Here is a 72089-nt window from a genome sequence, read left to right as displayed (position 1 = left end):
TTTCCCATCCATGTCGGTCTTCTTCTTGAAGATCCACTTGCACCCAACGGTCTTACGTCCGGGCACATAATCAACCAAATTCCAAACTTGGTTATCGTACTTGGATTGGATCTCGCTATCCATTGCCTCTTTCCATTTCGCAGACTCCGGACCTGCCATGGCTTCCTTATAGCTATTAGGTTCATCAAGATTTACTAGTGTACCATCACTAATATACGTGTCCCCTTCGGTAGTAATATGAAAACCATAAAACTGGGGATGAACTCTAACTCTATCGGAACGTCTAAGAGGTAAGGATTCGTCAATCGGTTCAATCGGAGTTTCCTCCTCGGGTTGAATGCCAGCGGTAGAGGTTCCTTCATCTATCGACTCTTGAATCTCTTCAAGTTCGATTTGCCTTCCACTGTCTCCTTAGCTTATGAGTTCTCGCTCTCGGAAAACTCCTCTCCTCGCAACAAAGACAACATTGTCTTTCGGTCTATAAAAGAGATATCCAAAGGATGTCTGCGGGTAGCCGATGAAAATACATCGCTCACTTCGAGGTTCAAGCTTGTCGTGAGTATCTCGTCTTACGAAAGCCTCGCAACCCCAAACCTTGATATGTGCCAACGAGGGAGCTTTCCCCGTCCACATCTCGTGAGGTGTTTTGGCAACCTTCTTAGTAGGGACTCGGTTAAGGATATGGGCGGCAGTCTCTAAGGCATACCCCCAAAAGAAGATAGGTAGTGAAGCACGACTCATCATAGAGCGAACCATATCCAATAAGGTTCGATTACGCCTTTCTGCCACACCATTCAACTGCGGTGTCCTAGGAGGCGTCAATTGCGAAACTATTCCACACTCCTTGAGATAATCGTGGAATTCAAGACTTAGGTACTCTCCTCCTCGATCGGATCGAAGCATCTTGATTTTACTGCCCAATTGATTCTCCACTTCATTCTTGAACTCTTTGAACCTTTCAAAGGTTTCTGACTTTTGCTTGATTAAATAGATATACCCATATCTACTATAATCATCGGTAAAAGTCACATAGAAGCGGTTCCCATCCTTCGTGGTTGATCTAAATGGTCCACATACATCGGTATGTATTAGGTCCAATAGTCCCTCACCCCTTTCACAAGTATTTGTGAAGGGTGACTTAGTCATCTTTCCAAGTAAACAAGACTCGCATGTGTCATCTTCCCTAAGGTCGAATGACTCCAACACTCCATCCTTTTGGAGTTGGGCTATGCGTTTCTTGTTAACATGTCCAAGACGACAATGCCACAAGGATGCTTTATCCACACTAGTGGAAGAATCAATATTCAAAACATCATTTCCTAAGTTATCAACAATCATAACAGTTTCATATATTCCATTATATGGTATAGCTTCAAAGTAAAAGACACTATTTAGATAAGCCATAATAGAACCATTCTCATTATTAAAAGAAAATCTAAATCCTTGCTTATACAAACCATGAAATGAAATGATGTTTCTAGCCATTTCTGGCGAATAGCAACAATTGTTCAAATCTAAACATAAATTATTCCTAAGCACTAAAGAATACACTCCAATCTTGGTAACAGGCGACGATCTTCTGTTCCCCATGATTAGATTGATCCTTCCTTGCTCCACATCCCTACTTCTTCTTAGTCCCTGCACATTTGAACAAATGTGATAACCACAACCGGTGTCAAGAACCCAAGAAATAGCATGATTAGAATCGTTAGATTTAATTGTGTATATACCTGCGAAAGATGGCTTGATCTTTCCTTCTTTGATTGCTTGCAGGTATTCTGGACAACTTCTCTTCCAATGTCCTATCTTGTGGCAGTGCTGGCACTCTGCCTCCTTCGGGTTAGGATAGGTCTTAGAGGGATCAACTTTGGTCCCACTAGAAGAGGCACCATCTCGGGCTTTAACCTTGCGATAGTTCTTTGATGAAGCCTTCCTCTTCTTTCCCTTTCCTTGACGAATTGCCAAGACAGGAGCAGCAGACGGATTGGGAGTAGGTGCAACAGACTTGTCTTTGAAGTTGCTCTCAGCGACTCTCAAAAGACCTTGGAGTTTGCTTAGGGTGACCTCCTCTTTATTCATGTGGTAGGTCATCCTAAATTGGTTGTACATCGGAGGTAAAGAGTGAAGCACCATGTCGATCGCCAAGTCTTCCCCAAAGTCAACATTTAACTTGCGAAGGCGATCGACATACCTTTGCATCTTTTGCAGGTGCACGGTAAGAGATTCTCCATGACCCATCTTAGCGGAGATCATGTTAGTGAAAATCTCATAACGCTCTTGTCTCGCGTTTTGGTGGTATCTCTCCAACAAGTCTTGATGCATCTCATATGGATACATGTCCTCGTAGGAATTTTGGAATTCGGAGTTCATGGTGGCAATCATGATGCAATGTACCTTCGTTGCATCTTGCTCATGAGTCTCAAAGGCGGTGATTTCGGCCGGAGTAGTGATTTCGGGGTTGATCTTCTCAAGCTTTTCATCGAGGACATACTCCTTATCCTCATAGCGAGCAATGGTGCGAATGTATCTTATCCATTCGCTAAAGTTCGTTCCATCGAAGGTGACCTTTTGGCAAAGGCTCATCAACGTGAAAGAACTAGCAGCAGCGTTGTTTGTGTTCGACATCTATAGAAAGGACAAAGATAGATTAGAATAAGAATCCCTAATTATCACCCAATAAGAAAATTAGGGTTAGGATCCAACAATAACATTTACATATTAGAAAAGGGATGCCGTAATCTAACATGAAAATAAATTGAAGGTAAGTGAATGACGATTCACTAATTCTCCATTACAAAACCTAGACTATTAGTCCTAAGTGTATTGAGAATTCCTAGGTTCGGATGAGATTCATTGAAACTATTCAATGGCATGTTTAAATCTCGATATGCCCCTCTTGTTTGTGACTGGGATGCCGAGGATCACAAAGCGGGTGTGAATTACCATGCAAATTCACATGGTGCCTTCATTGTAACGATCACCTATTCGATGTGCCGGTAAACCACACACGCTCCATCGAACTATGATAAACAATGAATCACCCTTTGCCACCTTTGCTTAGAACCAATTAGTGTGCCGGTAAACCACACACGCTCCACTAACTTCTTAGCAAGGGTGCAAAGTGTAATTTCATGGGATTGCATCAATTCACTTTTCCTAAAGTAACTAAGATTGGGAAAAAAATTTAAAACGTGTAGTTACTTTGTATTTCTTATTATACTTTTAATGAGAGGATGAGCTTGCCCTATCCTACCCGTTCGGCTAACGACCCTCCACCAATCAAGCAAGCGGTGGGTGTGAGTGTACACCCATTAAGCGCTATTTTATAGGCCGCAACGTTATACCCACCTTATAGATCGGCTTCGTGAATGAGGCCTACTAACGGTAAGACTAGCATTTAGTTATACATATATATATATATTATTCTAGTAATATCATATTAGTATAAGGTTGTGTTTTAAACTTTTTAAAACGTAGAGTTTGAAATTTAAGTTGTCTAAATTAAAACCTTTTAATCACAAATATAAATTTCAAAACTTGAGGGTTAGTTTTAAACATTTAAAACATGGAGGATCAAATAACAAATAATTCCAATTAACAATTAATATCCTAATTATCTTTATTTGATTTATCCAAGATTTCTTTTAAGATAATTATCAAAATAATTAATCAATTATCATATAAGTAAATTAAATATTTTATTAGATGATAAGTATCTTTAATTAGATCAAGATTATAGTCATATATATCAAAAAAACGGATTAGGGTTGATCTAATATGATTAAGGTAAGTTTCCATAAGATAAACATGAAAAAATCCCGGTTTTGCCTAATCCTGACGCCCGGACTCGCCGAGTCAGGACTACTCACCGAGTCCACTTTGGAACTCGCCGAGTCCATGACTCAAAAACCCAAAAATTGAATTTTGCAGGTTTGTTTCAGTTAATCAAGCAACAATTTAAAGAAAACCAAGCTAGTCTCTGATACCACTGATGGGTTTTAACCATAAGAACTTTCCTATGTGCGCATGCAAAACCCTAATGCTTGGATCTAGGCTTTCTAATTAAACATGATTTGAATCCAAGACTTCTAATGGCTAATTAGATTAAATAACAACATTGAAATAGATCTAGAATCATACCTTTGGATTCCTTGTTGATCTTGTTGTCTTGGAGCTTCTAGAGTCACAAATGTCACTCCTCTAATGACTTACAAACACCAATAGCAAGAAGGATGATTTAGGAGAGAGGAGAGGGGAGGAATTCGACCAGAGTATCTCTACTTTAGATGGTGTGTCGAATTCCGTCACCCCTAGGGTCTATTTATACTTGTAGACTTCTTAAGGATTACAGCTTTAACCCTAATTGGATAACTTAGACTTTAAGTTGATCCATATCCTTTCCTTGATAACCCTATGGACGATTTTGGCTTATCCAAGCCCTAGAAATCGTCCAACCTATCTTGGATAAGGATTTATTGTCTAAAGTGTAACTATCAAACAATTGACAGTTTATACCCTCTTATTTAATTAATCTTTTTAAGTCACCAAATTAATTCCAATTAATCTATGACTTATATTAATCAAATAACCAAATATTATTCCTTATAATATTTACTCTCTCTTAACAAATCATCCATCAAGTTGCTATGGTGAAGGCAACCCAAAAGGACCATGCACAACCGGATCAAATACTTGCCTAATATAGTTGCAGCCTTAGACACTATTCCAACAATATATGCTAGAGTAGGGTAGGTATTCATATTAGGACTAGAGTGGCCTGACATGTGATGCCTTAGCCTAGGAGATTACTGTTGCTATGAGATGCTTGAGAGTGAATAGATAGCAGTGAGGAGCTTATGAGGGGCCTACCGAAAGGGTAGCCAGTGCTTAGCAAGAAGTAGAGTACTTGTGATCTGGGATCCTAGGAGGAGGACTTGGTATGAATTTTGATGCGGTGTGGAAGGTAGTATAGGGCTTGTACTAATGGAAGCACCAGATCAATGTGCATTCCAAGTAAGAATCCTTAGGGTACTAAGGAACAAGTAGGATTAAGTTGTCGTGTGTGAGTACACTCGAGCAAGTCTCTGATATTTTTATGTTGTATTTCAGAGACATCATGGTTGCGGCACTCCACAGACCAGAGACCAGCAACGTGAGTGACGAGGAGCTTCGTCAGATGATCCACGAGGAGGTGGCTGCAGCTATCCGCGCAGAGATACCGGATATTTTTGGGTCTATCAAGACAACTTCGATTGAGACGTTTGATGAGAGATACGCAACGGTTATTGCGGCTGCAGCTACTGTAGTTGTGGCTGCTGCTAGACCTCAGGGGGTACCTCAATGGTGTTCTGGGACTTCAACAACACAAAGCCACCGGAGTTTGATGGGATGCAGGATCCGATTGCTGCGATGAGATGGATTTATGATATCGAGGGATGTTTCTACACCTGTTCGTGTTTGGAGCATTTGATGTTTCGGTTTGCACTGAACCAGCTTCGCTCGAGAGCGAAGGACTGGTGGAAGTTTATGACAATGAACTTCACTCTTGCAGAGATTTCGAAGGTGACCTGGGAGAGGTTCACCACCATGTTCAGAGACGAGTACGTTCCCCTGGAGAGGGAATGGTTGGCACATGAGTTTTTATCCCTCAAGTAAGGGACGGAGTCAGTGATTTTGATCACACGGATGTTCCATGAGAGGATGTTGTTTTGCCCTGAGCACGTGTCTTTTGAGAAGGCACCCATGAGCCGGTATTTGAGCATTTTGAGGAGGTACATCCGGGAGTTCGTGGCGAACCTGACTTACCGGACATTTGCTGAGCTCCAGGAAAATGCCCAGAAGAGGGAGATTGAGCTGGAGACTCAGGCCAAAGTAGAGGCCGGGTCTCAGGGGAAGGATAGGCGGTCGGTACAGTCTCAGCCGATAGCCAAGCGGGCTAAGCCCTCCGATTCGAGATCTGGAGGCAAGAAGGGTCGCACCTGGAAGTGCGGAAAAGGACATGGTGGAGTCTTTCGGTCGGGTGCTTGCTAAAAATGTGGCAAGGAGGGGCATATAGCCAAGGACTGGCCCAAGGGATTTATGGTTTGCTTTCATTGCAACCAGATGAGTCATTAGAAGGCTGAGTGCCCACAGCTGTTATAGGGATCAACGTAGGGATCTTCCCCTGCTATTGCACGAGCTACTGAGGGTCAGCCAGTGAAGGCCAAAGCACGTAAGGCACGAGGGAGACCCTTCCAGTTGACAGCAGAGGAGGTCCCTACTGATGGGTTTTGGTCATAAGAACATCCTATGTGCTCATACAAACCCTAATGCTTGGATCTAGGTTTCTCTATTGTACATGCAAGTTATCCAAGACTATAAACCCTAATTCTAGCATACAAGTAATCATATTAACATAAGAATGGGTTTAAGATCATACCTTGATTGTTATGTAGCAATAACAATCTCAATTCCTCCTTGTATTGACTTTAGAAAGCTTAGAGTCACAAATGTCACTCCTCTAATGGTTCACAAACACCAAGAGCAAGAGGATGAATAGGAGAGAGGATAGAGGCTGCCCTAAAACGTGTGAAACCCTAGAAGGATGCTTAGCCACGTTTTTGGGTCATAAGGGATGTATATATAGTTAGGCTATTAGGGTTATCTAGCAAGGAAACCCTAAATTGGATGTTTAAGCCCTAAGCAACCCATAGATTCCTTTCCTTAAGGCCTTGGATGATTTCCTCATGGGCTTTCCCATAGAATTCATCCACTCCTTAATATAAGGCAATCCATAGCCCAAATTGCAATTATCTTATAATTACAATTCCAGTCCCTTAAGTTTAATTAATCTCTTTTAGTCACAAAACTAATTACCAATTAATTCTTGACTAATATTAATTTAAACGATATGATTTCTCCTTTAATATATTACTCTCATAATATATTAATAAATCATATTTAATCCTTTCTCTCCATAATTTATCCTATCAGGTTGCTTTGGTGAAGGCAACCCAAAAGGACGATGCACCATCGGGTCAAGTACATACCAAAATAGTTATGGACTTAGACACTAATCCAACACCTACAAAGCCCGACGTCGTTGCTAGTATGTATTCTTTCATTTATTTATACTGAGTTGAGATAATGTGCTTATTTTATGATATGTGTAGGTACTTTTCTTGTGAATTATGTGCCTGCTTTGGTGTTATTTGACTCGGGTGCGAGTCGATCATTTGTGTCGTTAACATTTAGTCAGTACATCAGTATTCGGCAAGATGCGTTGAGTCGACCTCTACGAGTTTCCATAGCTAAAGAGCAAGCGGTGTATGCTACTGATGTGATCCAATGATGTATACTTGAGATCTTCAGTGTTGAGTTTTCGATAGATCTGGTCCCGATTGCGATGGGGGACGTTTGCGTTATAGTGGGCATGGATTGGTTGAGCCAATTTGGGGTGGTTATAGACTGCGAGTGTCAGAAAGTGACGATACGAGACCCTAGTGGGGGAGTACTAACTGTATATAGTGAAGGTACCCGATGTGGGTCAGCATTCTGTTCGGCTGCTAGAGCGAGGCAGAGTATACAGCAGGGTTGCGACGGGTTTGTAGCTTATGTGATGGATACACGAGTGGTCGCGGAGAGACCAAGTTCGATTGATGATGTTCCGATAGTGCGTAAGTTCCCGGATGTTTTTCCCAAAGAGTTGCCGGGTGTGCCTCCCGAGAGTCAGGTGGAGTTTTGTATCGATTTGGTTCCGGGGGTAGCGCCTATCACCAACACGCCTTATCGCCTTGCGTCACCAGAGATGCAAGAGTTATCTTTGTAGCTTCAGGAGCTACTGGGAAAGGGGTTTATTAGACCGAGTAGCTCGCCGTTGGGAGCGCCAATCCTTTTTGTCAAGAAAAAGGATGGTTCACACCAGATGTGCATTGATTACCGAGAGTTGAACAAGTTGATGGTGAAGAACCGTTATCCATTACCGATGATCAATGATCTGTTTGATCAGTTGCAGGGAGTGTCTTGGTTCTCCAAGATAGATTTGAGGTTTGGATATCATCAGATGAGAGTGCGGGATGAAGATATCCAGAAGACGGCATTTAGGACTCGTTATGGGCATTACGAGTTCGTGGTGATGCCTTTTGGGCTCACCAATACATCGACAACATTCATGGATCTCATGAACAGAGTGTGCAGGCCGATGTTGGATCGGTCGGTGATTTTGTTTATCGACGATATTCTGGTATATTCGAGGTCTAGAGAGCAACATGAGGAGCATCTGAGAGAGATTCACGGAGTATTGAGGTCGGAGAGGCTTTTCGCCAAATTCTCCAAGTGTGATTTCTGGTTACGAGAGGGCCAGTTCTTGGGACACATCGTTAACCAGAATGGGATATTGGTCGACCCAACCAATATTGAGGCGGTTATGAGATGGGAGGTGCCAAAATCCCCCACCGAGATCAGGAGTTTTATGGGATTGGCCGGCTACTATCGGAGATTTATCAGGGATTTCTCCAAGATTGTCATTCCTCTCACCACGTTGACTCGGAAGGGCATGACGTTTAGTTGGGGTCCATAGCAGCAGGACTCATTCGAGACGCTTCGTAGACGATTATGCGAAGCCCCGGTATTAGCCCTCCCGGAAGGGATGGATGGTTTTGTGGTATATTGTGACGCATCGGCATCGGGGTTGGGCGCGGTGCTTATGTAGAGAGGGCACGTGATAGCGTACGCATCGAGGCAATTGAAGCCTCACAAGGTGAGATATCACACCCACGATTTGGAGTTGGGGGCCGTGGTGTTAGCCATCAAGATATGCGTCATTATTTGTATGGAGTTCGGTGTATCATATACACGGACCACAAGAGTTTGAAGTACTTGATGGATCGTCCCAACCTGAATATGCGCCAGAGAAGATGGTTGGATGTGGTAAAGGATTATAACTGCGAGATTCTGTACCACCCGGGAAAGGCTAACGTTGTAGCTGATGCCCTGAGTCGTAGGGTGGAGCGTGCCTCGATACGAAATATTTTTATGAGGATGACGGTGATGACTCCGGTGTTGGATACCATTCGAGAGGCCCAGGAAGAGGCCGTGAGACCGAAGAATCGCAAGAGAGAGCGAGTGATTGGGTAGGTATCGGATTTTATTACCGATAGTCGAGGGCTTATGACTTTTCAGGGTCAGATTTGGGTGCTATTTACTGGCGAGGCACGTGCCATCTTGATGGAGGAGGCACATAGATCGAGGTTCTTGTTCCATCTCGGGGCCATTAAGATATATTTGGACCTGAAGAAAGATTATTAGTGGCCCTGTATGAAGAGGGATGTTGCATGGTTTGTTCAGAGGTGCTTGACCTGTCGCAGGGTTAAGGCTAAGCACTAGTGTCCTCATGACAAGTTGCAACCACTTGATGTTACCCGATGGAAGTGGGAACAGATTTCTATGGGTTTCATCATCAAATTGCCGAGGACTGCGATGAGTGTTGACACAATTTGGGTGATCGTTGACCGGTTGACGAAGAGCGCTCACTTCCTTGCTATTAGTGAGAGCTCTTCCGCAGAGAGGCCGACAGAGATGTATGTGAGAGAGGTGGTATCGCGACATGGTGTACCGATCTCGATTGTGTCAGATCGAGATGTAAGTTTCACTTCCAGGTTTTGGAAGAAGTTCCATGAGGAGCTGGGTACAATATTTCATTTCAGTACCGCATACCACCCACAGACGAACGAACAGAGTGAGCGGATGATTTAGACGCTCGAGGACATGCTTCGAGCATGTGTGTTGGACTTTGGAGGAAGTTAGGACACGTACCTACCATTGGCTGAGTTTTCCTATAACAACACCCACCATTCGAGCATTGTTATGCCTCCCTTCGAGTTATTCTATAGGAGGAGGTGTCAGACTCCCATCTGCTAGGGAGAGGTAGGGCAGCGAGTGATGGGTAGCACTGAGATAGTGCTTTAGACGACTGAGTAGATACAGCAGGTCAGACAGAGATTGCTAACATCCCAGAGTCGCCAGAAGAGTTATGCGGATAGATGACGATTCAAGCTTGAGTTTCAGGTTGGAGACTTCGTACTCCTAAAGGTGTCTCCTTGGAAAGGAGTGATCCGATTCAAGAAGAGAGGAAAGCTGGGGCCCCGGTACATTGGTCCTTTTAGGGTGACCGCGAGGGTGGGCAGGGTAGCGTATCATTTAGAGCTACTTGTAGAGTTGCGCAAGATACATGATACCTTCCACGTGTCTCAGTTGAGGATGTGTATAGCCGACGAGTCGGCAGTGGCACCATTGGAGGATATTCAGGTGGACGCAAGCCTGAATTATGTTGAGAGGCCAATCACGGTGGTGGATCGGAATATCAAGGTTCTGAGGAACAAGGAGGTGCCCCTGGTTCAAGTCTAGTGGCAACATTGGAGAGGGTCCGAGCTGACTTAGGAGGCGGAGGCGGAGATGCGGGAGCAACATCTAGAATTGTTTGCATAATGAGACTTCAAGGGCGAAGTCTGGTTCTAGTGGGGGAGAATTGTAACATCCGAATTTCCAGGTATCATATTTGAATTGTTTATTTTGAGTTATGAGGAGGGACTCGACGAGTTGACGTGTAGAATCGTTGAGTAGGATCGAGATTTGGTGACTGGATTAATGAACAGACTCAACGAGTCGATGGGTGGACTCGACGAGTCTAGGCTGAAGTCAGAAACCCTAAATCTCCGGGCATGTGCCCTATTTAAGGGACCTTATAGCCCTCATTTGCGGCTACCAGTCTAGAGAGAGAAACCCTAGAGAGCTTGAGCCAGTTGTGTGTGTGTGAGAGAGAGATAGATATATATATATATATATATACATATATATATATATATATAGAGAGAGAGAGAGAGAGCTATTTTGATCCTTTCTGTTGTGGCTTTGCAAAGAAGAAAGTGTTTCCAGCAAGAGGAGGTCAAGGGGATTGTGATTCTATGGTTTTCCAGCTTGGGTCTTCATTGTTGAGGTAGTAAATCAATCTCTTCTTCTGTTTTGTACAAGATCCTTGAATTTAGGGTTTTCTCTACCCCTTTATTAGCTTGAATTGATGCATATGTTTCCCTTTGAGTGTTAGACTCTGGATCTGGACCTTTATAGGTGCAGGGAGCATTATATATCCTGCTTTATGTGGTTCCATGGAGGAAATGAACCTAGGATGCCATTTTAGAAGCCATTTCACCAAAAGAAGCCTTGGGTGCGTTGCATGAGTGTTAAGATTTGACCTTTACGTGATTATTGGACATGGGAAAGTCATATCTATAGGTTAGAGAAGCAGATTTTACCTCAGAAGGTCGTTTGGGTGATTGTCATGGAAGAAACTCGTCGAGTCCATAAGGGGACTCAACGAGTCGAGTCGGGTTGCCCTGCGGCTTGTGACCAGTAGTAGCCCGTGGAGTAGAAGGTTCACTTGACAAGTCAAGTGAGGTTTAGAAAGGTCCAGAGGACATGCTTGGACTCGCCGAATCACCTATGTGCACTCGACGAGTCTGGTCAAAGTTTAACTGTTGACTTTCATTGAGTTTTAGGGTTGGGTCAACACTTAGACTCTTGGACCATTAGAAGGGTAAAATGCTCTTTTAGCCTTCTGAGAGAACATTGGAATGGACTAGCCTAGCCTGGAGAGTCGTTATTATAACAACCCGATATTTCAACTCTATGTAATCGACCTAATAAGTCAAGTATTGTAACCATGCTTGTTATAATGAAATTAACTTCAAAAATAAAATATCCAAAAATCACTAATTAAATTATCTATTATGTTAGATGTCAAAAAACCGTGATCGTACGTAAAAAGAAAGCCCAAATCTGACTTCGTATAAGAAAGTTATGAATTTTCCAAGTTCGGCTTGGCAACGGACATCTAAAATCTCGAAACAGAGATCGAGCAACTTTTGACCAGAATGACCTAAACGAGAATTGAAGATCTCCTCAATGGTTTTTCAACGGTAAAAAGTATGGCAAAAACAGACGTCAGATAATGAAGTTATAAATTTTTAAAGAAATTTTCTTACCGCGACCTTTTAAAAATAAATAATAAAAATAATTTCAATTTGCCGACGGAATCTAAACGAAAGTTGTAGAGTATGGTCTCACCTACGCGTGGATATAAAGAACGTCAAAAACGGAGTTCGTATGAAGAAGATATGAATTTTTGAAGTTTATTAAATAATAAATATATAAATTTTAATGAAAACTTCGGTATTATCCGAAGGCTGATGCACGCGAGTACGCCCAGCGTACTGAAGGCCTTAGCCTCAGATCGTCCACGTCGCGCCCTATGCTAGGCTATGCCCCGTCCCATCCGGAGTCTGAAGCAGTCGAGGATGCGCTCATGCGTGATGCACGGGTACGCCCCGCGTACGAGGGCGGTTCACACCCCCTATAAAAGGGATGCGAGGGTTCCGAAGAAAAGGTCCTTTCTCTATCATTTCTCTTGCGTTTTTGCCTCGTTTTTCGTGCGAGTGCTATCCCGAAGTCCCGATCACATTGCTCAAGTCCTGAGTGTCGTTTGTGCTCCCGAGATTCCCGAGAATCCCGAGAAAATCCGCTTTCTCGAGTCGAAATTTTGTCCGGTTTACATCCCGCCTCCTCCAATCTTTCAAGTGAGTTCATACCCCTATAATCACACTTTTAAATGTTTTATGAGTACTTTTATATGCTTTTAAGGGGGGGGGGGGAATACAAGTAAAACGCTCGATTATTATTGTGTGTTATATAAACTTTCACTATACGTGTTTTATCAACGGAATCATATGTGATTTATAACTATTATAGGGAAACTCTCATATGTAAATTATACCACGACAACATTTTATCTTTTGAAATAAGAAATTTATTTATGTATTTATACAAATCAGACACTTTGCTTATACTATATTTTTGTGTGTCGATTTTGGCACTACAAAAACTACACTTTTCATAACAAGTGAGCATTTTCACTAAGGGTTTATTTTACAAACCAAAACACGCTTTTAGGAAACTATAATAGGTATAGTTTTACGAGAATACTACGAACTTTTACATACATGGAAATACTATTTCAAGAAACTACTTTCATATACAATAACAAACGAACATTTTCACAAGTACATCTGTTTTATACTAAGTTTTGTGAGACATTAAACTTCATGTACGCTCGAGTACACATTTCAAGTCCTGTATTATATACCAAAATCCCTTGGAGGGGGAGCATGGTGTTTCTGTATAGATCTATACGGGATTGACAACCCCGCACCCTGACTGTTAGCTGCAGTACACCATTTAGGGTGACAAACGTTAGAACATTCCAACGCCTGAAGAACGTTGTGTATAGGCATTCCTTGTCAATAGCATGGTTATAAAACTCACATAGAGTATTAAAAACACATTGATTTACGGAGGTTTTCAGATATAACGGAGGTTTTATACATACATAAGTTCATTTATTTTATGCATGAAAAACCCAATTGTGATATAAGTTTGGAACTTCTAACCACTACTCATAGATGGAAAAACATCAACTTTTTAACATATATTGTTCTTGATTTAAAGCTACGTTTATACCAGTAGGAAATATGGGATTTTCTAGAGACTAACAAACAAAAACGAACCATTTCATTTCATACAAATACTATCATTAAATGCTTATGAAACTCACCAGCTTAAATGCTTATCTACTCTTTCAAAACTACTTGTATGTCCTAGGGACTTAGTAATTACAGGTACTAAACAGCTTTTGAAGAACGAACGCTGTGACACTAGTTTAAATTCATATTTTGGCATCATATTGTAATTGGTTTCGAACATGTACTCTTTTAAACAATGTAAACTTTCAATTATATATATGATGGTTGTATTGCTTTCTTTACTATGTATTCATTTGTTACGTTACCACATGAAGTCATCCGCCCCCGAACGCTTCCGTCGTTCCGGTTTGGGGGTGTGACAGTTATTGATTTGAGATGATTGCTTATGTGTTTAGGTGGGGCTAGGTCATTGTTACGAGGTTCAGGGATACCGAGCACGTAAATTACTAGACAGTATACGAGGTGAGTCTTCTCACTATACTTTACCTAGAGTGGTAACTATTGTGACCGGAAGGTCTAATATGCTATGCGAAGTATGTGATATCTGTTGCTAAGTGATATGTATGTGTTATGCTATGTTATGAGTACCATGATATGGACCGAAAGGTCAACAGTGTATGGACCGGAAGGTCATGCAAGTAGAGCCGGAAGGTCTACCAAAGTTGGGACGAAAGTCCCCTGAGACACATGGATCGGAAGATCCCATAGAGTTATGGCCTTGAGTGGCGTATGTGTTGTATGTGGTATTTTTGGGAACTCACTAAGCATTTATGCTTACAATATTACGAGTTATGTGTTTCGGGTACTAGCGAATATCGCGGGAAGGCATCGGCATGATCCTTACACACTGGCAGGAGATTTATTTTATGATCTTGGGACATGTTTTTATCATGATGATATTTGTTAAACATGAAATTTAAGAATATTAAATGAGTTTTATGTTATTTGAAAAATGAAAAATTGTTTTGAAAATTTACGTTGTTACATGTTCACATCTAGGATGTAACCTACTACAACAGGTCATAATAGTCATATGTGAACACTTCCAACAAGTTTGTTACCTAGATGTGTACAAAAAATAAACTAATTACCCAGATGTAAACATACTCAAAAGTTAATTACCTTGTGAGGTCATTTTCCCATTCAATATATCTAGACCTTACTTGTTGATATATTTATAATTTTTGTAATGTACTTTTACTTAATTAAATCTTTTATAACCCATAAAAGATTTAAATTCTAGACTTCTTAATCAATAATATAGACTTATATCATATTTTTAAAATGTGTTTATAATATTTTGTGAATCAACTAATTTTGATCATAAAATTTTAAACCAAATCAAATTATTCAAATAAATTTTGCTTCATAACAAATATCAGATATAGCAACTTGGATCATAACAAATCCTGAATCATATTATTTTAGACCATACAATTTTAAATCATATAGTTTCTTATTTGAATCATATCATTTTTAATCATATAGTTTGGATCATATCAAATTTTCACATAGATTTTTGTTCATAAATAAATACTTTTTAATTCATAAATATTTTGTATGATAATTACTATAGAGCAAAAATTATTTTGGATCATATAATTTTGGATCAAAAATATTTTGAATAATAATAATATTTTAGATCAAAATTATGTTGGATAATAACATTTTCCATCATTATATATCTCATTTTTTTTTATCTTAAATATTTGTATCATAATGTTTTAAATCATTATATTTTGATCCTAATTTTTGGATCAAAAATTAAAAAATATAAATATTTTTAATAATAATACTCCTAAATAATATCATTTCCAAAAACCAAATAAGATCAACCAAAATAAAGTCTTTTCAAATAGACTTCGGTTCATAATAATATTTTGGATCGTATTGTTTTGCATCATAACGATTTTTAAATCATATAATTTTGAATAATAAATATACAATTAAATAACATAATATATCCTCACAATTGAATGATCATAAACATTTTCAATCATAATTATTTTGGATACTATCATTTTCGAACAAATAAGTTTATTTCGTATATACTGTGGTTCAAAAATGGGATTATAGATCCAATAATATAATCCATAATGATCCACGATATTATTAAAAGATTATAATGATTATTGTGATTGGACTAATGTTGAAAAAGAATAAAAAAGTAAAAAGGTTGTAATTAAAACTTTAAAATATCTTAATTACCTTATAAAGCATTTTTGGTCAAATGCTGAATTTTAAGTCGTACAAACATACAATGTATTTGTACAATCAATTTATGCATTATAAAAAAAGTAGAGTACATATGGTCAACAGTTGAAAAGATCAAATATCGTATCCCCTATTATTAGACTATTTTGACCGAGTTCATTCATTATCTCCGCATTTCCCCAAATCTCGCAATTTCTGTTCACAAATCTTGGATATATATCGCTGACGTTTCCAGTTCTAGGGTTTATTTCATCTTTAAGCATTCAACCACCATTGTACCAGTTTTTCCTCCCTCACTCATCTCCTTCTCTTCATCAATCCTCTACGTCAATGGACCATTCAAGTATAGTGAAGATGCAAATATGTCTCATATCTCCTCCATATCTCCATCACAGATGTCATATTGAAGTAGTAGAAAAGAAAAATATGGGTATTTTTTTAGGAATGTTCAGTGTTCCTCTCTTGGTCCAGGAATTTCTACAAGCCATAAAAACGTTCATTATCATCCACCACTCTCACCATCGGTCGCCACCATACGCGTCTATTACCTCTACCATCTCTATCATCGTTCTGCTTCGCAGATGGTCTGTGTGTGTTAGCATCGACCAAAAAACTAGAAAGAAAAGAAATATCAAGCAGATAGGGAGAAGGAGAGAGATCGAGGTTGAGAGGGAAAGATGCAACAAAGTAGTGGTAATGTTAGTGTTCTTCAATAAGCATCACCCTATCCCCAGCCACCTTCAACGACATCAATGTTACCTATAAAGTACATCCCCAGCTTCCGTCGCCACCTTCACAGCCAAAAATGATCACTGTAAACCACCGCGACCTTCTTCAGCTATCTCTTTCATTTCATGTTAAGGCTTTCCCCCTTTCTGATCTCCATTTCTTTCCAATGTATAGAGTTGTGGTCATCTTTTTGGCGTCTTTCTGTTGAAGTTCTCCATTGCCTTCCTTCATCTCCACCATCGACCACCGTTACTACCAGTTTGAAGGAAGCAGAGGAGGAAAAGAGCCTGACGAACAAGATTCGGATAGAAAGTTTGAAAGAATTAGGTGACGTTACTTTAGTTCCAACTTGGTAGAAACCGATTAAATAGGGTTTTTTATTGTAGACCTATACCAGTTCCATTTTATGTTATGAAGATAATGTGATTTCTGATGTTGTGTTTTTTAATAGCTTGTGCTATTATCTTTTTGATGAATATGAAAAGTGGCTACATATATTGTAATTTTGTCCTGGTAAGACCATCCTCAACATATTTTGGAAATTACCTTCATATTTCTTCAGTTATTAACTATTTTTGGCAATTTAATTCATTTTCGGTCTCAATTTGGGGCATAATTCATTAATTTATTTTTCTTGTCTCAAGCAATAGTAAGACTAGGGTATAACACAGTTTTAACTTGCAAAGGTTTTGTTTACGTTGTAAGGTCTAATAACTCCATCCAACTTGATCATGACACATTTAGGAGTTTTTGTGTGTATTTATATGTTTGTGTTTGTGTTTTTTGGAATTTATTTTTTTTATGAATTGGAAAATAATATCTTGTAAAAACTGCCTCTCCTGGTGCTTATATAGTTGTATCAGTTGAGATGTTCAAAGTTTATAGATTGATAAAAAAAAAGTTCAATTTTTTACTTAAATGAGTGTTTTACTAAGTGTCTAATAGATTATCTATACAAAGACATAACTCAGGGGTAATAGTGTTGATAAAATTGGTGTTTATACTCGAGTTATCTTAAGGTTTGTATGGAATCACAGAAAAGCTTAGTAATGTTTGGTACCTTATTCAATTTATCTGACATGTTTTTGAAATTCATTGTTATTGGGTTAAAGGGTGTATCATTCAAGTTGTAGGTATGCAGGTAGCAACATGCTTTATCTTTATCAGTATATCAAAAAAATTACATATGTAAACATTTGCTCAAGCTGTTAATTCTTTTTCCAAGTCGAATGGAATGATGTGAAAAAAAGTTTGACTTCCAAAATACCTGCCAAAGTAGTTATGGGTAAGTGTTAATCCCCTATTATTAATTGATGAACAAAATATGGCATTAATTAAATTTGACTTTTATATATTATATTACAAATTATATATATATATATATATATATATATATATATATATATATATATATATATATTCAGTGTAATGTCTTTAAATGTGCAAATAGAGTAGTTGGTTTCACTCATGAAGGTGGACTAAGGCAATTCATTGGACTTAATGAAACATCTAAGAATGCTATAGTTGTCCAAAAATGTATTAAACTACTAAGCTTAAAGTGTACTTTTCTATTGAGTTGTTTATATTGCTGATATAAATATTCTTAAATATATTTTATTTTACCTTGCAAATGTAGTAAGTTTATCTATATTTTCGATAAGTAAACTATCTGAATTATAATAATTTCATATAAATATATACATATTTATACAATCTCTAATGTAAACCTATTCAATAAGTATACTGCTATACACAAATATTTTTTTTACTAACCATTAAGCTAAAATATACACACAAATTGACTAAACGGTTGAAATATTCAAAAAAACATATGTTTACTCATATAATATATTACATAAAAATTATGATAATTGCGTTTTCTTTGTTTTAGTTTACAACTTCAAGCAATTAAAAGCAAGAAATAACATTATACTTAAAATGATTAAAATAAGAAATAAAAATATATTATAAAGGGATTAAAGGGGATAAAGTATGTTGCTATTACTTTCTTTAAATTCTTTTATAACGAAGCTATTTCTTGGTTTTCTTGAATAAAGAAATAAATGATGATTGAAATTATAGATAATAGGGCATAGATGTGGCTGCAGGCTTGGACCTATGGATAGAAAAGACTCGGTTCAACTCGCTCTACGCATTTTTTTTGGTATACTAAAAATGCACATAGGTTTAATAATCCTTTAATAACTTGTGGCCAACATTTTTTGTTTTCAAATGTATGTTTTTAGTCTTCATGTGTTGATTTGGTTGTGGTTATATATATTAAATTATCAATGTTTAGAAATAAGGATAAGGATTTATTTTAAATGATAAGTTGAAATTTAAAACAAAAATAAATGATGAAAAGGCTGCCTAATAGTTCTACAAACCTATAGTTGACCTATCATCTCTTTATCTTCTTCTTACTAATTTTGTTTATCTATAATTTCATCAATATGCACAAAAATACTACAACCCCACAAAAATACTACAACCCCACAAAGATCTATTTTATTTACACAAAATATTCCTAACAATGGTCAATATATGTAAGGCTTTCAAATATATATATATATATATATATATATATATATATATATATATATATATATATATATTATTTTTTGCTTTTGAGATTAGATTATAAGAAAAAAAATGGGTTATAAGTAGTTCAATTACATATGCCACATACTTTAGACATGAGATCATTTTTATTTTTGGTATTTTCGATGCAAGTATTCTAAAACAAAAAATTATATATATATATATATATATATATATATATATATATATATATATATATATATATTTATTTATTTTTTTTATTTTTTGCTTTTGAGATTAGATTATAAGAAAAAAAATCGGTTATAAGTAGTTCAATTACATATGCTACATACTTTAGACATGAGATTATTTTTATTTTTGGTATTTTCGATGCAAGTATTCTAAAACAAAAAATTATTTTCAAAAGTAAGAATAAGATGTTCAATAAAGAAATGAAGTCTATACATCAAATATTATATCACTTCTAAAATTAATTTTTGAAAAAAATTAGTCACAATTCCATATTAGGCCCCCAAATCTAAAGGGCTTCCAATTTTAAAGATTTTTCTATTATATATGTATATATACGCATTTCTTGAGTTACACAAACAAGTTGGAGCTTGATCTGATGATAAAAGCGCTGGTTTATAAAACTAAGGGTCTTAAGTTCGAAACGTTTTGCTTACTTGAAGGTCCTCAATTTTTTTGTTTGCTTAGAGCCCCCAAATTAGTTGAGCCACCCATAATCTTAAAGTAGAATAGTTAATGTCGGCGAAGCCCACTAGACAAACACAAATGACGGCGCAATAAGTAGCAATGACTAGATATTGGCTGTTAACCCATGTGACTTATGTCAGTCATACTGTGCTTGCCGCTAATTGTTTTTACCCTTTCAAGAAATTTATAAGAATGATCGGTATGGGACACAACGAGCAACGACGAGGCTAATGCGGAAGTCCGAAACGCGGTCATAACGGGGGGAACACCCCCCCTCCCCACTTGTTGCAGCTCGTCGCAGTGGATTTCGTAGCCGTTATCACTAGGTGAAACGAGAAAAAAATGGACTGTTGGCGTATCAAACCTTTGACTTAATTAAAAAAATTATTCTTTTCCTATATAAATACCTATTATCTAAACATTTTTTTACACATACCTTCTCTTTTTCTCTCTATATAACCTCAATTATCTTAAAAAAAATTATGGATCCTTTCGAATCGTCCGATGATTCTGATGACGATATATTTTTCAGGATGATGTATCATTATTACACTAACGACCTGCTACAACCAGACTCAGTCCCGCTGCTAACGAGACGTGCGATGTTAAACAGAAATCGTGAGGACGGACACAAGCATCTATATCGCGATTATTTTGTGGATAATTGTGTATACGGGGCGAAGGGCTTCAAAAGAAGATTTCGTTTGAATATGGATGTGTTCTTACGAATCGCCAACGCCTTGGAAAGTCGGTATCACTTCTTTACTATACTTTTATACAAAATAAATAAAAATGTACTACATATTTCTTTTTAAATTTACAACATATGCAATATATTTTTAAACTGTAGCTAATTTATGTTTAGGTATGAATTTTTTTTCAATTGAGATATGATGCTAGAGGTAGACGAGGGTTTACAACATTACATAAATGTATTGCGGCCATTCGTTTGATGGCTATGGGGGAGTCACCCGACACCATGGACGACTATATGAGAATGTCCGAAAGAACCGCAAGGGAGAGTTTGTATACATTGTCAAAGGGTGTTGTTGAAACATTTGGAGACGTGTATTTGCGGAAACTTTCGTTGCATGATTTGCAATAATTGTATGTGGCGCATGAAGAATGTCATGGGTTTCCCGGAATGATCGGAAGCATTGATTGCACACACTGGAAATGGAAAAATTGTCTGGTAGCATGGAAAGGGAAATACGCAAGTGGTCATCACGGATCACTTTTGTTGGTTGTAAAGGATGTTGCTTCTCAAGATTTATGGATTTGGCATAAATTTTTTTGGTTGCGGGTTCCAACAACGACGCCAACGTTCTTGATCAATCGCCAATATTCGACGATCTTTTGAATGGAAAGGCCCCGGATGCTCCTTTCATGGTGAATGGAAACAAATACAAATATGGGTATTACCTTACAGAAGGAATATATCCTCAGTATTCCACGTTTGTGAAGTCATTCTGCCACCCGGCTGAAGAATGAGATAATTTTTTTAAAAGAAGACAAGAAGGAGCACGTAAGGATATGGAACGTGCTTTTGGAATGCTGAAGGAGAAGTGGCATATAGTCGAACATGCATCACGACCATTGGATTTAGAAACTCTACGATATATCATGTATGCATCTATCATAATGCATAACATCGTAGTAGAAGATAAAGGGCGAAATACTGCACACTGTATCCCAACGAAGCCCACATACGTTTAGTTTCAACCAGGAACAACAGAGTATTTGCATCGCGTTGTTGACATTCAGGACGCAAATAAACACAGACAACTTCGAGAAAACTTGATGAATTATATCTTCTATGGTAACAATAACGAATAGCGTTGTATTTTTGTTTTTTTTTTTTTTTTTGAATTTGGATTTTATTATTATTTTTTGTTTTGAATTTGGATGTTATGTGTAATTTAATTTCTATGTTAATTTTAGGGAAATCTCTAAAAAATTCCTAAAATTTTAGATTAATTTATGAAAAAGTCCCAAACTAAATTTTGTTTACAGAAAAAGCACATAATACTGATTAAAACTTCGAAAAACCCTTTTCGACCGGTTTCGTAGATTTAGCCGGTATTCTGTCCTTTTTCGTTAGTTTGCTCAAAACTTTGGGACTTTTCCAAAAATTACTTGATAACCAAAATATTGGGACTTTTCTAAAAATTACTATGGAATTAATAGATATTGTTATTAACAAATCATTTATAAACACAAAAAATATTTTTATTATAAAAAAAGAAATACATTTGTTGCTAATTTCTAGGAATAAATTGGTTGTCTAAGTACTCATCTATTGTTTGCTGACCACTCAAACTCTTTACGTTCATCTTATGCATTGTTGAGGATATGATGGTGAGATGTACTCAGTTAGTGTCGCTTTAATGTTAGGTGTTCATCTTATATTGTTTAACCGAACTCCAACTCAACATCCATACCCCACATGTTAACAACCATCAGCTAACATACATCTATCAAATGCGAAAAGTGATCCATGAATGATAGTTTATATGGAAACAAGTGAAGGGTGATTATCTATTTAAATTTTCATTCAAAGTTTACATTTCACTCTCGATAGATGTGTGTAATTTGATGGTTGTTACCGGGTAATGTATGAATGTTAGGTGGTAATTAGGTTAAAGAACATAATAAAATATCTATATGTTCAAGAATCGTTATGTAATGATATTTTCTAATAAGATGTGATCATATAGCGTCATGCCTAATAACAAGTAGACACTTATTGATTGTGTGTTAATAAATATTATCAAATCTTGTAATGGTCACACCTAAAAAGTTACTTCTTACTATGACACCCACAACGATACATAGGAAAAACATAAAGACTTTGAAGTGGTCAACAAACAATAGAGAAGTACATAGTTGACCATTATATTCCTAGAAATTAGCTAAAAATGTATTTCATTTGTTTATAATAAAAAAAAATTATATGTTTATAAATGATTTATTAATAATAATATCCATTAATTCTATAGTAATTTTCAGAAAAGTCTCAATATTTTGGTTATCGGGTAATTTTCAAAAAAATCCTAATATTTTGAGCAAACTAACGAAAAATGACAGAATATCGGATAAATCTTTGAAACCGGGCAAAAATGGTTTTTTCGAAGTTTTAGCCGATATTCTGTGATTTCATGAAAACAAAAATTAGTTTGATATCTTTTTATAAATTAGACAAAAATTATAGAATTTTTTTTTGGCGATTTCCCTTAATTTTAATATTTAAAAATTATTATATATTATTTATAATTTTTAAACATTATGTTTTATTTATTATGTTATATTTAAAAAATATTTGTCTAAATTAAAAAAAAATGAAATTCGAAAAAAAAAAAATTTAAAATGGAAAAAAGTTGTTATAACAAGATACAACATAGTAACCATTTCTCCACTTGGTGTTATAACTAAATTGATGATGTGGCATGTGATGTGACACCAAAATGGTGTTACATCTAATTGCACACACCTATTGATCTAAAAAAAGTTCTACAAATCACAAAAATGTCACCACCTACAAAACCCAAATCAGTCAATTTTTTGACTTTGATCTTAGCCATTAATTTAATGAATCAAACAGTTAGGATTTGTCCTTACACTCTTCACCCATTTTGTAGTTCTCATTCGACCGTGTGTGTGTGTGTGTGTGTGTGTGTGTATATATATATATATATATATGCTTAGTTTATTTTGTTTTTACTAACTATTGTGTGTCAGAATGCACAGATCTGGACCAACGGATGAAATTAATCAATGGACATAATTTGAGAGTGTATGATATTACAATGGGATAACATGTACCATATAATCACACAAAATTTAGCAAAAAGGTATTTTGGATAATTAACTACATTTATAAAAGGAAAATTTTGGATTTTTAGGGATAATTAATTCTGATAATTATAAAAATCTGATTTTTTAATTAATTAATTTTAATTCTAATGTAATTTGTAAACATAACCGATTTTATTCTGTCAGAATAATTTTTTGTTAGAATGACGTTCTTTCAAATTTTATTTTATTAACATATTATTGAAAAATAACAAAATTCTTGAATCCGAGGTTGAAAAATAACAACATTTAAGTATATTCTTATACATCTGAACATAACTACAAAACCATACATATTCTTACAGACTGAAAGTCTTATTATAATTATACATATTCTAAAAGAATATCAACAAAAATAAATAAAAATCTTAAAAAATAACAACATTCTTTAAGTGTGAGTATGATCAAACTTTATTTATTCTTCAAGTTATTCCTATTAGGTCTTCAACGCATTCTTCCAGCTATTCTTATCATAAATACAACAAAAACTAATAATGGTTAAAAAAAACATGTTACTTGCAATTAACTATCACTTATATAGAATATGACAAAATACACAGACTACATTTCGGCAGAATACATATATTTTATTCTAGCAAAATACATTCTGATAGAATTTATAGAATACATTCAAAAATATCGTATTTACTGCTAATATAATTTTAGATTCCAAATATACAATAATGAGGGACAATAGAAATTGGAATTCAAAATCACAAATTGAACCAAAATAATACACAGACAAATTAATTACATTTTTAAACAATTACATAAAACATGTATTGCTAGTAATTCTGACAGAATGCATACCACAATGTTAATTTCTTTAGATTCTCTTTCAGGCATTTCAACAAACACTTGTTAGGCATTATCATCAAACAAGCCGAAATTCATCTAAAACAATTAATGAAGTTAGAATAATAATGAGGGTGCTAGGTGTGTATCAACAAAGACCATGATCCTTATAAATAGACAAAGAAATCATCAAAGAAATGTTAAGAATAATTGCCATCAAAATGGGCTAGGTTAATGTGTTTCTAGCAACTATTATGTTTCTAAATGGTCCATTCTATAAGAATAATTGCCATCAAATTGAACTATATGATGACAACATTCTCTGAGAAACTTGTTATAATAGAAACTAGTTTCATAATCCATAAACAGAAAATTCAACGAAGATATATAAATAGTAAATTTGTAAAGAGGCTAAGAAAAACACAAAATTTAACTGTTAAAGTAACCTAAGGAGTTGTAATCCTTGAATATAGTTTTAGCAAACACATAAGCATCAGTCGATTCAATAATTTCTGCATAGAAAATAGTGCTTACAACACACCAATACATTCTAATAAAGTGAGGGTGGTGGATGAGGGAATCAATGTCACACCCCCAAACCAGAACGACAGAAACGTTCGGGGGCGGAGGACGTCATATTCAGTATCATAACAGTTCATAGTAAGGAAAGTACACACCACCATATATATATATATATATATATATATATATATATATATATATATATATATATAAAGGTTTCAAAATGTTTATATAATTGTATTTGTTACATGTTCAAAAGATAAATACATAAACATCTTTCAAAAGAAGTAATTAACATCAGAGCATTAATCCCCAAAAGTTGGTTTCCAAACCTGCTTTGCGGTTCCCTGAGAATACAAGTTATTTCAAAGAAAAAGTATCAACAATTAAGTTGGTGAGTTGATAAGCGGTTTTGAGAAAATGTATACCATTCCAAAGTTCATGCGTTTTCCAAGAAAATCCTTTATTTCCTTATAAAAGTATGAAATGCATATGAATGTTCGTGTTGTGAATTGTAAATAGTTGTACCAGGAAAATCCCTTATTTTCCTATTAGTTGATTGTTTTGGATACAAGAAAATCCCTTATTTTCCTAAAGCAATAGGCAGTTTCTAATGTACAAGATTGGAAATCGCAAACAACTGAAATGCTTAAAAGGCTGAGGCATAGTTTTATATAATAATTCTATAAGAAGATCGCACTTGTTAGATGAAGAATAGTTTTAATAACTACTCATTCATAAAATCAGAACACCATAGTAATTGTCTATCCGGTGAGTTTTATAACCATACTATACATAATATGCCTGTGGCGACGGTCTTAAGGCGTCGAAACGTTATGACAAATTGTCACCCAAAGGACTGTAGCTAACAGTTAGGGCGCGGGATCATGACTTCCCGTATAGATCTATACACATTTGATACGCTCTCCAAACGGGAGACTGTGGTTATAATAGACATGACTTTAGATAGTATCTTTTAATAAAAAGGTAGCATTGAAGATGTAATCGTCTCACGGATTCTCAACTAAGTCTGTATTAAAATAATAGTTTTTTATGCAATGTTTATCCTCTTTCACAATGTTTGACAAAGCATAAATCATAATTTCTTTGAATGCATAAAATGGTTTAACAAGGATGGCTACCCTGGAAACTATGCATTTTGTATAAATCTAATGCATGCACAGTATAACAAGAGTTTTCACGTTTTCACTTGGGATCAACCGTGTGTTTACTTGTATTCTCCCCCAAAATGTATTAAAAGTACATTAAATAGTATTTGAAGGTGTATAAAAGTGGGGTATGAACTCACTTGATTGAACAGGTTGTTTTGAAGTAGTCGAGAGAAGAATCGAGCAGAATTTCGACTAGTGAGAGTTGAATTCTCGGGAGTGTAGAACTTCCTTTTGATCTTGAGTATGAAAACCGGGGTGTCGGGATGGCTTCGAGTGGAAAAACGCAGAGCAAAAGCGCGGGAAAATGAGAAGAATTGAACAAGAAACTCGGAACCCTAGCCTCTTTTTTATAGGAGGCTGAACCGCCTCCGTACGCTGGGCGTACGCTCTTATGCGGGGTGTAGCGTACGTCAGAGCTTACGTCATCCACCTGACAGACGATGGGATGTCTGCTGCCGAAGGGACTACACCCTTATCGCCTGGTAAGCTGGGTGTAACCCAATTTACGCTGGGCGTAAATTGGATTTTCAAACTTCTAAATTCCGTAACTTTTGCGTACGAGCTCCGTTTTTTGCGTTCTTTATATCCACGCGTAGCTGAGACTGTACTCTACAACTTTCATTTAGACTCCGTTGGTTCGTTTTGAATTTATTTTTAATAGTATATTTGTAATAGGCCGGGACAGCTAAATTTCGTTTAAAAATCCATAACTTCTTCATCCGGCGTCCGATTTTATCTGTCTTTTTACCGTTGTATTCCTATGGTCAGGGTCTTCAACTTTCTTTTAGGTTGTGTTAGCTAAAGATCGCTCGATCTCTAATTTGAGTCTTTAGCTGTCTACTGCTAGGTCAAAAACTTCGTAAAATCATAACTTCCTCATACGAAGTCAGATTTGGGCGTTATTTTTATGTATGTTTGTGGTTTAATGATATCTACGACTTTCATTTAGATACCTAAGGCTAAAAAGTATTTTATTGAAATTTTTCGTTTTATGCTTAACAACGCTTTACCGGTAGTGTTACGAATCTTTGATTGGTCATAACTCCTTCGTTATAACTCGGATTTTAGTGTTCTTTATATTTTTGGAAACCGTATCATGATATCTACCACATAGTGTACTCAAACGAAGCTTTTTGAACATTTCATTTTGATGATATTCTTATTACTTCACAAAAATATTACAAGACTCGACTTTTAGACTTTACATTAACCTGAAATAACAGGTTGTTACATCATCCCCCCGTTAGAGGGAATTTCATCCTAAAATTAATTACAAAATAAGTCTAATGGACTAGGGAAGAGATGCGGGTACTTTTGTTGCATCTGATCTTCTCGCTCCCAAGTGAATTCAGGTCCTGGCTTAGCGTTCCAGAGAACCTTCACTATTGGTATGCGACTCTGTTTAGTTCGTTTGATTTCCCTACCCATGATCTCGATGGGTTCTTCCACAAAGTTAATATTTTCGTTAAGTTCAATTTCATCGAGTGGAATCACAAGAGTTTCGTCGGACAAACATTTTTTCAGGTTCGATACGTGGAACACTAGATGTACCTTGTTAAGCTCGATTGGAAGTTGAAGTTTGTAAGCCACTGGACCAATCCTTGAAGTAATTTCGAAGGGTCCAATGTACCTTGGATTTAGTTTTACATGCTTCCCAAAGTGTATGATGCCTTCTAGGGTGAGACCTTCAGTAGAACACGGTCACCAACCTGTAATTCTAAGGGTTTTCGTCTTTTATCGACATAGCTCTTTTGCCTATCCCTAGAGGTTTTCAGAAGCTCTCGAATTTGGATGATTTTTTTAGTTGTTTCCCTAATGATCTCCGGACTGGTTAGAGCGCTATCAGGGACTAGACCTTTTGCCAACTGCGTGTCGCCCACTTCCGCCCATCACAGAGGTGATCTGCACTTACGGCCGTAAAAGGCTTCAAATGGAGCAGTCTTGATACTAGTATGATAACTGTTGTTGTAAGAGAACTCGACTAATGGTAAGTTAACATCCCACACTTTACCAAAGTCGATCACACATGCTCACAACATGTCTTCTAGAGTTTGGATCGTTCTCTCATTTTGTCCGTCAGTTTGTGGGTGATAGGCTGTACTCATATCCAACCTTGTTCCCATGGATTTTTGCAATAATTGCCAGAATCTGGAAGTGAATCTACTGTCTCTATCTGAGATGATAGACATCGGCACTCCATGAAGTCGCACGATCTCTCGGATGTAGGTTCTCGTTAGCTTTTCCATCTTATCAGTTTCCTTGATCGATAAGAAATGAGCAGACTTGGTTAGTCTGTGACGATCACCCAAATGGTATCGTGACCACCCTGAGTCATGGGTAGTTTTGATATGAAGTCCATGAAAATCTGTTCCCATTTCCACTCAGTTATTTCAGGTTAATGGAGTAGAACTGAGGTCTTCTGGTTTTTTACTTTTATCTTGGCGCAAGTCAAGCACTTGCTCACATAGGTAGCAATTTCTGCTTTCATGTTTGGCCACCAGTAGAGTTGTTTGAGATCCAGATACATCTTATCTGAACCTGGGTGTACGGAGTATGGAGTCTTGTGTGCTTCGTTCATAACTATCTCTCTGAACCCACCAAACTTTGGTGTCCAGATTCGGTTCATGAGGTAGCGTACTCCGTCACTCTTAATCTCTAGATTCTTGTTCATCCCTCTAAGGGCTTCACCTATCATGTTTTCGGGTTTTAAGACTTCTATTTTAACTTCCTTGATTTGTGTTGACAGATTCGAATGGATCAACATGGTTAATGACTTCACTCTTCGACCAGAGTACTCCTTACGACTAAGGGCATCAGCCACTACATTCGCCTTTCCCGGATGGTAATGAATCTCACATTCATAGTCGTTGAGCAATTCGACCCAATGTCGTCATCTCATGTTTAACTCCTTCTTGTCGAATATATGTTGAAGGCTCTTGTGGTCTGTGAAGATGGTGCACTTGGTACTATATAGGTAGTGCCTCCATATTTTTAGAGCGAAGACCACAACTCCAAGTTCTAAGTCATGAGTGGTGTAGTTGACTTCATGTGTTTTCAGTATTTGTGAGGCATACACAATAACCTTTCCTCGCTGCATTAGCACACATCCCAACCCTTAATTCGAAGCATCACAATACACCACAAAATCTTTGATCCCCTCTGGAAGAGAAAGAATGGGTGCACTGCATATGGCCTGTTTCAGAGTCTGAAATGTAGCATCTTGCTTTTATCCCCAGTTGTAGGTCACACCTCTCTGAGTTAGGGAGGTAAGAGGCTTTGCGATGCCGGAGAAGTTCTAAATGAACCTTCGATAATAACCACCAAGGCCTAGAAATTGGCGAATCTCCGTTGGTGTAGTTGGTGCAGACCAATTTTCGATAGCCTTGATTTTAGATGGGTCCACATGGATTCCTTCTTCGCTGACCACGTGACCTAGGAAGTCCACCTTCCTAATCCAAAACTCGCATTTTGAGAACTTCGCATAAAGTCTCTCAGCTCTTAATATCTCTAAGACTTATCTCATATGCTGACCATGCTCTTCTTTACTCTTTGAATAAATGAGTATGTCATCTATGAATACTATCACAAATTTATCCAAGAATGGACGACATACCCGATTCATTAAGTCCATGAACACGGCAGGGGCATTGGTTAGTCCGAAAGGCATCACTACAAACTCGTAATGCCCGTATCTTGTTCGAAAGGCTGTCTTGGGAATATCACTCTCCAGGACTCGCAGCTGTTGATATCCTGATCTCAGATCGATCTAGGAGAAGTATTTGGCTCCTTGGAGTGGGTAAAATAAGTCGTCGATTCGTGGTTGGGGATATCGTTTCTTGATTGTAAGTTTGTTGAGCTCTCGGTAGTCGATGCACATCCTAAATGATCCATCCTTATTTTTCACAAACAACACTGGTGCTCCCCAAGGTGAGAAGCTCGACCTGATGAATCCTTTGTTGAGTAGCTCATTCAGTTGGCTGGATAGCTCCTGCATCTCCGTTGGGGCTAATCGATAGGGCGCTTTGGCTACCGGGGTAGCTCCAGGAATAAGATCGATTCTGAATTCGACTTGTCTCGCGGGTGGTATTCTTGGAAGATCCTCGGGAAAGACATTGGGAAAATCGCATACGTCAGGCACGCTCTTGATGTCCTGGACTTCGCGTTTCGCATCCACGACATGTGCTAAAAACGCGTGGCATTCCTTGCGTAGGAACTTCTGAGCTTAGATACACGAGATAATACGAAGAGTCGTACTGGGTTTGTCGCCATAGATAATGAGGGTTTCGTCGGTTGGCAAATTAAGGCGAACGACCTTATCGTAACATAAAATGCCCGCATGATGAGAACGCAGTCAGTCCATGCCTATGATGCCATTGAAACTCTTAATCGAGACTGGCATGAGGTTGATTGGAAAGGGATTATCGTTTAGAGTTAGGGTACAATTTAAGTATATCTCCTTAGTGCCTTCTATTTTACTGTTGGCCATTTCTATTATAAACAGTTCACTTAATGATATGGGTGTTTGTTTCAGCAGGCCTTTAAAATTATGACTCACAAAACTCCTCTCTGCTCCACTATCAAACAATATGCATGCATACGAGTTATCGAGAAGAAACGTACCCGTAACAATAGTGGGGTTTGCAACGACTTCATCCTGTCCCATTGCGAACACTCGGTCCCTTCCGCTGGTATTCCTGTTGTTTGCCTTTGGGCAGTCCCTGCGGTAGTGCCCCATGGCTCCGCACTCAAAGCAGGCGTGGCTTACTTCGACATTAGCAGTGGGGGCGGCTTGTTGGGCTGGCTCCTTGCAGAATCAGACTGTATGCCCCTTCTTATTGCACCTGGTGCATTGGAAGTCACGACAAGGATCGTGGTGGTGGAAGTTGCATTGGTTGCACTTCGGAAATCTCCCACTGTATGAACTTGTGGGTGTAGTGGTGGTAGGAACAGTAACAACGTGAGCCACTACCACTTGTTGTTTCTTGGGGTTCCCCTGTAGGGTTTGTCCCCTTCTCTTGTTCCAAGGCCTTCCCTGGCCCTGTACCTCCTTTGATCGATCGACAGTAGTTGCAACAATACCCTGTTTGACCTCGTGGTCGATGAGTCGTTGAGCCGGATGCTTAGCGCTGTTGAAAGTGATAGGGTTGGAGGCTAATACATGACCTTGAATCTAGGGTGACAACCCCCAAATGTACCTGTCAACCTTTTTCGGTTATGGATTGACCATGGCAGGGCACAAGGGAGCAAGGTCGTTGAACCTGGTCATGTAGGCGACTAGGTCAGACCCAGTCATCTTCAGATTCCAGAGCTCCTGCTCTAGCTTTTGTATCTCTCCCCTTGGGCAGTATTCCTCCAGTAGTAGGACCTTCAATTCCTCCTAACTTATGGCGTTGGAGACAGTGAGAGTCACGGACTTCACATGGCTTTTCCACTAGGTGAGGGCTCGATCAGTGAGGGTGCAAGCGGCGAACTTGACTTTGCTCGATTCTTGGCAAGAGCAGATCTCAAAGACCGTTTTAGTCTTTTCGAACCATTGCATCAGTGCAATGAATCCCCCAGTGCCATTGAAAGTTTTTGGCTTTGCGTTGGAGAACTCCTTGTAAGTACATTCCCTTACGTGACCATGACCAGTGCCATGGTTGGAATGATTCGTGCTGCTTTCGGCCCTTCCATTTCCGTTGGAATTTATTTGTGAGAGGGCGGCGGTTACTGCTGCTGTGATAGCAGCCTGGATCGTGGCTAGACCATAAGATGGTGGTGGAGGTGGTGTTGGTATCGTGCCCGATCGGGGTCTTAGGTTTAGACGAGGAGGCATCGCGCTGCCAAGAAATAAAAATGAAAGATTATAACTTTTGGCGGTTGGGAGTTGAATGATAACGAGTTAACTATTTCTAATAGTTCAAGAATTCGGTTTGACCTATATAGGGCTTTAATTTTGATTCACAAATGGAGTTTGAATAGCAATAGATAAACTCATGAACTCGAATGAAATGCACATAATTAACACATGAAAGAGATATGCCCTATATATATTAAACATATGGTTGTGTTACATCTGAAGTTAGAAAAAAATTGACCTTTCTAAAGGTCTTCGATTTACAGAAAGTTAAAGAAAGTGAGACTTTAGCCGATGGTCCTATTCTATATCAAAATTTGGGAGTTAGGCGAGCACTACTCGCGGTGCGGATTGCGCTTGGAGCTTTACTCCGCATCCAATTGCTTGGCTCCCATGAGACGCATGCCAAAGGCAGCTTGTTGCTCCCTTAAATCCCTCATTTCAGAGAGAGTTGCAGTCATTTGCTCCTGGAGGGAGTTGGTGTGGAGTTGAGCATTCCCTTGCAGTCATTGGCTTCGAGTGGAAAAATGCAGAGAAAAAGCGCTGGAAAAGAGAAGAATTGAATAAGAAACTCGGAACCCTAGCCTCCCTTTTATAGGAGGTTGAACCGCCTCCGTACGTTGGGCGTACACTCTTACGCAGGGCGTAGCGTACGTCAGCCGCCTGACGGACGATGGGATGTCTACTGCCGAAGGGACTACGCCCTTATCGCCTGGTACGCTGGACGTAACCCAATTTACGATGTGCGTAAATTGGATTTCCAAACTTCTAAATTCCGTAACTTTTGCGTACGAGCTTCAATTTTCGCGTTCTTTATATCCACGCGTAGGTGAGACTGTACTCTACAACTTTCATTTAGACTCCGTCGGCTATTTTTGACTTTATTTTTAATAGTATATTTTTAGTAGGCCGGGACTGCTAAAGTCCGTTTAAAAATCCATAACTTCTTCATCCGACATTCGATTTTATCTGTCTTTTTACTGTTGTATTCCTATGGTCAGGGTCTTCAACTTTCATTTAGGTTGTGTTAGCTAAAGATCGCTCGATCTCTAATTTGAGTCTTTAGCTGTCTACTGCTAGGTCAGAAACTTCGTAAAATCATAACTTCCTCATACGAAGTCAGATTTGGGCGTTCTTTTTATGCATGTTCACGGTTTAATGATATCTACGACTTTCATTTAGATACCTAAGGATAAAAAGTATTTTATTGAAATTTCTCGTTTTATGCTTAACAACGCTTTACCGGTAGTGTTACGAATCTTTGATTGGTCATAACTCCTTCGCTATAACTCGGATTTTAGTGTTCTTTATCTTTTTGGAAACCTTATCACGATATCTACCACATAGGTACTCAAACAAAGCTTTTTGAACATTTCATTTTCGATGATATTCTTATTACTTCACAAAAAGATTACAAGACTCGACTTTTAGACTTTACATTGACCTGAAATAACCTGTTGTTACAATCAAGTTACATAAGATGAGGGAATCTACTTGAGTTCCCCTAAAGCAGGGTATTATTCCTATTTTCCCTCTTCCTCCAACTATCAACATTAAGTTGGCCTAGTCTCTTACCCACCCTTCACCTTCGTTAGTGGCCAAGTTCCTCTTGGGCTTAATCATGAATCGAAAGTGATCTCCTTTTGATTTCAGCCTTTCGGGACAGAAAGGCATTGACTCCTATCATAGCTATTTCCGCCCGTTACCGCTCAGTGGGCAACGATGAAGACCGAAATACATTACTACAAAAAATGCCCTACGATATATATATATATATATATATATATATATATATATATATATATATATATAGAGAGAGAGAGAGAGAGAGAGACTGATTCGTATCTATGACCTCCTCTTGGTTTTGCTTTGCCGCGAAGCAAAGCGCATGGCGCTGAAAGCTCAATAAACACAGACGAACACGATGCAGGGCATAGCATAAATGAACCCGCTGATCATTTCATAAAACCTATATGCTTGACCTTTCTTGATGCGTTTTTTGGGTGACTCACCAACCGACCCAACAATGATCGATGACAGAATGGTTTGAACAAATCAAAGTAATTGGATTTGGTAGTTCTCCATGGACTTCTCTCTTTAACCTTTTGTATATGTTCATAAATAGGTGTGCACCTCCAGATGGGCGGGGGCCGGCCAGAACAACCTGTTTTCCCAATGGTGTTACTGCAAGAGCATATCTCCAAGCATCTACCATTTCAACGCATATGACATTTCAACAAACACCTAGCAGGCATGTTTAACTCAGAGTTTATCTTGAAGCATCTGTCAATGCTGATGTAAAAATTAACGATCCCAAATACAAACTAAGTACAAATCGGACCTAATTGGACATCGATGAAAACTACTAATAATGATTAATTTGCAAGAGATCATTTTTGGGACAAAGGAAACAAAAGTCAATTAGAGACACGCAAAAAAGAAAATAGATAACAAAATCAGACCTGATGAGCAAAAACTTAATGATAATGGAACATTTATAGTTGTTATATTGAATTAATAAAGCCAAATCGACCCCCAATTCTTCTCCGATCTCCAATTGTTCAAAGTATTATGCCCTTTCTTCTTGGTATAAAGTAATTGTGTCGGTCTTGATGTAATAAGAGGGGATTAATGGTGTTATCCGGTGGGTTGTAGTAGAGAAGATGATGACCACGTTGAGTTTGACGAGGGTTGTTGGGTGAAGAAGATGATGACTTCTTGGAAGCATAAGGTTATGGATTACTTGATTTAAGGGGACTGATCCATGAATCAAGGGATTTAAATTTGGTTATTATTTATTTTATATGCAAAATTACATATCTATCCTTATTTTGATTATTTATTTATTTGTATATTCCTAAATTTCTATTGGTTACTATGAGCATACAATAGATGCTAGGAACATTTGAACTTAGTTCTCTCTTTCTCTCTCTCTCACTCTCTCTCTTTATATATATATATATATATATATATATATATATATATATATATATATATATATATATATATATATATAGACTTAGTTTTGTGAGACCGTGAGACTACTTTTTTTTTCTACTAAAATATTCTAATATTCTAGTATTCATAAAAATTAAATATGTGTAATATTCTAATATTCTAAAACAGTAATTTTAACATATTTTCCATTGAAATATTCTAAAACATATAATGTTAGAATATATTTTATATTCTTTTTTACGAAAAATAAAAGATTAGAATATTTCATTAAAAAAATTTTGTCTCACAGTCTGACAAAATTATGTTCGTCTCAAATGAACTGTTATATATATATATATATATATATATATATATATATATATATATATATATATATGAAATGTTTATTCGGGTCTGAACCGGATCGAATCGACTCGAACCCAAATAACTCAAAAACCGAATAAGGGTAAATGCATGAACCGATTAACCAATACGGGTTAAGTTCGGTTCGGGTATTAATCAGTTAGGTTCTATTAAAACTCGAATAACATGTACAAGATGATTAAAGACCTAATATAACCGGGAAAAAAAAACGAATATCCCGTATTCAGATTTTATAACCCAAATAACCCAAATAACCCAAATAATAGAATAACAATGTGCTTTTATATATCAACATAAAACATTCAAAGACTTACATAACACAATAACCGAATAAACCCTGTTGAGTTGGAGCCCAATTTTTCATTACTAGACAAAGTAGGAATTCATGAATCTTTAAAGACAGTAGAAATTGTTGATTTTTGAAAATTTGAAACAAGAGGAAGGATCGACAAAAGTGATTTCGAGTTTGAAAATAAATGAGAAGATTGGTTGATTCTGAAACGATGAGAATAAGCGTATGGTTTTTTTTTTCCTGTTATGAACGACGATAACAGAAGTGTGAATCGTGATTTTGATTTCTGTCGATCAGAAAAAATAGGGAGGAGGAATGCTTAATCGGGTCGGGTATTTAGAACTAAATAAACTCTTATTTAGGTAATCCGAGAACCGAATAAGCATTATATAGATACCTAAAACATGAATCAAATTGTTTATTCGGGCCTAATTCGGTTCGGGTTTTCAAACCAAATTCTCACCCCTATTTTATATATATCACACATGCCAATGTACATGTCAAAAGTCTTTCAAGTAAAATAATCAAAATCAAAAAAGATACAATAGGAGAAAATAAAAGGTTAGAAAAGAAATATGTATACAACAATATAAAATAGGATATGAATTTAGAAAATAATATAGCTTTCATATATGTTCTGTTAAACATATTGGTGGAAAGATGAATATGGTCCACCATGGTCCAAAGGAGTCACAATCCAAATTCCACTTCTAAAAGCACCACTAGCTTATGCTTACAACTTTTAATGAATCATCTTTTTCAATCCACACATTAACAAAGGCTATTGCAAAAACACATATCTTTAAAAAGCCATTCCTCTTCCTTCCTCCTCAGGTGCTTCCCCCCTTTATCGCTATACCCTCAATTCTTTATTTACCTTAGCAAAGAAGGAATTAAATGCACAAAAGCTATGTCCATGTATACATTTTCCATTTATGAAAGCGTTGAAAAAGACCTCTTTACTTTTTCTTAATTGATTAAATATTCGTTTTCTATTAATACATGGTTATATCTTATAGTGGAATTTGTTTTGTGTAAGAAAGATTATGACTAGGAATGGCAACGGGGCGGGGCGGCATATCCCATATCCGAACCCGATATTTATATTTGTCCCCGAACCCGACCCGAAACCCGACGGGTTTCTTATCGGGGCGCCCCGTCGGGGCTAAAAATATCCCCGAACCCGACCCGAAACCCGAAACCCGATATAGACCCGAAACCCGACCCGAAAATGGTGGCAGAAAAAATTAGGAAAACTACAATGAAACAATTGAGAAATTAAAACCTTACAAATGCTTAAAATACAAATAAGTTCTTAACATAAGTGAACCAAATAGAAATTACTAAAGTCTAATATCGTAACTAAATTCATCACAATAGTGAGAAATTGGGAATACGTGATGGGATTGAAGGTTAGAGTCTTCAGGTGGCTGAAATGGGTTAGAGGGATGAAATCTCATTTTATATATATATATATATATATATATATATATATATATATATATATATATATATATATATATATATATATATATATATATATATAATTTTTCGGGTCGGGTCGGGGCGGGGCATGCATACCCCACTCCCTGACCCGAACCCGAACTAAAAACCCGATAATGACCCGAAACCCGATAAGGGTGACCCGACCCGCCCCAAAATCTTTGGGGTTCGGGTTTTCTTGTCGGGTTCGGGTTTTTTTGCCATCCCTAATTATGACATATCCTCTATTTGGAAAATTTGAACTTGATTGTCAGTACCTCGAATCGTCTTTTGTATGCCAAGGGATTTTACTGTTGATCATTTGAAGTTTATTTTTCTTGATCATTTCATTGTTTAGTGGATTCAAACTCTTCAATATCAACAGAAAATTTGAAGTTTATTCAAACTTCTATAATAAACAAAGTCACATTCACAAACAACTCATGTAAATAACAATAAATCTTGTTTGGGCTGAATACAGTGGGCTGGTTAACTTAACATCTGGTTCAAAACCCCTTTTTTGTTCTAAATGTCGATCTTGTATAAGGCACGGTTCATATAGGTGCACAAAATATTTGGTTTGGATTTTGAAAGGTGTTTTTATATTAAACTGATTACCATATAGTAATAAAAAAATGGTTTGTAACCTAACGGTAATATGCGTATTAGAAAAGTGTCCCTCCCTAAATTAGTTGAGAGTTCTCAGGTGTTGGACAAAATGTATAGATTTAGAAATAAAATTATTGGTTGAGTGAGTTGGTCGTTTTAAAAAAATAATTCTACTATTTGTTGTTAATATATGGTTCACAAGGGTTTTCAAGACCGGTTTTCACCATTGTGTTGTACAGGATATCGAAAAACACTTCTAAAAATTAAAAGTTAAAAAACACTTTGCATTGTGACGAATCCATGACTTTTTTCATTGGTCCTTTTATAATCAACCATGAAAATTTGGTTCAATTCTGATATTGAAATCTAGTTCGGAAAAACATGGAAAAGTGATGCAAAAACATAGGGATTTTTTTTTTGTTTGTTTTTTTTATCAAATCGATTTTGAACATGTCCTAACTGGTTCCTAGAGGTTCATTTATTTTTATCAGTCTGGATCCAATTTGTTTTTGGTTTTCACTTTGTTGAAAAAATGTCATTTCGGTATCTCTACAATACATTTGGCCATCAAAAAATATTTGGAATCACCCCTTACGTAATAATAGTTTGATGTACATCAAGGTTTTAACCGCTTTTCGATTGTTTACCTGTTAAAAAGATCTTCCTCAAGCAAGAATATATTGTATGTGATTTGCATAAAAGTTCAAATTTTATTACTCAATCAAAATGGGGGAAAATGAAAATGGATGTCATCCTACAACACAATAAATGGAAATAGAATCTTATTTTCTATACCACACATGGTATAGAAGATGCCAATTTTGCATCTAAATCAAGATGGCCATGTATCATTTGAAGATCCAAATGCAAAAGGATATGATATATATATATATATATATATATATATATATATATATATATATATATATATATATATATATATATATATATATATATATATATATATATATATATATATATATATATATATATATATATATAGGTTCAGGTTCATTTGAGATCATTCTAATTTTGTGAGACCGTGAGATCAAATCTAAAAATAATTTTAAAATGCAAAATAAATAGAAAAATCTAAAAATTCTTTTTTTAAATATTATTTTCGGAACTTGAATTAACTGACAAAAATAAAAACTAAAAAAATCTCGTTTTTTTTTTTTTTTTTTAATACGTGAAATATTCTAAATAGAATATTATACTGATATATTCTAAAAAATAATTTTAAAATGCAAAATAAATAGAAAAATCTAAAAATTCTTTTTTTAAATATTATTTTCGGAACTTGAATTAACTAAAAAAAATAAAAAAAATTCCATTTTTTTTGAAAAATACTTGAAATATTCTAAATAGAATATTACACTGTATATATTGTAAAAATAATTTTAAAATGCAAAATAAATGGAAAAATCAAAAAATTCTTTTTTTAAATATTATTTTTGGAACTTGAATTAACTAAAAAAAATTAAAAAAAAATTAAAAAAAAAAAAAAATGTGTCTCATGGTCTCACAAAATTAGGCCGTCTCACATGAACCTAACCCTATATATATATATATATATATATATATATATATATATATATATATATATATATATATATATATAAGGTTAGGTTCATGTGAGACGGCTTAATTTTGTGAGACCGTGAAACACATTTTTTTTTATTTTTTTAATTTTTTTTAGTTAATTCAAGTTCCGAAAATAATATTTAAAAAAAAAGAATTTTTTGATTTTTCCATTTATTTTGCATTTTAAAATTATTTTTAGAATATGTATAGTGTAATATTCTATTTAGAATATTTCAAGTATTTTTAAAAAAAAATAGATTTTATTTATTTATTTTAGTTAATTCAAGTTCCGAAAATAATATTTAAAAAAAGAATTTTTAGATTTTTCTATTTATTTTGCATTTTAAAATTATTTTTTAGAATATGTCAGTATAATATTCTATTTAGAATATTTCACGTATTTAAAAAAAAAAAAAAAAAAAAAAAAAAAAAAGACGGGATTTTTTTTAGTTAATTCAAATTCCGAAAATAATATTTAAAAAAAGAATTTTTGGATTTTTCTATTTATTTTGCATTTTAAAATTATTTTTAGATTTGGTCTCACGGTCTCACAAAATTAGAATGGTCTCAAATGAACATGAACCTATATATATATATATATATATATATATATATATATATATATATATATATATATATATATATATATATATATATATATATATATGGGTAAAGTGAATATACCTAAAAACCTTATATAAGCTTAGGTACCTAACTTCATAATACTATATTGGTTTGTATTTATTTACACTATAATTGCCTAAGGTTCTTAAACTTCAACCTCATAACTTGATTACTTCCAAAATCTTTGGACTTTCACAAATATCTTTCTTTTACATCACGTCTTTCTATCGAATACCATCTGATGGGCTTCATATCCTACCGCTACAAATGAAAGGATGTAGGAGAAATATAATGATGAATTTCCAAATTTTTTTGAAGTAAATCAAGTTTAGAGATGAAGTTTAAGAACCTTGGATGATTGCAATGAAAATTTAATGCAAAATGACGTAGTTTGATGAGGTTAGGTACATAAGCTTATATAAGGTTGTTAGGTATATTCACTTTACCTTATATATATATATATATATATATATATATATATATATATATATATATATATATATATATATATATATATATATATATCCTAATATTAGATAACTTCTAATACGCGAAGGAAACTTGTAAATAAGGAAAGTCCTATGACTCCTATATTTATTGAAATTCCAACATAATCATCGCTAAAGAAAGAGTTTGTAGATGGAAAAACTAGAGATATGAAAAGGTACAAATTCAAGACCAAAATAAGAATATTTTAAAAACAGGCTCCAAGTAAATTTCTACATGCATGACTGATAGGGCCACCATTATGCAAATTGCAAGTCTATGTTTTAGGAAAAAGCTAAGGTGCATGGCTAACATTGTGGAAAACATCGCTCAAGATGTGTATATCATCAAAACTTACAATATTATGTTCTAAAGTTACAATCATGGATTCAAACCCGAGTAGTGTTGACACAAGTGCAATCTTTCATGTATGCTTAAATAAGGAGATGTTGAAGAACTTCTAAGTTTTTGAAAATGATAATTAATTGTTCATGGGAAATTCAACCGCTCATAAGGTTGATCTAAGGGAAGAATAAAGATACTGTTAGAAATAGGGAATGAACAGATTACTTGGATTCTCTGAAAGTCGTGAATCACTATCAAATTGAAATATTCCGATGGTACAGATTGAACACTCAATTGGATGAAATTTAGAGATTACGAAATCAGTGAATGTAAAATGTTCTTAAAGAAGTGTACCATAAAAATGACCAAAAAACGACTATATGATTCATCTCTGAAAACCGTCACAAGACAATTACAAACTGTCATAAAACTACCAAAACCTATCATAAAAAACGGATCTCAGTGAAAAGGGTCAACATGAGTCAATTTTCTAAAAATCGGATTTTTGATGCATTTTTTAATATAGCAACATAACAAAACTAGCTAAGAGCCCCCGTACCCCATTCGTTCAGGGCTTCACCCTTAAATAACATTGTACTTTGAATCTTGAAAACTTGAACAAGTGTGCACTCTACACCATTCTAACTTGTTCAGTATTTAAGAATATCATTTTTTGTCAACAAATTTAATCCTATTACATTTAAATAATATTGATGATATTAAATACAAACATATATTTATGAAGATGATGTTGAGAAAATATCTTACGTAAAATGATGTATCATCGTTCGTGATATAAATTCATAAGAATTCAGTGTTATTGATTGTTTGACAAGCATGATTTTCACTTGTCTTTTTTTACTTTGTAAGTTTATTCAAAGAAGTATGCATGTTTGTATAGAAAGGACACAAAAGTACACAACTAATGGAATGTTTAAGTTGAATGTAATAGCTATTAAGCACTCAATCAATAATATGATAACTCTGTCTCTACGGTATACTTTGCTTCGTTGCTTGGTCTGAGTTGGTATGACTATGAACTTGAACTTGTTAATTTTAATATTATTCACAGATTAGTCAAACATGAACAGTACTCCATTTATATGTTATATAATGTCACTGGTTTTCTCTGAGCCTTCCGAATCAAAGAAATATTTTAAGTACATTGTGGATGAACTCGATTTTTCAAAAGAGTGTTCAAATAAGTGTTGGAAGATTTTGAAATAGAAATCGCACTTACAAAAATGCTAGATAAAATAATATAATTTTGTACCAAATTCACAAAAGAAATTCGAAATGAAGTACTCAAACTAGCAAAACTAACTATCAAATTTTTCTTAAAACGTATTCCAAAATTTGAGAGAATTTTAAAATACATAATTTTGCTTAAAGATTATCAGTTTATCAAATCAAGTATCACACCATTTTATATTGTGATTATCCCTTTAGATTTATTTTCATCAAAATCCAACGTATATAATTCTATAAAGTATGTTACTTTTTTTTATCATTATATCTTGGATAATATATTTATAATAATTGTTTATTATTTATTATATACCAATTGTTTTTGGATTATACATTTTCTCCGACCATAGAGCATGGGAACTATTGATAATCGTGCGCCTCTCTCTCTCTCTCTCTAATGATCTGGCGCTAATTTATGGGTAATGCCACTCGGATCCAACGGTTCAGGTCCAATATCACTTACACGTCGCCTTCGGCGCAAGTTAGTGCCAGCCCCTCTATTTTTTAGTCTTCTTCCACATTTGAATCAGTTGAAAGGAATCTAAAAAATGACGATCTTACCCCCTTTCTTTACCATATTAGGGAGCATTATTTTAAGGGGATGGAGACACGTATTTGATAAGATCACCAAAGTATTATGAAGAGACACCCCTTTGAGTTTTCTTAGATATACAAATATTACTCCTAACCTTTGAAAAAGTGAACTTATGGTACTTGACTTGTAATCAATGAAATCGTAGTTACTCAATGTAACATTCATTTGTTTAGATTAACTTTGTTAAGTTCAGGATCTTAACAAAATCGTTTTATATTTTACAAGATCATGATTGTAAGATTAGATCAAGATCAAAATATCTTATGAGAATGAATTGATCTTCAAATTTGTTTGTAGTGTCTTGTTTGTGTAATATTATAATTTGGTGTTGATTCAGACATTGTTGGTGGAAGCCGAATTAACTTTCACTTTTTAATATAAACCATAATTTTTGGTGTTGCAAACCACATAAATTAAGAAAAAAAAGATAATTGTGATCATATATAACTAAATCCATAAGATCATAAAGAGAATAGCATGAGTGTCATGATGATATGTCTAATTCAAGGTGAATGGATGAAATGGTGCTACTTAGTGAGACTTTTTGCCTCTTTGGACATATGATGTTCGATTTCAAGTTGTATGGATGAGTTTTTAAAGTTCAACTAGATAATAAATACTAAAAAATTGAGATCAAACCAGGTTAAGATGTTAATATCCTAATCGTGATCCTAAGATCTCAATATAGATCTTGTTTTAGATAGATCCGAATATAATGGTGATCATGGTAATTTTCACTTGTAGAATCTTAAAATCAAGATCAATATCTTAATAACTATAGTTTAGAAGACTGTATCCTTCAGTTAAAATCCAATTTAACTATCATCTTCCAAACCAAACCCTTTTTGGTTGGTTTGGTCATTTTGTTCAAAATCTATATGATTGGTTCTATTTATAAAATCAAATTGAGCTAATAGTTTAATGTCTAAACCAATCAAACAACTGTGTACATGCCTAATTTGTTTAAAGGTGAATCCAAGGTCAAATGACAAAAAGAACAAGTATGTTAATTGATATTTCTCAAACTAGAGGGGATATACTGCAAATCTTTTTAAAACCAGTGGAGCATAATGCAATCCATCTGTATAAATTGCAAGGGCCTCTTCCTCTATCACTTCTGGTTGCAATACTGAGAAAAACCGATCAGTCCCACACCGCCGGGATCTGAATTTCCGGTGAATTTCCTACTGTCTTAGTCATAAATATTCCCTACTCACATATAGTCACAAAATTCAAATTTCGTGTTAGATTCACCGGAGAAAGCAGTCCACCATCGGACAAACTGGGAAAGGGGAGGGTCGCATGATGGGATTTTGTGTATGTCCGTTAGAGTCTCCGGCGAGATTGTTGTGGAGTACTAGCTTCTTCCGCCACAAGATCATGATTTTCTAAGAGATAATCACATCGGTTGTATACGATAACGTATATACTTAAACTCTGATCTAGGGTTTTTGATTCTTCAGAAGTTGATATATACATACATATATAGAGAAACCTTCGGAGATCTCTAGTACTATTAGTCACAGACAAATCAAAGCTTTTCTAATATGGAATCTGGTCGTCTTTTTTTCGGTTGCAATAGCAGCAACATGCTTTTCCTCGGGAACGGGAATGGAGACAACTACTTTCGCGGTAATTGTTCCATTGCCCTCCTTGTTTCTATATTATGTATCAATCGAGACTTCGAGATCTGTTTACTCATTCTTACTCCTGCTAATTTCCATCAATTTGTTGCACCGATTAATCATTCATGAATCAATTGTACTGATCTGTTAATTAATTCGTTGATAGGAACGAGAATGGGGTTCAACATGGAAGAATCTTCGAAGAAGAGGCCATTTTTGAGCTCAATCGATGACATGTTGGAAGAAGAATACTACGACGAACAATTGACGGAAAAGAAGCGGCGTCTCAGCCCCGAACAGGTTCTGATATACACTATTTACGCATTCGATTCTGGAATATTTGATATCGACACCGAATCACTAGACTATTTTATCATATCATTATAGCTATCTATATAAAAAAGTGTTCGATCCTTTTATTGATGTATTGTTGGATTGAATGAATGACACCATTAAGGTACACATGCTGGAACAAAGTTTTGAGGAAGACAACAAGCTGGAGCCGGAGAGGAAAACAGAGCTGGCGAAGAAGCTTGGATTGCAGCCGAGACAGGTGGCTGTTTGGTTCCAGAACCGCCGTGCACGGTGGAAGACTAAGACGCTTGAAAGGGATTACGATCGCCTCAAATCTTCTTACGATATCCTCACATCCGACTTTGACTCCATAGCCAAGGAAAACGAAAAGCTCAAGGCTGAGGTACACCTACAGCCTACACCTCTATTCATCTTTTTCATACACTTACACATAAGATCTATTATCATCTATCTCCAGTTTCATCTTGGCATCCATGGATTCTATAATTTCTGTTTCCTGAAACATATTATCTAAATTAATCACTCATATAAGACACACCCATGAACAATTTGAAAGAGATTACACATAAATTATCATATGAAGAGTAAACAATATAATTCCATTAGTTTATTTGTTCACATGTGTAGTCCATATCATACTGCCCATATGATTTGTATATCATCGTGTAATTAAGCTTTGGAAAACGCATCAAGAAAAAGGACATATGCTATCAGTATATATGATTGTGGAGCTGTCCTTCTCTAGAAAAGGGCAAGTGATACTGACAATTCGCATCCGTGTATTTTATATTTTATTATGTATTAAATTAGAAATTATTTATTGACCCTACAAGAGGTTTTTAAAAAAAATTGTGATAAAACTAACATGTACACAAAAAAAAAAAAAATGCTTGGACTTAGAGGGTATATAGTTTGATACAAAGGTTTAGAATGAAAAAACAAAAAAAGTTATGAACTATTGTACGTGATGAGTCTTCATAAATTAAGTAGATATAGAAAAAGAAAAATTTTAAATGTGTATTTACAAAATAATGTTTTTTTTTTTTTTTTTTTTTTTTCAATTTATGCAAAAAAGGTGGGTTTATATGAAATATCAGGACCAAAATATATTTGACGTTTTTTTGCTTTTAACAAAAAAACTCAATTTGAACAAAAATTTACTCATCAAAAAGCTATTTTATGTAGTGTTTAATAAAAAAACTAATTGTGAGATGAGTTAATTTAAAAAATATTAATATAAAAGTCTAAATATTTGAGAATTTTGAATTTATAAAAAAAAATATATAAATAAATAAATTATTAAAATGTAAATGTTTTTTTTTTCTTTTAAATTTAAACAAATAATTTGAATAGATAAATAATTAAAACTAATGAGCTTTAATTTTGAAATTATTACAATTAAATATTATATGAAATTTAAAAAAAAAAATAGAAAAACTTATAAAATGACATACGAAAAAAAATTAATTCAAAATAACTACAAAATAACATTAAACAAATTAAATGAGAATATAACAAATAGTAAACAAAAACTTCATTTATTAGAGTATACACTATTCGGTTTTTTAATTAATTTTCAGAATCATCCTTAAAAATATATTTATATTTTTTAAACAATTATATTTTTATGTAATTTTACACATTTCAAAATCCACCAACTATTTACAAAATAGTTATATAACAAATAAAATTTATAGTTTATAACTATAACTATTACTAACTAGTTTGTTAAATACACTTATAATATTTTTACCTTTGTAAAAATATACAAAATATACCGTTGAGTTACTTTTTAATGTCTAAAAAGTGTGTTTGTTTTTATAATTTGTAGTGTTGGTATTTATTTATTTTTGTGCAATGAAAATGAAAGTTGATGAGGATAGTTTGAAAAAGTCAAAAGGTGAAACGTACATTTTATGTGAGAGAAGAGAATAAGAACATAAAAACAGGTGTTAAAATAAAATAAAATGTTCTTTTGTTATAGGGGTCCATTGCTTAGCTTATAATATTCCATCTTACCTACAAAAAGTTGAAATGTCGCACTCACCCATTTCACTTCACTTGTATCCTATCAACTTTACCATATCTGCGTTCTTTACCAATACTAAATCAATCTTCTAAAGTTTTTGTATAGATAAAAAAAGATAAATTCAGTAATTTACGCTTAAATTTTGTTATAAAATAGCCTAAAAAATTTCTTGTATCACAAAATAACCACCAATTTCATTATTTGTTTTCAAGTTTGTCTCTTTTCTTTATTTCTATATCAATTGTAACGGTAAATCATATTCTATAATGGCTAGATTTGTCTTTTTTTATTTTTTATTTTCTCATATTGTATATATCTTAATCATATTAATACATGTTGGAATTTATTATGTTCATGGCTTTTTTAAGAACAACGACTCCACATATTTTATACTTAACTAAAAAGAAGTTGTCACATTTAATATGATCCAAATATGTCAACTATTATATAAAAGGCCCAGATACAAAGAACAATTATCTATTTTGTCTGCTTAAAAAATTTCCTTGTTATTCGTTTTTTATATCATGACAAAACATTATTATTATTATTATTATTTTATAATTTTATGGATCTAATGACCTAATTATTTTTATAGTTACTAAAATTATCATATTTTTATTGTTTGAATTTTTCTCCGATTACATGTTTTGGTATACAAGGGTGAAAAAAAAAAACCATTTTAAATATAGCATATTTTATCAATTTACCCAACTATCGTTAATATTATATAAATAAGAAAAAAAAAAATAACGATCAATAAAATATAAATGTAATCAGTAAAATAATTAAAAAAAAAAGGTAATTAATTTTCCGTATTTTGCAAGATATACAAATCATTGAATAGTCGATACTTTAATTTCCTCTTCAGGTAGTTTCGTTGACTGAGAAACTGCAGTCCAAGGAGGCGGCGAACATTTCTAGGACCGGTGAAGACGCTGACACAGCCGCCGAGGAAGCTGGGCACACTCCACCTCCGTCAGCCACCGTGAAAATAGAAGACCACCTTAGTACAGGTAGTGGCGGCAGTGCGGTGGTTGATGATCTGGATGGCCCACAGCTTGTGGACAGCGGTGATTCATATTTCCCCGCTACAGACTACCCTCATGAATATGCAGCGCCGGTGGATCAGTCGGAGGAAGATGATGGTAGCGACGATGGCCGGAATAACTTCTCATATCAGTTTGCCACCGCCGACCACCACCACCATCATGAGGAAGACGATTCCCTCGGTTGGTGGGTTTGGTCTTAATCCATTTATAAATAATATTATATTATTTAATGCTATGAATTTGTAGTATTTGACTTGATGTTATTAAAGTTGGTAATTCTATTTAAAATTTAAAACTGAGAACAGGTACAATAATGGAATGAATATGACGTTTTTTATATTATTCATAAGAAAATGTTTATTACTTGTTGTATGATGTCCCAAACATGGTTATGAACTATCAAGTGTTTGACATAAATTAATAAAGATGTCATGTTTTTGATTTATTAATAAAGAGATCATGTCGACTTCAAATGTATTCTTGACCTGTATCGAGTTCCAGCCGAAGATTGGTCCAATGGTAAATCCAAATCGAAAAAACGGGTCAATAGCATATATATATATAAAAAAAAGAAATTAATTATCTCTATATTTGAGGTGTTTTGAGTTTTTTTTAGAAAAAACAAGGTGAAGAATAATAGTTAAAGTATGAGCTCACTAATAAAGTGATAAAGTTTGGTAAAAAAAACTGATTCAAAAGCTAGGTATTAAATATAAAATGATATAACAAAACATTCAAATATATATTATTGACGTGTAATGATATATTTAAAAAGTTTATGAAAAAAAAAATTTCAAATTTCAAATAGCTTTTTTACACTAACAAGTTTATAAGTTATTTTAGTGGTGTCATCTAAACAAAATACAATAAAATTAGTTCCAGCCTCCAATACATTGTATGTGGCATGGACCTACGATAAAAAGTATGCATATGCTTATCTTTCTTTTTCTTACATAAATGTTATTTTAAACAAAAAATTATAATGTATTATTTTTGTTAAAAAAAAGTAAAAAATATCTTCTAAATCCTTTTTTTTTTTTTTTTTTTAACTAATAAAACTATTCACTTGCCCATCACTGAACTTGCCTCAACCCTTTAGATGATGAACACATTTTCAAACAACTAATAATCAAACAACTACTCTTCTTCTTCTTCTTCTTCTTCTTTATTTTATTTTTTTGTCGATCCACCAACGACTTCGGCTCTAGCTCAAGTTTGATGTACTACTTGTGGCATACGTCCAGAAACACAGACCACAGTGGAGAAGAAATATGATTCATGAATGCCAAAAACATTCTGTTTTATTCGAAACAAGGACACCAAATAAGGCCATGGATATTTTGATACCATAATTCATCCACATCATCAATACCAACAAATTAAGAAAGTCCAAAACATTCTGCACACAAGAACGTGCATTGACCCTACCCATATGAGCACAATGACATCGTCAACAAGACGTCATTCCTATAATACACCAAAATCAAAGATTTTAGAATTTAGATCAAAAATCACAATTTATACAATAATTTAACTTTAGATGAAAAAATTTCATAATTGGTCCATTTTGTTTATAGAATATTGCATTTTGAGGACTTCCAAGCAAAAAGTCACGTCACTGGTCCTTATGGTTTCAGTTCATTGCGCGATCGGTCTTTGACCCTAACCCCATCACTTTTGTACCGTTAGTGCAAGGGTATTTTTTTCTTTTCATTTATCAAAACTAGCACCACAAAATCCTGTTATGCAGTGAATAAACAAATATGTAAAAATCACTACAAGAATAAACATCTATAGGCACGAAACCTATAGGGATGACAAAAGTCATCACTATAGATGACCCTATAAGGACGACATATTGTTGCTATAAGGTTGACCAAACATTTTTGACTTTATAAGCTAAAGCGACAACAAATCGTCTCCGATGTTAAAGCGGGAATGAAAAAAATGTTGGCAGGATTCCAAAAACTTATAGGGACGACATATTGTCCCAAAAAGAAATTAAATTAAATATGTATACATTTTTTTTAATTTGTTTAATTAGAAAGTAGGGCGACATCGTTTTGCTTGGAGTATAGGGACGAGACAAGTCGTCCCTATAGGTTTTTATGCTCTCTGTAATTGGAGAAGTATCCATTTCTCGTTATTCGTTGCTCCTCTTTTGCCTCTCGCTCTCTCAAGCGGCGATTTAGAGGGTGTTTGAGATTCCTTTTTAATCTTCTTTTTGACTATTAACTTTTTCAAAAAGTTAAAAAAATATTAAAAGTTTGGTAAATTGAAAAGATCTTTTAAAATCAACTTTTAGTCAAGAACAAAAAGTTGGGTGGAGAAAAGATAGGAATTCCTATCTTTTTATGACTTTTAGTTAAAAGTCATAAAAGACAAGCCAACCACATTTTAAACTCCATCTTTTAGAAAAAGTTCTTTTACAAAAAGTCCTATTACAAAAAGGACTTTTATGTTTAAAAAGCAATCCCAGACACACCCTTACTTTTCGCCGGCCACCACAGCGACAACCAGGTAACCGTCGACCTCCATAGTGACCATCATCTTCGCTAGGATGTTGGTCTGATGACTCCTTCTCTCCCTTCACCTTTCTCTCTCTTTTGATCTTTCGATCACAGGTTATATTCTTCATGACTGCCTAAATTCCATCTACTACTTCTGGCGACCTCCTAGTTCCTTCTACTGCTTATGGCGACCTTATTACCCTGAGATTGCAGTTCTCTCTCCAACTCCTATTTTCTTCAACAGGTTTGTCCCCTGATTTTGTGATGCATAATTGTGTGATTTTGTTAATATTTTGTTTGAATATGTTTGAAACTTTATGGAACTGTATGAATCTGTTTAGGGTTTTTTTATAGTTACTTATTTGTTATGTGAATGCTTGGTTTCGTATGATTTTGTTAATATTGCTTGGGAAAAATATTGCTTTTTTATTTCTTTGACTATATTTTGTTGATATTTTGCAATGAAATTACCTAAGTGACAGTAAACTTGATAACAAACATTAGTTAGTAGCTCAATAATTTCCATCACTTAAAGCAATTGTAAGTTTTTTAATTACACAATTGGAATTTTGCGCATATTATTGTATAAATATTTTCAACTATAGTGAGTTTTTGGTGTGGGTCTGGTGCCCTTTTCACTCAATTAATTTCTGATTTTGTTGTAGGTTCACTCAATTAATTTCTTGGTAGTTGGTGATTGTATGTTAGTTGGATTACATGTGATTCTTCCTTCTTCATTTCTTTTGTACCAATCATACCATGTATATTCATTCCAATCATACCATGTATATTCATTCCATTGAAGCTGTTCAAGTTGCTCATTAGCTAACATATTTTTTTTCCCACAACCAATTATGGTGTATATATTAGCTAACATATTTTCATCAGGGAAGTTCAAAACCCTATACAAAACACCTCATATGTTCAACTTTGGGTTGAAAACCCTAGAAATCCCAGTTCAAATTCACTATGGACTAGGATCCTCTTATTGGGCCTAATGGATAAATAAACCTTCAACTTGACTACTTTAGGACTAGAAACGCTAATTGGTTTCTAATTGGACCCATATTCATAAAACTTAACATTTTGGGCCATGTGGGCCATAAATTATTCCATTTAACCTAATGGGCCTTAAACCCTTTAAGGTAGACTTCATTGGGCCGTGAATCCTCTTAAGAGCCCAATAGGCCGAAAATTTATTTTTAGGCTTCATAAAAATCGAGCAAAGCCAAGATTAGGCCAAAAACATTTCATTCTCATCTCTCTAGCCCACATTCTCAGCCCATTATGCATATAATAAAAAAGAGGGAAAAATGGTTATTTTGCAAGTGACACCTCTTGTTTGCATGGTGGGTATCCATTCAAACATCACCTCAATCTATCCTTTTCCCCCTTCTTCCACCCCTCGACCGAAACCCCACCACCCCACCTTTATTTTTCTCATTTCAAACTACTTCAAACTCTCTCTAAGAACTCCTCCCTCTCCTTCATATTTTTGCAAATTATGGGTGTTTCAAGAGGATTTCATCAAATTTTCACCCATATTGGTAAGTTGTAATCTTCTATAAGTCATTGTTTTCCATTTTTAGGCAAAGAACACTTCCTTACATGGTTCATTTCGTGTTCTAGCTTCCTCGGACCATCTAAGTTCGAAACTTCTTCCAAGGAAGCACTCAAGGCTGAAAAATCTTCTTCAAACTCTTCATCAAACTAAATCCAAACCCCAAAGGAGTTCATACCCCCTTTATTTTCAGTTTTATATGAGTTTTGGGGGAGAATACAAGTTACAATGTGATAGATCTAAGTGTTATTCATGTTATGTGTGTATTGCTTGATTTATGATGTGATTATGTGTAAAGACTCTATAGATCCCAAAATCTCTAACCAAAAGTAGTGATATTTGTAAATTAAACATTTTATACAACTTACTATAAAGATAAATGTGTTAAAAATGTGAAGATCCACGAGAAACTAAATAAAACTTGGAAAAAGGACCATTTTTGACAAATAAACAAAAAGTCAAGACTTTTATGTCATTTACGGTATTACAAGGACTAAAAAGAGTCATATTTGCATAAAAATGGGTATTTATGATAATCAAATTTTTCAAAAGGGCCAAAAGTGTAAATTCTTGCAAAATAGGACTTCGTATGGGCTTTACGATTTTTCTTGGGCTTATTTTGTAAAAATCTCAATTTTTAAGAACCAAATAGTCATTTAATACAAATTCGAGACAAAAGTGTAAACTTGCGGTTTTATGGGCTGAAAATTGCATTTTATTTTAAATTGGCCCTAAAACGCTGTTATTACAAAATGTGGGCCGAAAATGTGATTCTTTTCAAAAATGGACTAAAAATGTAATTTCTTGTAGAAATGGGTCGATAACAACAATATTTAATTATTTGGACCAAAAATGTCCATTTATATGTATTTGGGCCAAAAAAAAACGTTAATATTCATGATTTTTAGGTCGAAAATGAAGTTTTTAGCCAAAATGGGTTACATATGTCATTTTTATTAGTAGTAAGCCCATAAAATGAAAACTTTTAGCCTTAAGGGATTTAAAGTGTCAAATTTTCCAAAAAGGTGACTAAAATTGTACATTTTTAGTATAATGAGCCAAAAATATCTATATTACAAAACTTAGATATATTTGTTGTCTTGGTAAGCCTCGAGCAAAAACAAACAACGAAATAATAACAAATGGACGAAATACATCGATAACATGTTATTGGGCCTAGTACTCTCATTACATGGCTAATGGACCTTAGGGATCCATTTAAGTGTATATTAGGCCTACATTTCCATGTCATGTTAAATGGGCCTTTGTTGTCCATTTACATGTTAACATGGGCCTAAGCTATGCATCACATGTTGTTGGGCCTTAGTGGTTCATTTACATACCTATTGAGCCTGAATTACCCTTTTACATGTTTATTGGGCCTCCGTGGTCCATCCACATACTAATTGGGCCTGGATTAAAAATCATATGTTTAGCGGGCCTTAAATGTCTCGTACATATCTATTGGGCTTCATACAATCACTTACATACTTTGGATTTGAAAACTTAAAACATGTACATAAACCTTATACATGGTGTGATACAATACTCGTAAACAAGTTAAGGATCTAGTGAGACTTGTCGATTGACATCTTTGAGTGTATGATCGTAGCCTGTAGTTATAACAAGAATCTCTTGGAGGGAGAGCGGGAGTTTGTGTATAGATATATATGAGGTGACACCCCCACGCCTTAGTTGTTCGCTACAGTTAGACTAGGTCAGTCTAGGGCGACAAACCTTACATTAATCAAACTGGCGCCTGAAAACGCCAAGACAGACGAACTAGTCATTATCAAACATGGTTGTAATAGATCACTTAGAGATTAACTTCAACAAAGATTTCAGTGTACTTATACAAATCTTGATGACACTAAAAGCATACATCGACACTCAGTTTTGGGAATTCACGACTAGAATACTCTTAAAAGTAGAAAATATTGGATTTCCTGGGTTGAATACATTTACACATTACTCTTTACTTACGACAAAAAATACAGAATTTTTTAGACCAAAATTCATATACATTTCCAAAAACAGAATACACACATGCATTAATACATGCTTTTGTCACATCACATTCAAACCATTTTTCAGAAAATATCAGATTTTCTGGTGTTTTACCAACCATGCAAACACTTTTATGCAAACAGGCTTATAATCTCACCAACATTATTTATGTTAACGTTTTCAAAAGTCACTTGTATTCTCAGGGAATCGTTAAGCGGAAGTTTAGCAGAGAATGTGGAATTTATTGTATTTTTGTTATCATCATACATTTAATGTTTTGGTTATGTAATTTAAAATATTGTACTTGATGTAAACAATGGCAGTTGTATTATATTACACATGGTAATGATGATGTTATGTTTCATTAATATTCATTGTGATGATATTTTAAGATGAAGCCACACACAAGGCCCCAGACGTTTTCCGCCGTCTGGTTCGGAGGTGTGACAGATTGGTATCAGAGCATTGTTTATAGTGAACTGGCATATCTAATCATACTTGATATGCAACTATAAATACAATAGGACAAAAACACTCTGAATAAATGTATACCTAGGTATACATTAAAGCAATAAAACTAAAAGCCTCTGGAGGAAATTAAACACTATGATTAAACCCGAATAATTATGTAGTCATATTCGGTATACATATAGCCTGATCAACTATATTTGTTCAAAATATGACCAACATGTGTTTAAGAGTAATCATAGCGGGAAATGGATCTAGAAGCTTACCTCATTTCCAAATAACTCTAAGGAACTCAAACTTAAATGATAAAAAAATACTATAGGAGTAACTCATGTGTAATTTATTCTTAGTATATATCATTTTTCATGCAGATGCTATGGCCAGATTCCATCACCCAGGAGATCCTTATTTCTCAATCAGTGAAATAATAGATGGCTGGAAGAGCCCGAGGAAGAACCAGAAGAAGACCTCGAGGAAGAACCCAAAGAAGAACCAAAAGAAGAGCCTGAAGAGGAAGTACCGGCATAACTAATAGTCGACGTGGATGAGGAGGAGGCAGAGGAAAGTGATATAGATGAGTTGGACACACGGTCTGAAGTCATCAATCTGCCATACATGGCCAGGGTTCCCCCATACAGGATGGGCCCTAATGGTCCTACTCTCCCATGGGCACATGACATCTGGAGGTGGAGCCGCCAGCAAGGGGTGCGACACCTATTTGGTATGAACCGGGACTACTACGACCTGAGTCACAGTGGACCCGACGATCGAGCCTTGCCTGTAATGGTGAAGAGGACTCGCGACATCGGCGAGCAGGAACAGGCAACCACTGGCCAAATGGTGGCCATGAGAGCCGCAATGGAGCGCACGGAAAGGATGACACACGAGGTAGTCAGGGACTACCAGATGCGTCAGGCAGCTTTAGAAGCACGGCTTCGGGACGCCGAGCGCCACTTGGCTAGACTTCAGGGCACATCCACATCATTGTTAGCACCACTAAACCCACCCTGTCGCGACTAGCATATGTTCATGTACTATCGTTATGATTTTCTCTATGTATTAATCTATGTATTATCGACCATATGTTTAAGTGATTACACTACTCATAGGGTCGTCATGTTGACAAATCATATGTTTCTTATGTACTGTATGCCTTTCTGGCAAATTTTCATGTTTTAAAAATGATTATTATTAATGGAAGTAATCTATGTTTTATCGTGATGTTGTTATCTGCTATGTGTTGTATTTTCTTGTTTTATGTTAATAGATGATATCCCTTAGATGCACAAATCGATTCGTCGATTCAGTGGCATTCTAATCTGGGAATGCAATATATATTCATCATCTCTCTATTCCACGACAAAAAGATGCCTCAAAGACTAAACCATGGGAACAACGCGACACCAACGCCACCAGAAATAAACTCAGTCACATTCCAAGTAGCAATGTCCGCTGCGGTCACTGCAGCACTTGCGCAGATTCGCAATGGGAACAACGGAGAAGGCAACGGGCAGGGAACCGGAAGCACAAATCAAGGAACAAACCAAGGAATCGTAAGAACCTGAACCTATAAGGATTTCAGCAACGCCAAGCCTCGAACCTTCAACAGGACGGGATGCGTAATAACTCTGAAACGATGGATAGAGAAGGTGGAATCAGTATTTGAGATCTGTGGATGTCCGGATGAGTCCAAGGTCAATTTTGTGACCTGCACATTCATTGATCAAGATCTATCCTAATGGAATTGTCACATAGAGGCCATGACACTCCCGGTGGCGAACGCGATACCATGGGAGGAACTTAAGGAATGTTGGTTGAGTACTGTCCAAGGAGAGAAATTTATAAATTGGAACAAAAACTGTGGAACCTCACGGTTCACAACTCTGATATTGATGCATACATAACAAGGTTTAGTGAGCTGTCTCTTTTGTGTCCTGGAATGATCACATCTGAAGGGAAGAAGATCGAGAGATTTATCTGGGGATTGACCGCACCAATCCAAGGGAATGTAATTACAGCAAACCCGACCACGTATGATAGCGCAAAGAGGCTAGCCAATAAATTATATGATCATGGCAACAAAAGGGGTGCCAAAACAGGAGAAGTGGAAGTTAAGAAAGAAGGGGAGAACAAGAAGGGGAAAAACAACAAGCAGAAAGGAAAACAAAATTCTGAATCATCAAAGAAACAACAAACTGTGACTGTCCATGCTGCTACTCAAGCTATCACCACAACACATGCTCCAGCCTCATCCACACCAAATAACCCAAAGCAATACTCAGGGACCCTACCCAAGTGCAGCAAATGCAATTTCCACCGTCATGGAGAATGTAAAGAGATGCATTGCACGAGCTTCAACCGAAAGGGTCACACTGCAAAATTCTATAGAACTCATCCACAACAAAACCAACAGTCCAACAACAACAACAACAACTGCAACAACAGTAACAACAACAACATCGGGGCCGGTTACGCCTGTTATGGGTATGGAGAAACCAGCCATTACCAGCGCAACTTCCCCAAAGCTAACAATCAGGGGGTGGGAGCAGCAAGAAGAGTGTTGACCATGGGTCAAGGTGAAGCAGTGCAGGACCTAGCAGTTGTTACTGTTACGTTCCTACTTAACAACTCGTACGCATGCATCTTATATGATAGTGGGGCGGAGCGCAGTTTCGTTAGTAATAAATTCAAACACTTAGTAAATAATCAACCTCAGAAGCCCAACGAAGCCTTCACAGTGGAAATGGCTAATGGGAAAATGGAAACAACCAGAGACATCTATGTAGGGTGCACATTAACACTAAGCAATCACTCCTTTCACATAGACTTGATACCCGTAAGTATTAGGAGTTTTGATGTGATAATCGGCATGGATTAGTTAAGCCCCAACCATGTTGATATTATGTGTTGCGAGAAGGTCGTTCACTTTCACCTCCCCAATCACAAAACCCTTATAATCTATGGCGATAAACCTGGCACCAACCTTCTCCTTATCTCATGCATCAAGGCACAAAAGTGCCTACACAAGAAGAATTACGCATTCCTCTCTCACATGGTGGATAAGACCAAAGAAAAAGTAAACATTCAAGACATTCCAGTGGCATGTGATTTCCCGGATGTATTTCCAGAAGATCTTCCGGGAGTACCCCCAGAAAGACGAGTTGAATTTTGAATCGATCTAGTACCAGGAGCCACTCCAATTGCCAAATCACCCTATAGGTTGGCTCCAGCTGAGATGTAGGGGTTATCAAGCCAACTAAGTGAACTCCTAGATAAAGGATTCATTAGACCAAGCTTTTTGCCGTGGGGAGCTGCAGTTCTTTTCGTTCAAAAGAAATACGGATCCTTCAGGATGTGCATTGACTATAAGGAACTGAATAAGCTCGCCATAAAAAATAGGTACCCACTCCCACGAATCGATGATCTATTTGACCAACTTCAAGGAGCTAGTTATTTCTCCAAGATAGATCTGAGATCCGGTTATCACCAACTCCGAGTCCGGGAGGAGGATATCCCAAAAACTGCCTTTCGAACACGGTATGGTCATTACGAATTTGTCGTGATGCCCTTCGGTCTAACGAATGCTCCATCCACATTTATGGACCTCATGAATCGAGTTTGCCGCCTATTCCTTGACAACTTCATAATCGTTTTCATCGATGATATTCTCGTATACTCTCAAAGTGAAGAAGAGCATGGTCAACATCTCCGTCAAATCTTGGAAACCCTGTGAGCTGAACGGTTGTATGCGAAACTCTCCAAGTGTGAGTTTTGGCTTCATATTGTAAACTTTTTGGGCCATGTTGTCAGCAAGTAAAGGATTCATGTAGATCCTTCCAAGATCAAGGCCATCGAAAGCTGGGCGATCCCGAAAACACCGACATAAATCCGACAATTCTTGGGTCTCGCATGCTACTACCGCAACTTCATTCAAAAAAAAAAAAATTCAAGATAGACAAACCTCTCACCGCACTGACACAAAAGGCGTGGCTTTCAACTGGACTGAAAAACAAGAAATTGCCTTCCAAACCTTGAAGCAAGCCCTCTATAGTGCACCAGTGCTATCCTTACCGGAGGGAACCGAAGATTTCATAGTTTACTGGGATGATTCCACCAGGGCTTAGGCTGTGCGCTTATGCAACATGGAAAGGTGATGGTTTATGCATCCAAACAACTAAAGAAAACATGAAGAGAATTACACCACTCATGATCTCGATTTGGGAAAGGTGGTCTTCGCATTCAAAATTTGGAGGCACTACCTTTATGGTACAAAGTGCACCATCTTCACCGACCACAAAAGCCTACAGCACATTCTGAATCAGAAAGAAGTAAACATGAGGCAACAGAAATGGGTTGAGCTGCTAAACGATTATGAGTGTGAGATCAAGTACCACCCAAGCAAGGCTAACGTGGTAGCCGATGCCCTAAGTAGAAAAGAATACTCAGGTCATCGGGTGAAAATCGTAACCATAAAAATCTAGTCCCACCTAACCTTGCAAATCAAGGAAGCCCAAAGAGATGCGTTGAAGTAGGAGAACATCGCAAATGAAATGTTGCGTGGGATGGATAAAAGTCTGGAAGGCAAAGAGGATGGAGCATACTATTTCATGAATAGAATCTGGGTCCCTATACTAGGGGGATTCAGAGAAGTAGTCATGAATGAAGACCATTTTACACGATACTCCATACATCCAGGTTCAGATAAGATGTATCTAGATATCAAGCAACACTATTGGTGGCCAAATATGAAGGCAGAAATAGCCACTTACGTGGGTAAGTGCCTCACTTGCGCCAAAGTTAAAATGGAGCATCAAAATCCCTCGAGATTATTACAGCAGCCGGTGATACCCGAGTGGAAATAGGAAAGGATTATTATGGATTTCGTAACCAAACTATCTAAGACGACAGACAGGTAGGATGCTATATGGGTAATTGTCGATAGGTTGACTAAATTCGCTCATTTCCTGCCAATAAAGGAATCCTACAAGATGGAAAGATTGACCGGAATCTACATCAGAGAGATCATAAGACTTCATGGAGTGCCAATATCTATTATCTCGGATCAAGATAGTAGATTTACTTCGCGATTTTGGCATTCAATGCAGAGAGCAATGGGAACACAGCTAGATATGAGCACTTCTTACCACCCTCAAACTAACGGTCAAAGTAAACAAACCATCCAAACACTTAAGGGCATGCTCCGAGCCTGTGTGATTGACTTCGGCAAGTCATGGGATGCCCACTTGCCTCTGATTGAATTCTCATATAACAGTTATCACACGAGCATTAAGCTTGCTCCTTTCGAGGCTCTTTATGGTCGTAAATGCAGATCACCTCTATACTTGGCTGAGGTGGGAGACACCCAACTAGAAAAAGGGCAATCACTAGGCAACACTTTCATAGGGCCAGAAATCATTCGTGAAATGGCCGAAAAGATAATCCAAATCAAAGCTCGACTTCAAGCATCGCGAGACCGATAGAAGAGCTATGCTGACAAGCGATGAAAGCCCTTAGAATTTCAAGTCAGGGATTGGGAGTTATTGAAGGTCTCTCCCTAGAAAGGAATGATCCACTTTGGGAAACGGGGAAAACTGAACCCGCAATATATTGGACCGTTCGAGATTCTTGCCTGGATTGGTCCAGTGGCTTATAAGATGCAGCTACCTACCAAGCTCAGCAATGTACCCTCCATGTTCCACGTTTCAAATTTGAATAAGTGCTTATCAAATGAAACTCTTGTCATTCATTTGGAAGAGATCGAGATAAACGAGAATCTCCTGTTCATCAAAGAACCAGTCGAGATATTGGATACGGAAGTGAAGCGTACGGAGAAGAGTCACATTCCTATTGTGAAGGTTCGTTGGAGCGCTAAGCGGGGACATGAATTTACGTAGGAATGCGAAGACCTGATGAAGCAGAAATATCATCACCTATTCTCCCATTCATATTTCTTGCATTCAAAAGAATTTCGGGACGAAATTCCCTCTAATGGGGGGATGATGTCACAACTAGATTTTTTGCTAGGAAATTCTATACTCTTGTAAACATCATTTATTGTGATTCCTGTAACTCTAAGTTGATACTATACACTATGGTTATTCAATGACAACAAACTGAATCAAGGTTCATCAGTGAAGTTCAAAACCCTATACAAAACACCTCATATGTTCAACTATGGGTTGAAAACCCTAGAAATCCCGGTTCAAGTTCACTATGGACTAGGATCCTCTTATTGATAAACCTTCAACTTGACTACTTTGGGCCTAGAAGCCCTACATGGGTTCTAATTGGACCCACATTCATAAAACTTAACATTTTGGGCCATGTGGTCCATAAATGATTCCATTTACCCTGATGGGCCTTAAACCCTTTAAGGTGGACTTTATTGGGCCGTGAACCCTCCTAAGCGCCTAATGGGTCGAAAATTTATTTTTAGGCTTCATAAAAATCAAGCAAAGCCAGGGTTGGGCCAAAACCATTTCATTCTCATTTCTCTAGCCCAAATTCTCGGCCCATTATGCATATAATAAAAAAAAGAGGAAAAGCAGGGTTATTTTGCAAGTGACACCTCATGTTTGCATGGTGGGTATCCATGCAAACATCACCTCAATCTATCCTTCTTCCCCCTTCTTCTACCCCTCGGCCGAAACCGCACCACCCCACCTCTATTTTTCTCATTTCAAACTACTTCAAACTTTCTCTAAGAACTCCTCCCTCTCCTTCATATTTTCATAAATTGTGGGTGTTTCAAGAGCATTTCATCAAAGTTTCACCCATATTGGTAAGTTGTCATCTTCTATAAGTCATTGTTTTCCATTTTTAGGCAAAGAACACTTCCTTACATGGTTCATTTCGTGTTTTAGCTTTCTAGGACCATCTAAGTTTGAAACTTCTTCCAAGGAAGCACTCAAGGCCGAAAAATCTTCTTCAAAGTCTTCATCAAACCAAATCCAAACCCCAAAGTGAGTTCATGCCCCCTTTATTTTTGGTTTTATATGATTTTTTTGGGGAAAATACAAGTTCCTATGTGATAGATCTAAGTGTTATGCATGTTATGTGTGCATTGCTTGATTTAAGATGTGATTATGTGTGAAGACTCTATAGATCCCAAAATCTCTAACCAAAAGTAGTGATATTTGTAAACTAAAACATTTCATACAACTTACTATAAAGATAAATGTGTTAAAAATGTGAAGATCCAGGAGAAACTAAATAAAATTTGGAAAAAAGGAGCATTTTTGACAAATAAACAAAAAGTCAAGACTTTTATGTCATTTACGGTATTACAAGGACTAAAAAGAGTCATATTTGCATAAAAATGGGTATTTATGATAACCAAATTTTTCAAAAGGGCCAAAAGTGTAAATTCTTGCAAAATAGGACTTCGTATGGGCTTTACGATTTTTCTTGGGCTTATTTTGTAAAAATCTCAATTTTTAAGAACCAAATAGTCATTTAATACAAATTCGAGACAAAAGTGTAAACTTGCGGTTTTATGGGCTGAAAATTGCATTTTATTTTAAATTGGCCCTAAAACGCTGTTATTACAAAATGTGGGCCGAAAATGTATTTCTTTTCAAAAATGGACTAAAAATGTAATTTCTTGTAGAAATGGGCCGATAACAGCAAATTTATAATTTGGGCCAAAAATGTCCATTTATATGTATTTGGGCCAAAAATGTTAACATTTATGATATTTTTGCCGAAAATGAAGTTTTTAGCCAAAATGGGATACAAATGTCATTTTTATATGGAGTAAGCCCATGAAATGAAAACTTTTAGCCTTAAGGGATTTAAAGAGTCAGATTTTCCAAAAAGGTGAATAAATTGTATATTTTCAGTCTAATGGGCCAAAAATGTCTCTATTACAAAAATTATATATTTTTGTTGTCTTGGTAAACCTCGAGCAAAAACAAACAACGAAATAATAGCAAATGGACGAAATACATCGATAACATGTTATTGGGACTAGTACTCTCGTTACATGGCTAATGGACCTTAGGGATCCATTTAAGTGTATATTAGGCCTACATTTCCATGTCATGTTAAATGGGCCTTTGTTGTCCATTTACATGTTAACATGGGCCTAAGCTATGCATCACATGTTGTTGGGCCTTAGTGGTTCATTTACATACCTATTGAGCCTGAATTACCCTTTTACATGTTTATTGGGCCTCCGTGGTCCATCCACATACTAATTGGGCCTGGATTAAAAATCATATGTTTAGCGGGCCTTAAATGTCTCGTACATATCTATTGGGCTTCATACAATCACTTACATACTTTGGATTTGAAAACTTAAAACATATACATAAACCTTATACATGGTGTGATACAATACTCGTAAACAAGTTAAGGATCTAGTGAGACTTGTCGATTGACATCTTTGAGTGTATGATCGTAGCCTGTAGTTATAACCAGAATCTCCTGGAGGGAGAGCGGGAGTTTGTGTATATATCTATATGGGGGTGACAGCCTGAAAACGCCAAGACGGGTGAACTAGTCATTATCAAGCATGATTGTAACGGCTCATTTCGAGATTAACTTCAACAAAGATTTCAGTATACTTATAAAAATCTTGACGACACTAAAAGCATACATCGACACTCAGTTTTGGGAATTCACGACTACAATACTCTTAAAAGTAGAAAATTTTGAATTTTCTAGGATGAATACATTTACATATTACTCTTTACTTATGAAAGAAAATACATAATTTTATGGACCAAAATTCATATACATTTCCAAAAACAGAATACACACATGCATTAATACCTGCTTTTGTCACATCACACTCAAACCATTCTTCAGAAAATATCAGATTTTCTGGTATTTTACCAACCATGCAAACATGCTTAAGAACTCACCAACATTATTTATGTTGACATTTTCAAAAATCACTTTTATTCTCACGGAATCGTTAAGCGGAAGGTCAGCAAAGAATGTGGAATTTATTGTATTTTTGTTATCATCATACATTTAATGCTTTGGTCATGTAATTTAAAATATTGTACTTGATGTAAACAATGGCAGTTGTATTATATTACTCATGGTAATGATGATGTTATGTTTCATTTATATTCATTGTGATGATATTTCAAGATGAAGTCACGCAAAAGCCCCCAGACGTTTTTCGCCATCTGATTCGGGGGTGTGACAATAAACATCACAGTTTTTGTTCCATTTAACACTAAATCATTTAACTGCACATTCTTCATGAACAACTCTAAGCTCACCTTTGTAACTGCATTCCATCTTCAATTGATTACCTTCATCGCATGAATCAAAGCAGATTCTGCAAATTGCTTCTTCCTCGTCAATCTCTTCGTTGTTCTCCACTTCAACAGAACCAATTGATCTTCATTTGAAACAAAATTGGAACATGAAAATCAAATCACTAGTTTATATAATAAAAACCATACTAATAGCACTCTCGACTTGGTCACTATCCTTACGTGTTGCAAAATAAATTGATCTTACAATAACAATGTTTCGCCTAGAGAGCGACATTGAATCCGAAGCTTGAATCACCCGGATCTGCACACAGTTTTATTGATGTATGATTGTAAACCCTAAAGCCCAAAGTTAAAAACTAGCCCAATAAACCTAAGGGGCTTCATTTCAACTTTGAATCTATATTTGTTAGGAATATGATCGATCTTACCTATAATTTATGTTGTTCGCTATATATTCTTGCAGAAATGGGAATGGTTGCTAAAGGGGAACGGTTTGATGATGTGTGTTTGATTGGAAGAGATGTACATCATTTCCACTGTAAATTGGAGTTTGTGTTGGAGACAAGAGAGCTTTCAGGTGGTGGTGTGTTTGTGTCGGAAGGAAGAAGAGAACTACTTTCACCATTATGAGGAACGTGATCCCCACTGAACCCATCCCACCCGTTTCCTCCCCGGAGATCTGAAGACACCCTAAAAATTGGAACCCAAGAATCACAAGAGAAGAAATAGATTACGAGTGATGCTTCTTCGAAACCTACAAATCAAAACCTAGAAATCGAACATAACTTTGTTACCCTTTATCATCTCCCTCTTTTTTTCTCTTTCTCTCTCTTTCTTTCTCTCTCTCTCTCTCTCTCTCTCTCTCTCTCTTTTGTAGATCGATCGGTATGTTCATCTCCTTTAACAACTTCAAGAACCCTAACCTTAGTCTTATCACACAAGTCATTGTAGTTGGGTGAAGAAATCATCATCAGCAACAACAAATACCCTTGCTGCTGATCATAAATCAACGACATCAGAAGTTGAAACGAGGGTTGAATTAGCTGATGTTCCAAAAGTTAAGACAGAGATGTGGGGTCTGGTAAAGTATTGGATCCTAATTCTACTAAAATTCATGGTGATTCAGTTACAACTCTTTCCGTTTCTCTTGAGTATAAATAAAGATTTGGAGATTAGGGTAAGAAATCGATGAATCTAGCTTGGTGGTGATGATGGTGGTGTATGTGTCAGTGGATATATTCGTGGTTCTAGTATAGTTTTGGGAGATAGCTTTTGTGATGAAGGACTACAATGACTGTTAATGAAAAGAAAAAAAAATACCCCTGTACTAATGGTATAAAAGTGACGGGGTTAGGGTCAAGGACCAATCGCACAATGAACTGAAACCAAAAGGATCAGTGGCGTGAATTTTTGCTAGGAAGTCCTCAAAGTGTGATATTCTGTAAACCACATGGACCAATTGTGAAATTTTGTCTATATATATAATCATTATATTTATAAAAACCCCTATTTGGGTTTAGTTTAGTCCATGCCTTATTCCTTAGAGGAAATTCCAATTTTTGCTTCTATTCTCCTCTCTCTCTTCAAGTCCCTTGGTTGCTAGGGTTTGGGTGTGAACCATTAGAGGCACTACACTTGTGGTGCTTGCTACCAAAGGTTTTCAATTAAGGATTCTACATTGTTTACACAATAACAATCTTTAAGGTTAGTTTTCTTATCTTATGAATTAGTTTGTTTATAGGAAAGTTTTGTAGATTAGTCATTCAGTGTATGTTGCTATACTTGAAAGACATAGATCAAACTAGATTGCATGTGCCCTAATTATTTGAATTGTTTGAATAAATTTCCGCTTAGTGCATTGTATATGTAACCTCATAAACCCATCAACAGTATCTTAATATAAACTAAAGTTCCTCAAATCTCTCAAGCATCATCATTATTGTTTCCTGTGATACAAAGACGTTGAGTGGGCCAGGTTGGAAAACCTGGTGAGATACATAAGGTTTTCAACCCACAATATTATAATTTTTAATTATACAACCATCAACATTCAAATAACCCAATTACCCCATTTCTCATTACTCTCACTTACTAATCGTATGAATATGATCATGAGGGATCTTTCCAAAAGGATCTTTATCAACGGGCAACTATAATTCCTAGGTGATTAGGCATGACGGTACGATAATACTCGCAACAACACGACAGTACATTATTACTCTTTGTATAATCACAATAGGAATGATAGTACAAAATACTTGGGTTTGGTACGACAATACAAAAGTACTTGGGTTTAGCACGGACGAACAAAAGTACTTGGATTTGGCACGGCAATATAAAAGTACTTGGGTTTAGCACGGTCGTACAAGGTACTTGAGATAGACATGATTTATTATCTCACACGACTCGCTCTCGCTCTCTCTCTCTCTCTAACCTATTGCAACTACTATTTCACACAACGCTATCACAACCTCTCATTTATTATTTTGCATAGCCCCCTTATTACTCAGTTATATTATTAAGTATGTTAAACATACCAATAAATCAAGTATTAATCATATTTGTGTTGGGTTTTGAGCATTCTAACACTCCTAAGGTGTACATGCAACCCTATAAACCTTGGATCTATGTTTTCTCCATTATACATGCAAATAAGAACTTTCCAAGGCTTTAATCCTAACTAGCATAATATGAAGTTCTTATACTACAAAGTACTAGTTAGATGACATACCTTTTGATGCATCTTGATGTCTTCAAGCATTAAGAGCTTAGCTCCAATAGTGTGGAAGCCTCAAGTGGAATTACAAATCACCAAAAACACCTTGGAAGACTTTAGAGAATATGGATACTTGGTTCTCTCTAGTGAAATCGGCTAGCCCTTCTTAGTGTACCACACTAGTGCCAATTTCACCAACCAATGACATCTTTATATAGTATGGAGACTAGGGTTAAACCTATGACCTTTAATTTCATATGATCCATGGGTTAAACACTCCATGGACTATCCATGAGAGCTTAGCCTAACCTAAATGAACTTGGCCCATTCCATATATATATATATATATATATATATATATATATATATATATATATATATATATATAAGAGTCCATATTTAATTAATTCATTTTGATCACTTAATTAATTCTTGATCAATACTAATTAAATAATATGATTCCATATTAATATATTAGAACTTATAATATATTAATATTACTCATAGATATACTATTCTCAAAAGACTATCCATATAAATTGTGTTGGTGAAGTGCAACCCAAATGGACCATGCCGGGTCGGGTCAAGTACATACCAAATATAGTTATGGACTTAGACATTAATCCAACAGTCTCCCACTTGGATAAGTCTAAAACTATTATTGAGTATGACTTCGTAGCTCTTAAAGCCGCTGTCGAACTCTGATCTTGTCAACGAACTTGTCCATTAGATAAGGGATCATATATTCCTCCATTCTAGATATCATATGGACTGAGACATGGATTATAGTCATTCTCTCCGATTCATGACGACTGACTAATTGAACAAATCAAATCAGTCCTGGCTTGGCCAAGCACTCACATGTGTCATCATTAAATCATCGAGGGGCCCACTGATATCGCTTTTATCCCGAAGGTAAAAGGAATGGATAAACTTCGACTCATATGGCTTGTTCTGCTACTTGTTGAATCATACACAAAGGCACGTTTTATAACACTGAGTTACCGAATGCGTTTTCATGAAATCAATGTACAACCAACTCATAGTAACAACTCATATCTCTAGGTTTGAAGAATATAAGATATTATCGTCTCATGATCACTCGTGATAAAATCCATGAAGTGATTCCAATGAGCGTGGGTTGAGTCCAATACTCAGAACTTCTGAGCACTCATGAGTGTTGTAGCCCTGTGTGCAACATCTTAGATCTCTACAAGCCAACCCATGACAGTCTTGATTCATATCTACTACCAATATATGACCGACTGTGGATGGTTTGAATAACTTAGTCATTCCGGAAGAATAACCTAGTTTATTCTGGAAGTCAAAACATGCAAAATGAAACACAATAATAATTGAATCCAATATGGTATCAAAACCTATGAACATAAATAAAACACCTTTTATTTACCACCATATGATTACACATTAGTCATTGTATACTGTTTCAGCTATCAACTTTATTCTTGAATTTAAAACGATAGTTGTCCCATGCTCCAAGCATGTACACTATGTTTTCTAAACACTAGTCATGTCATACACCAAGTATGCATACTATGTTTGTCTATGATCTTTACTTTGTGAACTAGATCAATTGAACATAACTCCAATGATCATCTTTTCACAGTCCCAAATCCTTACTGCAAATGCAAGAATTCCAAATTCATGTGATTTACTGAAATCTGTTAGATTCTAAACTTATATGCATTGATCCTCTTGTAATGATTATGCACGATGTCAGAAAGACTTGACAACAACCATTACAGAGCATTCCAAAGGAGATCAGCTACTTAGAAACATCCTTCTTGCATTAAGTTTCCTAATCTTAAACAGATTGAAAAATTCTAACTTTGAAACATTTCCAGATTCCATTTTGACTGTCACTTCTGAACAAGAGCTACCTCCTTACAGATTATGTTAATATGGTCCTTCCAAAGTCAACACTATACTTCCAACTATCCTTGAGCAACCAATCCTTGGTAAACCTTATATTTTCCTCAACAATTGCTTAATCATTTTAGTCATATCCAATTCTAGACCTTTTCCCTTCTTAATGCCCCGGATATTTGGAAATTTTTTAGAAAGGATGAATATAGCACATGTAATCGATCCTATATCCGAAGTATATGGTACACGATTCATGATGTCTCACATAAAGACTAAACCAGTCTTTTGCTATAATATTTCCATTTCTATTTGCCAAGTTCTCATAATTCATATTATGAAAAGGGATGTTGTAATCATAATCAAATTTTAGAACGCAAATAATGGATCCATATATAGAATTTTCTTATGTTGAGCCATTCCAACATGAAATTCATATATATTCTTGACTAAATACAATTAAAACCTCAATCTAAGATTTTAGATTTGAGATGAAGTATAATATCCTCTCCCATAATTATAGCAAAACAACTTTTTCCCAATTGAGACCTTTTGTTTTTCTATAATTAACATTGCTAACTTGCAACCTTTATCATAATTATCATGCTCCCACTAACATGATGATTAATAGCATAACACTTATGCTCCCACTAGCTTTGACATGTACCCAGAAATCAACTGGACTTCTAGAAATCAATACTTTATTGACTTTCTTACCAAAGTTTAGATTTCTGATACTAGATTGCCATGATAAAACTTTATCAATATCATACACCTCTCTTAGATAGCTCACATGTGTGTCTAAACAACTTCAGAACTATGAAAAGGGATGTCGTAATCATAGTCTAAATTGTTTAGACCTTTTGCCATTTCTCATAAGTCAATGTTAGTGTGCCAGTTAACCACGCACGCTCCACTAACGACTTTGAGAACTGCAAATATCACAATTGCTATCTAGCTAAAATCTACTTAGTGGAAGAGTTTCATCACCATCATTTTCATGAATCGGAGAGAAACCTTATGACACTTAGATTTACTGGTGTATGTGTTCTTATCCATGTGAATTGTCAAAAACATAGTCACAAGACAAGGATAATGACAAATCCAAACTCATGTGGAATAAACTCAGTCTTGATTTCTTGCCACCTGGCAACACAAGGGCCTGCCATTACTTCCAAGTTGTTGTGCAACCAATTGAGAACTCTAAGAACTCATATGCAAAGCCAACTTTAACTGGAATGGGCATAGAATATGTCAGCACGATAGGTTATAAACCTCAAGTTGTGTGCTAGTGAAGAACTTCAGGTTCTATTCTTGATTAGTTCTTGAGACTTTCAAGACCTTTAAGACTCCCCCTGTCCTCTTGACATATGAGACTTTCTTGTCAGATATTCAAGAGATAGTGTGGATTCTAATCAAGACAAACACTTCACAAAATTGGCCTAAGTTGGTCTTTGTTTTATCCAAAACATCACAATTTACCAATTTCAAATGTACAAGAGTAGAAAACTTTTACTCTTATATTTGACAAGTGTTTTCAACCTTCTTTAACACATGTTACTCAAGTTACAATCTTGGAGTATGACTCTAAGAATTGTTTTTGGAACGAAGTATGAATCATCTTCTTGATTTAACCACTTCAACAATTCATAGCTCCTCTTCTTAGCTATAAGAAGGCACTTAGAGGATGAATTGTGATAAGGTCTCTAAATCATTAAGATGATCATAAAACCTGATACTAAAGTACTCTCCCATCTTTTTAGATTTGAGAAACTTTTATCTTTCTGCCTAAGTTGATTCTTCTTATTCGCTTTGCCATACATTGGAACCTTTTCCAATGTCTCAGAATTACACTTAAGCTTGTAAGTATAACCATATTTACTGAGCTTTATCAAATTATGACGAATAATCTTATCGATCTTTTGTTGTGGACTTGACCAATGCACAAGAATGTGTACTCGATCCCTTAGTCCGTTACTTGACTCACACATCCATGTGAACAAGTAGTTAGTCTTAATTTTCCAATACTTGAAAGTTCTCATTCATCATGCTATACAATTTGCATGATTCCAAGTTCCGGTCCAATTGAAACTTGGGTGATGAGAATCTTTCCTTATTTGGTAAAGTTAGACATTACCACAAATGAAAGAATCAATTTCATATTTCCATTCTTGCTCTTAATGGAATCTTTATAAGCAACAATTTTTCCTCAAATGCCATTGTAAGGATATTTTTAAAATAAATAAAATCAAAATTTTCCTTTTATTTTTAAAAACCTTTGCGGAAGAACTTGTCCTTATAATCTGTAACAGCCCGGAATTTCAGGTATTACTTTAAATTAAATTGGGGAATATTTAAGGGGGGAACTCGGCGAGTTGATGCCTGACTCGCCGAGTAGGACCACGGTCTTGGACACAGATTCACGACTGGACTCGACGAGTCCATTAGGGACTCGGCGAGTCGACGCTGTTCAGCTGAAACCCTAGCCGTTTTGATTCTGGATCGTATATAATGCCTTTAGGGCCGTCATGTCTCGTCTTTTGGCCGATTGAAGATAACCAAAAAGTCTGTGGGCATCTGGAACAAGGGTAAAGGCTAGTGGAAGCTTGAAGAGGTTGTTAGGCAAGGATAGTCAAGGTGGTGATCAAAGGAGAATCAAGGGGTCGAGCTCTGAAGGTTGGGGACACAGGGAACACGTTTTCCAGGTAATCCTCGGATCATTTCTGTAGTTTTGGCGTTGTATATGAATCTAGGGTTTAGGAAACCCATTTAAAGATTTGATAGATTATAGTGTTGTTACAAATGTTTAAACCCCTGTAATAGTATATGTGAAGGTCCAGGAAGCCCCATGTCTATATATTTCGGAATCATGCGAATTACAGGAGGCAGTTGATTGACTGCATGGCGAGGACTCGCCGAGTCCAATGATCAGACTCGACGAGTAGCTTGAAGATTCACTAGGACTCGCCGAGTTGTTCTTCAGACTCGGCGAGTAGCTTGAAGACCTACTGGAACTCGTCGAGTCGTTCTTTAGACTCGGCGAGTGGAGTCGGGGTGCCTGGACTCGCCGAGTTGCCTTTGCACTCGACGAGTCCGGTCAAGTTGACCGTTGACCTGTATGTAATTTAGTAGGGTCAGTTGTCTTGTTTGGTAGGGTCATTAATAAAGGTATGTGGTATTATAGGGAGCCTGCAGATTAGCGGATCGAGTGCGAGTAGCTCGAAGGGTTTTTAGCTTGCATACTACGAGGTGAGTCTTCTCACTATACTTCACCCGGAAGGGTTTGACTGCGTGACCGGAAGGTCGTATGTGTTATATTTATGCTATGTCTAGAGAGTTAGATGCTTTATATGTGATGTATGCTTATATGTGATGTATGCTTATACGGGCCGGAAGGCGAGACTTTATGTGATAGAAAGAACGGTATGATGTATGACTTATGTGTTATGTGTGATATGTTATATGTGTTACGTTTTACACTATTATGGGCCGGAAGTCAAAATACTATGGGCCGGAAGGCAATATAATACGGGCCGGAAGGCGATATGTTATGGGCCGAAAGGCGATTATGTTACGGGCCGGAAGGCAATGTTATGTGGATCGAAAGGTCCGGGCCGGAAGGCGTGTGTGGGTAAGTCGTATACTGGGGAACTCACTAAGCATTTATGCTTACTAGTTGTGTTTATGTTTTTTCAGGTACTAGTGATGACCGTGGGAAGGCGCCGGCGTGACACGTACACACTGCCATTGTTGAAGATCTTGGGGATTCGTTATTTATATTTTTGCAATAAACTTGGAATAAATTCTTTTGTCGAATAATGATGTTTTAATTTAAATGAAAAATTTATTTGAAAATTTGAGCTGTTACATAATCCATATGAAAACTTGTTGTTATCTATTCCTAAGCAATCTCTCATAACTCCTAAGAAGTAGCTCAAGAATCCGATCTTCAAACTACGCGATAGAAATCCATCTACGCGATCAGATTCAGCATATTCTTTCATTAAGTTTCTTCACTTTTCTTTAATTCTTAAAACATCACCATGTGACCCAGTCACATCATATATCAAGAATCTCAGAATAGAAACTTAGCAAAGTTATATAGTGGACTTTACCTGAAGTAGAGTCAAACTAATTGACTTTAACACCCTTAG

At 35.8% G+C, this 72089-nt stretch overlaps 1 protein-coding gene across 1 annotated transcript; it reads left to right on the top strand.

Moving 5' to 3' along the window:
- The first annotated feature begins 43654 nt into the window (after positions 1-43654).
- HB-1 (homeobox 1) lies at positions 43655-47895 on the top strand. Its single transcript, XM_078992993.1, has 4 exons — positions 43655-44167; positions 44327-44460; positions 44618-44857; positions 47373-47895. Exons 1-4 carry the CDS (start codon positions 44083-44085, stop codon positions 47751-47753), a joined length of 840 nt encoding a protein of 279 aa, XP_078849119.1. The 5' UTR covers positions 43655-44082; the 3' UTR covers positions 47754-47895.
- The last annotated feature ends 24194 nt before the right edge of the window (positions 47896-72089 follow it).

Source organism: Lactuca saligna, chromosome 4, assembly GCF_052625555.1.
Source record: "Lactuca saligna cultivar CGN05327 chromosome 4, ASM5262555v1, whole genome shotgun sequence".
Classification (NCBI taxonomy): domain Eukaryota; kingdom Viridiplantae; phylum Streptophyta; class Magnoliopsida; order Asterales; family Asteraceae; genus Lactuca; species Lactuca saligna.
This window is presented reverse-complemented; position numbering and strand designations above follow the sequence as displayed.

Excerpts from the sequence above, each read along its gene's own strand:
- HB-1 (XM_078992993.1), top strand. The coding sequence starts at position 44,083 with ATGGAATCTGGTCGTCTTTTTTTCGGTTGCAATAGCAGCAACATGCTT. Across the intron at positions 44,461-44,617 it reads GGCGTCTCAGCCCCGAACAG|GTACACATGCTGGAACAAAG; the intron begins GTTCTGATATAC and ends GACACCATTAAG. Across the intron at positions 44,858-47,372 it reads ACGAAAAGCTCAAGGCTGAG|GTAGTTTCGTTGACTGAGAA; the intron begins GTACACCTACAG and ends TTTCCTCTTCAG.